The sequence below is a fragment of the Natator depressus genome, chromosome 5 (assembly GCF_965152275.1).
Source record: "Natator depressus isolate rNatDep1 chromosome 5, rNatDep2.hap1, whole genome shotgun sequence".
Classification (NCBI taxonomy): Eukaryota; Metazoa; Chordata; order Testudines; family Cheloniidae; genus Natator; species Natator depressus.
Genome location: NC_134238.1, coordinates 109994937 through 110051812, shown reverse-complemented (window position 1 = coordinate 110051812; position 56876 = coordinate 109994937). Strand labels below are relative to the sequence as shown.

The window sequence follows — 56876 nt, the reverse complement described above, 5'->3', positions numbered from 1 at the left end:
TATTTGCTGTGCAGCCCCTTCACTCCCATACCTGTAGCTATAATGTGTCCCTGTAAGTAGAGGAGGGAACCTTGCCCCCATCTGACTCCCCACACAGCTGCATTAGTGCACAACCCAACCCCAGCTGATTAGACATTTTTCTTAGTAAAGAAAAAAAAAAAAAGGATATTGTGGATTCTAAATATTTCACATGTTAGACAGAGCAGGGGTAGCTACCGAGAACCCTCAGCTCCCTTAGACTTCAATGGGGCTGGTGGATACATTGTACTTTTGACAATCAGGTACTTCAGCTGCCTAAATATAGATTTAGGTTGCCATGATTGAAATTTAGGCCTATTTTTTACTTAAGACCCCAGTCCTGCCAGAACTTTCACCCATGCAGAGGGGTACTCACTGCGAGTAATCCCATTGACATACTGCATAAAGTTAAACATATTCATAAGCCTTGGCAGAACTGGGGCCTTACTCATGAATAACCCATTAAGGATCCCATTGCTGCAAACAAGCTTGAGAGTAAAGTTACTCATGTGAGTAATTCCCAAGGAAGTCAATGGGCTTAGTCAGGTCAGTAAAGTCAGGCATGAATGAGTGTCTTGAGGATTGGGCCTCGGGTATTTTTGTCCCCTCTCGGTGTTTCACACAGCTCAGACCTGAAAGCTGAGGAGTCACTTTCACCGTCTGGAGTGTTCATGCAGTCGCACATTGCTGCTCTGCTTGGGCTGTGAAGACGACGGAGGTGGACTTGTTACATGAAAACGGCCTGTTTCTAAAAAACAGCACTTGTTTCTAAGTTTGGTTCTGTAAACCATTGTTAAAGAAGTCCTAAATCTGGGTCCTGAACTCTATGACAGCACCTATCTAATGCCCTGCCTGTGCTATTGAATCGGCAGTGTAGTGAAATGCTCCTCAAGAGCCAACCTTAAAAACCACTTCCAGCGACACTTTGCCAACCCAGGCTGGCCTGCACAGTTGGGGCATAATTTGTTTCAAAATGGAGACTGAAGCCATTTCAACAAAACCTTGAGTTTTGGTGGTGTTACAAGAACCATAGCCTGAGAGCACCCCCTTACTGCAAGACCTAGCACTGCTGTGCTCTGCCTTAGTTTGCCCCCAGCAGTCTTTGGCCTACTCCAGCCGTAGGAGTGGCTTGGCCCTCCAGCCACACCACTTCCGAGAGTGCCCCCCCCCTCCTTCCAGAGTAATGGAGTCCTCTCGATAAACCCCGCCAAAAGCCAGGCACTGAGGAAACTTCAGCCCTGCTAGGCTCAACGTACAGCTCCCAGCTGCAACAGCCTGTCTGACTCTCACCTGAGTTCTAATGCGCTTAGCAATCCATCCAGTCCAGGCCCATGCTCTTACAAAGGGCTCTAGCCGGTCACAGCCAGGCCTCTGGCTCCCAGTTTTTCTCCTCGGTCAGCCCTCAACTGATGGGTTTTACTCTTCCTAAATCCAGCACACAACACAGGTGTGGCAGGGCTAACTGAACAGGGCTGACTGGCCCTTAAAAGGACAGGCCACCCTGTTACAGACAGCACTTGAAATGAGACCGTGGAGTCACAGATATGCCTGAGCTCTGTTGTGTTAAAGGGGATAAGAGTTTCAAAAGTAGAAAAAACTAGGATGCATGTTGTGGTGCAAACGAAGGGTTAGGGCTGTGCACAGGCACCATATTTTGTAAAACTGACCTGGAAACAGGGACACATGGTCAAGTTAAATCATGTGTTACTGCATCAGTGGTTTCATTAACATTTCAACTAATTTGTTGGCTCTGGAATGGAATGCATTATATCTATGCTTCTCAGCCTCCTTAACACCATGGATCAGATCCACTCCAGCACTCCTATGCTGCTGAAAAACAGGCCCCACCTGGATCCTGTGAGTCACACCTTTATTACAACTTGCTGAGCAAGCAAATTAGCTGGTATACTTATCCTGATGCTCGTATTATTAAAGCTCTGGGGCAGTAATAAATGAAAGTGTACAGGTTCGCACAAGCATCGCCTGCTGCCTCTCTCCTGCCAAAGTATTATGAATGCATTGATGTCCACAGACCCAGCCACTTCCCCCTGAGTCCCCTTTCCCTGTCTGATATCAGTCACAGCAGGAAGCAGAATTTGCAATTCTTTAACAACAGAACAAGGATCACAATAAATCACAGAACTGCTTTAAGGTCACCTCTGAAAATGCATGGGACTGAATGTATCTGCTTCCCAAGGATAAATACTAACAGCCAAATCGTCAGCTGATATAAATTGCCATCATTCCATTGAAGTCAGTGGAGCTTTGCAGATGTCTGCCAGCAGATAATCGGTCCGGAAGAGTCTGACTTGACCTTGGCAGGATATCTGTCTGTAGTTTTGAAAGTCTAGATGTTCTAAACCTGATATTTAGAGTAAGCCATCCCCTACCAGTAAAAAGAGGAGAGAAAACAGGGAATGGGTGGAGGGGCTGTTGAGACAGATGTAAAAATATATATCTTTTGTTAAACCAGAGTCAACATACAAAGCTGGAGACTCACAGGATGAGAAAAGGAGAGTGATCAGTAAAGACCATGACAGCAAGTACAGCACAAGAACTGGATTCTATAGGGCAAAATACACCATCCTAGGAGGAAATTTTATGTGCCTCACTGAATTATAGGTGCTGGTAGAAGGAAGTCAAGATGATGTAGTAGGACAGGGCTGTGGAAAGTGGGGTTATCTGTTTGCTATTTAAGTCAGTTCTATACAGATGTATGCAGGAATGCTCTGTTACCCTTGAGCGCCATCTGCTGGCTCTATAGTAGTTAAAAAGCAGGTAACATTCCCAATGTCAAGCATAGGGAAAAAGAACAAATACAACAATCCAGCATTTTCCCATTTAGCACTATGTTCCAATGCTGGATAGTTTCTGTAAACCATGTCATCCCCTACTGGGAATCATTCTATACATACCGTAAATTTATAGTCAGTACTGAAGTAGAAAATGAACCAGCATCGTCTTTTTTTTGGTTTGTTTGGTTTTTTTTAGGTAAAGTGGTTCCTTAGCTAATTTCATTAAAGATGTTAAGTTTCTCAGCTCTCCTCTGCATGTTTCAACATCAGTTTGAAATCCCTTATGGGTTGTGAATAACTGTATTCATGCACAGCTTGCATTTAGTGCAAGATTGCCATCTTGTGGTGCAAATATCTGATTAGATTTTTGAGAGACACAAACGATCATATTTAAAAATCACATTTTAAACAAATTCCCTTACCTAGATTTACTTTTGTAAGCCCAGGGATGGCCTTTTTGTTCTCTGTTTGTGCTGCACCTCGCACAATGGGGTGCTGGTCCATGACTGGGATTCTAGCTGCTCCTGTAAGTAAGATAAATAGTGAATAAGATATCAACACCACCTTTGATTATTTTAATAATTTCTCAAGTCCAGAGACCTGATCCCTGTGGATGCTGTTTGGCCAAGCAGGGAAATATAAATATAAACAATGACTCAGAGGTGCACCGTTGTATACACCTGTACAATGTGGCACACTGTGCATACTTGTACTATGTGTCTGAGCCTCAAAATGGGAGTGAAATAATTCAACATCATTTCCCTCAGAGTAGTTAGTTGTTCATAAAACCAAAGGTAAAGTGTGTTTATAATCTGTGGGATAAAGTGTCACTATTTTTCTCTTGTTAGAGATAACATCTTTTATTACCTGATGCTCATGTTCTCCCATTGTCCACTTCTGAGATACTCCATTAATGTTGGATGAAGATTCTGCTGCCTGGCCAAAGGGATGTGGAAAAAACATCTGTAGATATGACAGAAACCTTGTATGACAGAGTAGTTTATAATCAACCCAGCAACTCGGTCTGTGACACCTGGCTAACCACAACTGCAGCAACAGCCTCTCTGAGTGACACAGGAACATCTAGGCCTGTGGTTTTCACATAGGTTTTACTATATGTTTGCTTGCAGAGACCTAGAGTTGTTATGAAGAGGATGCTCTGTGAACCCTTATCGCACTAAAGGTTTCTGTGTATTTTTCAAGACAGAAAGAAATACATAGATCTACACAGAAGTGTAGAAATTATACAATGTGAATAAGGTATCCAGCAAAGAGCCCTTTTTTTCCTGTTTGTGAACGGATTCCATTTCTGACAAATAGATTTATTCCTACCTATTCACAGAACAATATTGACTGTTTCTTGTCCACATAATGCAATTGTTCACCAAAAATCAGATGTTTTTGCATCCTGACTGGATGTTTGAAACTCTTAAAATAATAATGTAAATCTTACAAATTCTTGGATGAATAACCTTTCATGCAAAAATTCATAAAGTTCTTTGAGTTACTCACATTTTTGCAAATAGCCAGCAAGTGAGTGCAAACACAATAAACAAGAGTGAATTATATGGGATCACCTGCTTTTATCTATAAGTCATGTCTTGTATTATTTAACCAGCTCCAGTCAAAAGTGGTGTGTGGAATCTAGGCTCCATAGGCAGCAAGACAGCTGTAAGGTGGGTGGAATGCTGTTCCAATTGGGATGGAATGCTACAGGCCATAGACAAGGGAAGAGGGACTTCCCCATGTTCTTTGCATACAGCATCAGCACGTTTTTTTTTTTTTAAAAATAGAACAGTGAAGAGGAAGTGGTCAGATTATTTAAGAGACTCTTGAGATTTTGGTGCCTTGCCAACACTTATGACAAAATGTTCCTGTTGGATCTTCTTAAGCCCTTCCTCACACAGGTTGGACCTGAACAAACAGCCATACAGCATGGAGCTCCTGTGAAGCTATCTGACACTAACAACTAGCAACGGGAAGAGTAAACCCTCTCTCCCCCGCCCCAACACACACACATCGATGTTCATCTTTGTGCTAGCAACCTGGGCGCCTCCCTGTTCCAACATCCAAGTCCAGTCACCCTGTGAGCAGCCACAGGAGAGGTTGTCTCTAAGACAAAAGGTCAGAAAGGAGGTTGATATAGAAAGCCAATGAACGACCATTATTTCACTATGTAAGACACACTGTGTGACAACTGCTTATTTTCTATTTTGAAGATCAGTACCATAAGCTTCCCCGCTCAATCCCCAAATTCTACTTTCCCGATTCTCTTTGGCCTCAAAGAGTTCAAGTCAGCTGGAACTGCTGATTTGTGCACTACTCATTTTTCTAAGTATTTGTTTGCCTACCTTTTTTTTTTATTTTACTCAAAAGCACTAATTATACATAATGTTTCTTTACTTTCTTAAAGAAGAATAAAAAACCAAAATCAGTCCAGTAGGCTAATCAATCAGTAATGGAATCTCCAGCCCCATGTATTAATGGTCTTACCTCCAATCTAGTGTTTCTCTCTCCCCTGAAACACTTGTAAAAGTCTTCTTCATTGCCCTTTACCTTATCCCTACAGCTTGTACCATCCTGTATTAATACAGCTGACTGTAATATGCAATCCTTCACATTATTATAAGCATCTGAAATTTAAAGATACAAATAATATTTGTTCTAAAGGTAATTTAATATTGCAAAATAATTACACACTTTCTGTAAACTTTCAATACATAGTCTTCAAGTAAAACACAAAATACAGGTATTACGTTTACTGCCCTTTTAGAGACACTAGGTCTGATTTTCAGTCCCCAGTAGGTGTACATTTGTGCACATGTTCAGATATTTAAAAGAACATGTATGTGTAAAGGCTGTGTACCTCCAAGACATGCCTGTGAAAAGTAGACACACATTTGCCTCTGTGTAAATGCACATAAATTCCAAGGCCAGAAGGGACGATGATGATAATCTACTCTGACCTCCTGTATAACACAGGCCATAGAACTTCCCCAAAATAATTCCTAAAGCAGATCTTTTTGCAAATATCCAATCTTGATTTAAAAATAGTCAGTGATGGAGAATCAACCATGACACTTGGTTAATTATTCCAGTGGTTAATTACTCTAGCATGGGGTTGAAAATCAGACCCGTTGAAGTCCATAAGGCTTAACAATTTTATATGAAGGAAGTTGTATTTATTTATATACATACATACACACACAGTCTTTATATTAAAATAGTTCTACCTTAAAATAATATTTTTGTTTATAAAGAACACACCCCTACAAAAGTGATCAAGATTCTGAACAACAATCTTAAAAACAATAGTTAACTATAATAATCTTACAGTACACTAGCTGAATCTAAAAACACAAGGCCCAGTTTACCTCCCATGGGAAATGGATTGGGCCCTTTGGCCCCAATCCCATGCACTCAAGTCACTTTACACACCAGAGATTATTCACACATGTGCTTAAGCGTCTGCAGGATAAGGACCTTAGGCTCAGCTCAAGGAAGCACCTAAGCACATATTTAAAGCTTTAGTGCTTTCCTGGATAGGGCTGTCCTGAATCAGGGCCTTAGTTCAGAAAAAAGGTAAAAGTTTTACTTTGAAGTTCACAGAGCTCTGTTTTCATTATGGCTCATAAGGCCACAATGCACAATTAAAACAAAGCAAAGAACCATGTGGCCTTGACAGAAGAGATTAAATTAATTTAATATTTTATAAGGAGTTTAAAGTGCAACAGTTACATTTTGAAAAGTCAGTATTTAAAAAAGGTGGACTGAGAGCACTTATTTAGAGTGGAATTCCTCCTTACACAGTAAGTTCTGCAATAGACTTCTGTACATCAATGGAATGTTTTTTGTTTGCATAAACATATATTACAAGTACAGAAGCCAGAGGTTAGTTTAACAAAACATACAGAGTACATGTACATGCATTCATTCACTTCTGAGATAACTAGGTGCTCAATTGCCACTCATTTACAAAAACTACTTCCCAGTGAACAGTGAGATTAGTGATCAGGATTTCACAGCCTGCCCTTAAAACACTGGAAGTTGGTTTTTTATTTAATAAAAAGCATGAGTAGAATTTATTCTCATCACTTCTAGTAGTGTGAACCTCAGCAATCACGAGTCTCACAAACAATGCTGAAAATGACTTACAATATACAAAACAGTTTAGTACACAGTATTAAAGAGACCTTATCTGAACTGGGGATTTATCAGGTAATATAAAAATGATAAGTTCCAGCAAGTGAACACCATTCTGATGAAGAGCTGGTAGTAAAACTATTTTAATATCTGAGAAGTATTACAAACTGAGTGTTCACTAACTTTATTGAGGGAGGGAAGGGATACAGCAATTGTATAGTAGAGAGTAACAAACATTATTATATAAACTCTAACAAACAGGTTGTGTACAAAAGATTTTAATTTAAAAACTGTTTGTTTCCCACAGTGACCAGAAGAGAGAAGGGCCAGATCCTTGGCTGGTATAAATCAACATAGCTCCACTGAAGAGAATGGGGGTGATCACAGGTCGATCTGACTCTTAGATTCTAGAAGAGCCAAAATATTCAGAAAAGTAGCAAGTTGCTTACCGGCTTCAAACTCCCAAAAAAGATAGCATATGCCTGGAATCTATAGGTTTCCTTTAAGCGTGGCTACAGAACTCCCAATTAACTTCAGTGGGAGTCTGACTCAATTAAGGGCTGCAGAATTTCGCCCCTTATCTCTGAGAATGAATTTAGATAGAAAAGTTATACAAAGAAGATGAAGTAAAAATACTTTAAATCTGCTATTCCACCCAATAGCTGTAATACTGAAAACATTGTTTCCTAAAGCCAGTACCTGCTGGTGCACCTGTTTTTGTCCCTGGGCAAATTCTGTCCAGCAGTAAGAATTCTTAGCAAAGTTGGGGGGGATCTTATTCTAGCACACAGAAAGGAAATATAACACGTCTTTACAAAAAAAGAGGTTATTGCACATAATCTGAAGAGGAATGAGGCCCTAGTTAGCAGGAGAATCAAGCTAAAGTCCAGTGCCATTCTTTGGTCAGTTGCAGAAATGTGCTGCCGGCTACTTTAACACAAAGGGCCTGATCCTCCTGTCTGGCAGAGCTGGCCTTAGTGTAGGACTAGTGGGATATGAGAGGGGCAAATGTGAATTCACAAGTCTTTTGAGTCTTCCTGATCCTAGTGCTTCCCTGGTGTTATTCAGACACCCACCTACAGCACAACTTAGAACAGCTCAGATGTTCAGTGCTGCTCTAAGTTGTACCCAGCTGTTCACAGCCTTAAGGGGCCATGCCAGCACTTGGGTAGAGTCAGAGTGCAGTGACTGTCTGGCCCCATGCTCTTTTCCCTAGGGATGGGGTGCAAAGATGAGAAGCATGCAGCTGTCATTGGCTCTATATCACCCAGGGATTCCCCAAGTAACTAGTTAAGTTGGCTTCACGGCCCTTTTTTACGTGCTGAAGCTGCTCAAAGAAGTGCTGAAGATCTGGCCTAGAATGTTGAGGAAAAATCATATTGGTGGAAAACACTAACTACTGAATTCAGAATTTAATTAAGGATTGAGGGTGGTGTTTATGGTCATTTCTATCTATTCAGGCTTTAATATATTTCAGAAAGCCAAATGCTTAACACCTATTTTTCAAGTTTATGGGAATGTACTATACATTTTACATATAATTCTGATCTGTTCACAATTATTTGCATTTTCATGGTTATTTTGAGTACTACTAAATACTCTGTATCTGAACGCCAATCAACGTTAACAAATGTGGTTTATGTTATCAACTAAAGGCTAGCGTGAAGCCTGCTGGTATGAGACAGCATCTTCGCTTTATATTGCTAAACCACTCATTTTACTTCTTGTTCCACAGCAGATTTGTATTTGTTTTTATTACACATTATTGGAAAAATGTGAACCCTAGGTCTGGAGTGCCCATATTGACACACCTACGGGGAAATCCTCACCCCCACTTTGGCCCCTTTACACTGAGTAAAATGGACTGGACAGGCATAAAGAAGCTTGAAAGCCCCGATTCCTCCTAAGCGATGTTTCCCCTGGTGCAGGCACTACACAAGACATCCATAAGGCTGCCCTGTGAGGATCCGCTCACAAATCCTGACACAGGGGTTTTACTGAGGGTGGGTCCAGGAGTGGGAGGGGTGAATTGGAGGACAGGGACATGACATGCAGTACTGTGGAGATTCCAGGCAATGCTGTGACCCTTAGCTAGGGCCCTACCAAATTCATGGCACTGAAAAATGTGTCACGGATTGTGAAATCTGGTCTCTCCCCATGAAATCTGGTCTTTTGTGTGCTTTTACCCTATAACATATAGATTTCACAGGGAAGACCAGCGTTTCTCAAATTGGGGGTCCTGACCCAAAAGGGAGTTGCAGGGAGGTCGCAAGGTTATTTTAGGGGGGTCACGGTATTGCCACCCTTACTTCTGTGCTGCCTTCAGAGCTGGGCGGCTGTAGAGCAGCAGCTGTTGTCCGGGCGTCCAGCTCTGGAGGCAGCGCCCTGCCAGGAGCAGCGCAGAAGGGTGGCAATACCATACCATGTCATCCTTACTTCTGCCCTGCTGCCTTCAGGACCCCTACAATTACAACACCATGAAATTTCAGATTTAAATAGCTAAAATAATGAAATTTACGTTTTTCAAAATCCTATGACCATGAAATTGACCAAAATGAACCGTGAATTTGGTAGGGCCCTACCCATAGGGCAGTGCCAGGAGTCTGACATAACTTACATAGCCCTGGGGGGGATCTAAGTTATTCCGGGGGCTGTTTCAGTCCCTGGAACAGCCAAGGATCAGGACAGTGCAAAGATGGTTAAGGCTGCCTTAATCACTCTCCCCCTAGATTCAGAGTTATCTGCTGCACTTCTTAGAGGGGCCACACAAAACCTCACCCCTAACATGTGAATTGTCAGAGGTTCTGCAGCTCTCACTGATTTCATCTAGTGCTCTGGGCACCCAACACCTCTGAAAATCAAGCCCTAAGTGCCTCAAATTGGGCACCCCCCCAAAAAAATATCAAAGGATCTGTTGAAAATATGGACCTGTGTGTATCCCACCTCTACTTAGTTTTTGTTATACTTCTGAAATATAGGGAAATAAGGCCCTGCTCCTGCAAACCGATTAGTGTTCTGCCATGGATTTTAATGGGAATAGGACTGGACCATTAAAGTGAAAAAAAGTTGGCTGCAGATCCCACTTAAAAGGGTTTTTTTCCCCCCTCAGCCTAAATGATATATACTGCAAGGAGAGAGAGAGAAAAAACCGCACTGTAACTTAAGAAGATTGAAAGAGTCATTGATTTGGAAAGAGTTTATGGCTTTAGAGTGTGTGGGGGGGTCTGATTCTCAACTGCCCTGTATCTCATGTGGTCATTGACAGTAGTGTTATGGTAGCATTTTGCATTGATGCCAGTGTTTCGGTAGCACTTTGCACTGGTGGAAATAACCACACAAGGTGCAGGGCAGTTGAGAATCAGGCCGTGTCTTTTCATCCCCTTAGTCACTCCTGATTTTTCCAATTAAACTAACGTGTTCATTGGAGCAGAGTACGTTTTGGTTCATACCATGTTATATTTGTCTTTCCTCTAGAACCATGTTCTAATAAATAAAGGAATGTGTTTATTCTGGCACATAGATAGCGGCTCTTGAAATGGGAAGGGCTGATCAATCTAGTGTGACATGTCACTTTCTTCAGACTTTGGGGATGCTTCCTCCCTTTGTACTTCTGTAGTAAAGAACTCAGCAGCATTTGGGCTGAAATGGTCTATGTTTTTCTACAGGACTATTTGTATCAAACCCTCCAGTGTGCAATATTCACTTCATGATACACCACAGGCAGATTTTGGCCCTAAGTCTAGCATAGCTGACCAAGGGAGGTACAGCCTCATATATGGGAACCCTCTGCTGGTGTAGAGCCAAGGTACTGACTCCTTCACCCTCCTTCCCTTCTCTGCTGTTGGGATACAGGGTTTGGTTGAGGCTTCTCTACACCCAGCTGATCCTTCGAGGCTGACTTAAGCTACACCAGGGGACCAGACCAGCATACAGCCAGACCAGCATTGCGGGAGCAGATCTTTGCACATCCTCCCTTGCCCCTGCTCCACAAGCGGCACCATTCCATAGCAGAGGATCTGGGTTTTCATCTCTCAGTAGCATATTCCCAAGTAAAAACTGTTGTAAAGTTCATTTCTGTGACCACAGCAGCCAAGTGTAAGAGGATGTTTAAAGTTCCAGGACCCGGTTCTCCTCTCGCTTAACCGGTGTAAGTCAGAAGTGACTCTACTGAAGCCACTGGAGCCAACACTGATATAAGACAGCAAGAATCAGGCCCTCAGTACGTGATACTGAAGAGTTAGTTCCACCAAACAGCTCTGGAACACTCATCGTAAGTTACCATGCCTTGCTTCCTAAAACTACACAACACACTTCCTACCTAATCCAAATTAAAGTGTTAGGTGTTAGAATAAGGTAAAAACAGAAATATCCCTGAGGCTAGTTATATATGGACCAAAACTGGGTAACAGTCACAACTCCCAAATTCATCCCAAGTAAAGCAATAAAAACTTCAGCTCACTGGAAAAGCATAATTATTACAGCTATAACAATTATTATATTTGCATATTTAACGAACTGGAATAAACTGATGTTGTATGAGCACTTCAGTTTGATTTTTCAAAATATATATTGTAAAACTAAGGATCATCTTTTATCACTGTAAGTAGCAATACGTATTTTAAACAGAGGGAAACTTTCTATATTACAGTAGAGATTATATCACATTGGCTCCTAGCATTGGTGACAAAGTAAGATATTGCTTAGAAGTTAAATATTTTAGAGAGGCAAGCCACAACCAGAACCTCAAATCCAATTCCTTGAAGCCCCACCCCTACGGTTTTGGTATTGATTTGGATCTCAAACAGTAAGGCGCCTATCTCCTGGTTCAGTTGCAGCCAGACTCTCATAAGAACAGCTGATCTCAATAGTTAAAGATGACAGAAGTCTCAGAAAATCAGTGACTCTTTCCTTGCATCATTTTGTCCTAAAAACTTGTGAAAACAGCCTGCAAGATTTCAGTGCAAGTGACTTTCAACCATAGCCCCAACTAGGAGTCAAAAACCAACCAGCAGCTTTAAAACTAAACTGGATTCAGATGATACCCCTTTGGGGTGTCCCTATTGTTTTACAAGACAGGTTGGTACAAATGGCAAAAATTATACCACACATTCCTTCAAAGAATGTAATCATTGAAGTTTTAAACTTCATTGCTTACTGGAAGGACATGCAGGCCCTAAATACAGTTTTAAGTGGTCATTTACCTTTACTAAATACAACTACCAGGGCATTAGGATACAACTGCATTTATTTCTACTTGAAAGGCATTAGTCAGAAACTAACTCTCACCGACTGCACTTGGAGTATAGGGTTTTATTTTATTTATTAATAGTTTAATCCAAATTTTAGTGTTAATCGTTTAGGGTGGGATTTTCAAAATTGGCTGAACACTGCTCCCATTGAAGTTATTGGTACAACTCCCATATAATTTTGTGGGAGCAGTTAGGCAAATATCAAATGCTTATGAAAGTCTCACCCTTAAACTTTACCACATCTGGAGAAAAAAGATTAAAGCCCAGAGATAGAAGGGGATTTTTATAACCATCTCCATATGCTTATTGGGAATATATGTATTTTTAAATAAGTCTGGAGTGGCTACCAGGTTCCACTACACCCCACACGAGCTGATAATCATTAGCATCCTGTAAATAATTTAGCCAAAAGACACCGTCATTTCATTCTAAACTGTTTGAGGAAAACATCAGGAATTTAAGGTTCCTGAATTTCTTATTTGGATTTAAGGCCTGTTCCTCTTCTCACTTACCCTTGTTTTACACCAATGTAACAATTCCGGGTCTGATTTTCCTTTGTTACCACCCTCTTCTGCAGCTCTGCTAAAGTATTTAGCTACTGGGGAATTTCCCATGCAGTGCAGAGCTGCCACAATGGCTCTACACTACCCCCTCTGCAGTCCACATGTGGAGACATGACTGTGATAAAAAACATGTAGTTGGAATACCACCGTGGCCACTTATGGCTAAATGCATCCAGGTGCAAAGTAAAGCACGCTCAGGACTGCTCTAATGTATACTGGGAGCTGGGCACAGAATAGAGGAGGAACAAAGATGGCTTAAAGGCACCTTTGTCCCCCTCACTGTTCCTTCACTAAATAGAGCTCTGGCAGAACCAACATGAAAAGAGAATCAGTCTCTTACAGTCAGCTGTTCTGGCCGACCTTGAAAAATATCCTTAACTTTGATATTTGGAAAGAATTATATCATCAGAGTGCAAAACAAATCCAACCAGTGTCAATACAGAGTTCTAAGATAAATATTCAGGAGCACCACAATAAACCTTCTAGCCTCCTCGCCAGAAAAGTGAGGAAAGGTCATATTTTACCATGTGTTAACAAAACACTTGTGAACGCCATATGCATATTAGTCAGAAAAAACAACCCGAGCCACTACCTTTACCTAAGTACAGTCTGTGATGAAAAAATAAATAGATTGTCCCCTCCACTAGGTGCTTGATTTCATGTAATCTTCACAGGTGATTTCTTGTGTGCGCAGAGGAGGCTGACATAGGGGACACCAATGAAAGCCCATTTTTCACTGGGCCAGAACTTTATGACAGGGCCCTGTTCAGGGATCTCAGAGGCAGCATCAAAGTAGGCAAAACAGACACAGCCTAGGTAAGCAGCAAGGCAAATGAGGATGTGCCTGAGGAGAATGGAAAACAAAGAAAAAAAAACATTAATGTGGCTTCTGTAAAGGTGTCAAATATATCACGAAGTTTTCAGACCAATCAGCCCGTACCCCTTTCTCCTGTCCCTCCTGAGCATGGCTAGTGTCAATCCCTGTCCTCTTTGGATTAACAAGATGTAGCATATAGATAACTATACTACAAATATGCAGTGAACTGTAACATTCTTGCTCCAAACTTGATGACCTTTGAATATGCTGCAAAAGAGACACTTACACAGAGTTTGGGGGAAAATGATGAGATATGGTCTTGAGTAAAAGGGACTTTTGCTCACAGGTGGATAGGTGTGAAGGAGTGGCACTGAGCTCTTCTTTGATCTTCTTTGTCTACCTGTCTGCTGTCATGGATTTTTTAAGGATGGAGAGATTTCTCTCTTCTCAGACCCATTGTTTCAGACTGATAACACTGCATTGGTTTACACTTTGAAGGTTATTTCAGCATTCATAAGGGCTAGAAACTTAGTTTTCATTAAAAGTGAAGTTAGAATCTGCAGAAACTTAAGAGGCCAGGAGGCACATAAATCTATCAAGTGGATGGGATGTCTGAACACTATTGGTTGGGAGTCTTTTACTAGTAAAGCTGTTCATCATCGTGAAAGGAACAACAGTCAATGCACAAGACAGCCTACGTGCATACATCTCTATTAAGGGTTTCTCTTCTTTAAATGAAAGAACAGAGTTTACACACAGTACTTACCATACACAGTGCAAATACGGAAAGTTAAATGAAGACCAGATCTCACAAAATGCTTTGTCACTGATCCAGCAGAAAAGTGCTAACATCCACCAAAGACCTGAAAAGAGGCCCAGCTTGTACACACGCAAGTTTTCACACCTAAAAAATGACATAAGGAAGGGAAGAAAAGCTGTTATCAGTCACTATGTGGTTTGGCTATATTGAGCTTTGGCGTGGAATCCGGAACGCCAGGCTGCACATCTTTAAGAAGCCTGCAGCTGCTTTGCATCCAATGCAGCATTCTGAAAAAGTGATATGTTGAGGAGCTTTACTTACCATCAATCTGAGGTGAGTAAAGAGACTATGCAAACAAAATGGCACCTTTACTCAGTAGCTCTGCTCCGGGATACTCTTAATTACTGATGTGCAACTTTTGGACAAAAAAATTGTTTTCACTCCTGTTAGGACTACAGCCCAAGTAAAAGTTCTGGAAGCCAGAGCTGGAATCCATTTTCCTTCATACATCAGCAACAGCCCTAATCCTGCAACAAGAACCATGAGGCAGCAGGAATCTGCTTGCCCAGTTCTCTTTGCAAGACAGGGACCTAAATGCCAATTGCAGCATCTTTTTTTTTTTTAAACTGGTGAGGATGCATGAGAAATGCCCAGCTTAACTTTCAGATCTCAGGGTGAGTTTGCATGGTAAGCAGTTAGAAGGAAAAAAAATTACTCTTTTTACTTGTAAACTGAGCAAAATGTATTTGGCGTCACGGAGAAACAATAAACATGGAACCCCCCCATGTCATTATTAGTAAGAGTCACTTTCCAGACAAGAACTACACTTGAATTCTTTATTTTTTAGTTTTTTCTTTAAAATCAAGATTTTAATTAATTGGCACCCCTATAAGTGAAAGGTTTGGTGTCAAAACATGAAACACACTAAACGCATTCTGTCTTAAGGAAAGAACAAATATTTAAGCACAACTTTTACCATTTCAACACAGAGGAGTTTTTCTGATTGTTAGACGCAGTGGTAAAACTGATGGAAACTGGTTACAAGTCTTTGGCACTGGGGTCCATTACTAGCCTTGCCACAAATACTCAGACTGGAGTATGGTTTTCAAGAACTGGTTAAAAACAACTTCATCCCAGCCACAGTTAGAACACAAGGGAAACGTAGCTGAATTTTTAAAATTCTGTCGTTATCAAAACATTTCTTTGGGTTTAGAATTTGAGAACAAGTTTGTAAATTTTGAGCCAAATTTTCACTTGCCCCTTTGATGTAGCAAACATTTTTTTTTAAAGTTATATAAATATGAAGAATTCTATGCTTTCGGGGGGGTGTGTGGGGGGGGGCGCTAGCTGTTTTTTCTACACATTAATGCAAGTAATCTACAGTTCCAAATGATGCTTACCCAAAAGTTTAAACATCCCCAAAGTTTTTGACAAGAACAATTTAGCTGATGTTGCATTCTTCTGAACCTCAGAAACGAAATTCTCAATCTGGGTTCAAAGACAGTTACCTTTTCCGTAACTAGTGTTCTTCGAGATGTGTTGCTGATGTGTATTCCACAATAGGCGTGTGTGCTCGCCACGTGCACCGGTGCCAGAAGTTTTTCCCCTAGCAGCACCCATAGGGGGAGCGCTCCATCGACCCCTGGAGTGGCGCCTCCATGGCGCGGTATAAGGGGAGCTGCGCGCTCCCCCCACCCTCAGTTCCTTCTTGCCAGACAACTCCAACAGAGCGGAAGGAGGGTGGGATGTAGAATAGACATGAGCAACACATCTTGAAGAACACCAGTTACAGAAAAGGTAACTATCCTTTCTTCTTTGAGTGATTGCTCATGTGTATTCCACAATAGGTGATTCCAAGCTATTTCTGTTGGAGGTGGGAAGGAGTTCACAAGTTCCCAGGATGGAGGACAGCTCTGCTGAACCCAGCATCATCCCTGGTTTGGGGATGATGGCATAGTGCGAGGTGAACGTATGAACCGAAGACCACGGCCCTCCAAAAGACCACGGTCCTGGATGGGAACGTGGGCCAAGAAGGCAGCCGACGAGGCCTACGCCTGAATCGAGTGCACCTTCATAATCGGTGGCGGGGGGATACCTGCCAGCTCATAACAGGTGCAGATGCACTAAGTGATCCAGTTGGAAAGCCGCTGAGTGGAAATCGACCGACCCCCCATGCGCTCAGCCAAGGCAATGAACAGTTGCGAGGACTTTCTGAAAGGCTTGGTCCGCTCGAGGTAGAAAGCCAGAGCCCGTCACACATTGAGTGTGTGGAGATGGTGCTCCTCACTGGACGCGTGGGGCTGGGGGCAGAGGACCAGCAGAAAAATGTCCCGACTCCAGTAATAGGCGGAGACCACCTTCGGGAGGAACGCAGGGTGTGGGTGGAGCTGGACCTCATCCTTATGAAACACCGTGTATGGGGGCTCAGAGATCCGAGACCCGCCTGGCCGACATGATTGTGACCAAGAAGGCCACCTTCCACAAGAGGTGGGACCAGGCGCACGTGGCTAGTGGCTCAAATGGGGCTCCGTGACATGGGTCAACACCAGGTTCAGGTCCCATTGTGGGTGTGGGGGCCTGACGTATGGGAACAGATGGTCCAACACCCTGAGGAACTGGCCAGTCATAGCATGGGAGAATACTGAGTACCCCTGCACCGGCGGATAGAAGGCCGACATGGCCGCCAGGTGCACCTTGACTGATGAGGGCGCCAGGCCCTGGGCTATAAGTGGAGAAGGTAGTCCAGGATAAGCTGGATCAGGGTGGCCACCGGGAAGACACCCCATTCAGCTGCCCATCTGGAGAACTGGGACCACTTTGCCAAGTAGGCGCAGCGCGTGGAGGGCAGCCTGCTTTCTCCTCCCTACCTAACCATTGCGCAGCCACGCCGTGAGGTGGAGAGCTGCTAGGTTGGGGTGGAGGAGGTAGCCCCGGTCCTGGGAGAGCAGATCCGGGCGGAACAGTAATGGCCACGGCGGAGCAACCGCCAGGCCCGTGAGGGTCCTGTACCAATGTAGCCTGGGCCGTGCTGGGGCAATCAGGAGGACCCAGGCCTTGTCCATCTTTACCTTTTCCAGGACCTTGCTGATCAGTGGGAACGGGGGGAAGGTATAGAGAAAACTGGCCTCACCAGGACAGGAGGAAGGCATCGGAGATAGCGCCCCGTCCCAGTCACCCTCTGGAGCAGAACTGGGGACAGCGCCGGTTCTGCCGTGTCATGAACAGGTCCACCTGGGGAGTTCCCCACACTTGGAAGAGTTGGTGAGCCACTTCTGGGTGGAGAGACCACTCGTGCTGAGAAGAGAAGTCCCTGCTCAAGCGATCTGCCTGCACGTTCCGGGTGCCCGGTAGATGGAAGGCCTTTAGGCAGATGCCATGGGCTATACAGAAATCCCACAGCTTGAGGGCTTCACAGCAGAGGGCAGATGACCCGGCCCCGCCTTGCCTGTTGATACAGAACATCGAGGACATGTTGTCCGTGAGGACCCTGACCACCTTGCCCTCCAGGTACAAGCGGAAAGCCACGCACGCCAGGTGTACCGCCCTGAGCTCCTTGACGTTATGTGTAGGGTCAGATCCTGAGACAACCACAGACCGTGGGTCCGAACATTCCCCACATGAGCCACCCAACCCAGGTTCGATGCATCGGACACCAGCTCCAGTGACAGGGCCCTGTCCCAGAATGGGACCCCTTGGAGCATGTTGCTTGGGGCGGACCACCACCGTAGGGAGGCGATCACCAAGCTGGGCACGGTGAGGACCTTGTCCATCCTGTCCCTGGCCTGGGAGAACTCCAAGGCAAGCCAGAGCTGGAGAGGCCTCATTCAGAGTCTGGCATGGCGGACCACGTACGTGCATGCTGACATGTGACCCAAGAGCTGGAGGCACACTCTGGCTGTTGTCACCAGGAACCTTGTGATCGTGCCGATGAGCCCCTTCAGGGTCTCGAACCTGTCTGGTGGAAGGGAAGCTGTGGCCGATGAGACGTCCAGGAGTGCCCTGATAAACTCCATGCGTTGAACTGGGACTAACGCGTGATCCCTCACCCGCGACTGGAGCTGCCCTTGACCAGCCAATTGTCCAGATAGGGAAAAATCTGGACCACCCCCCAGCGCCTGAGGTAGGCTACTACCACTGACATACATTTTGGAAATACCCTGGGAGCAGTGGACAGGCCAAACGAGAGGACCATAAATTGGTAGTGATTCTGCCCCACCATGAAATGGAGGAGGCGTCTGTGTCCCTCGAATATGTGAATATGGAAGTACGCGTCCTGCAGATCAAAGGCAGCGTACCAGTCCCTGGGATCCAGGGAGGGGATAATGGAGGCCCGGGAGACCATGCGGAAATTGAGCTTCACCATGAACTGGTTCAGATCTCGCAGGTCCAGGATGGGCCTGAGTCCCACTTTGGCCTTTGGGATAAGGAAATAGTGGGAGTAGAACCCCTTGCCTTTGAACTGGAGCTTTATTGAGGGTGGATCCCTGAGGAGGACTGGCAGGGCGCCCCCAAGCGTTATCGTCTTTTCCTCGCCTGTTTGCCCTTAGAGGACATAGGTTGCGGGGCCTGCCTCGACTGCCTCTGAGGGCGCCTTTTATAGTCCCACGCCTTCTTATAGGCAGCCTCATATTTCGGGTGGAGGCCTGAGCAGGAGTCTGCTGCAGCTTAAACTTAGATTTAGCCGGAGCCGGGACATAGAGACCCAGAGTCTAGAGGGTCGTGCGAGAGTTCTTTCCACCATGCAGCTTTGCATCTGTTTGTTCCGCAAACAGAGCTTTCCCGTCAAATGGGAGATCCTGCATGGCGGCCTGTGCCTCACTGGACAGCCTGGACAGCAGGAGCCACAACACCCTTCTCATGGACACAGTGGAGGCCATGGACTGAGCAGCCGGGTCCGCCGCATCCAAAGCCGCTTGCAGCCACTGTACCCTCCTCCACCAGCGCCTTGAACTCCTTCCTATCACGCTCCTGGAGGGAGTCCTCGAAATTGGGCAGGGAGCCCCACAGATTGAACTCATACCAGCCCAGGAGAGCCTGGTGGTTTGCCACTTGTAACTGGGAGCTCGAGGACGAATAAACTTTGCTTCGAAAAGAGTCCAGCCTCCGTGAATCTTTATTTTCCGGGGTAGGGGCTGGCTGGCTCTGCCGTTCCCTGTGGTTGACCGACTCGACCACCAGGGAGTTGGGCGCTGGGTGGGTGTATAAGTACTCATGTCCCTTGGCGGGTACGAAGTACTTATGTTCCGCCCTCTTGGAGTTGGGGGCCAATGAGGCCGGTGTTTGCCAAAGGGCATTTGAAATTTTTGCCATCCCTTCATGGAGAGGCAATGCTACCCCACCCAGTTCCGATGGGGACAGCACATTAAACAGGGAGTCCGAGGGCTCCTCCATCTCCTCTGCCTGGAGGTGGAGGCTTGATGCCACCCTTTTTAGGAGTTCCTGGTGGGCCCGAAAGTCCTCCTGCGGGACGGAGGAGAGCGGGGCCGTAATCGCCTCATCCGGGGAGGGCGAGGAGGCTGGTGCGGTACTTTGGGTGTCTGCCTGCACCAGAGGGTCCACCACTTGGTCGGTCTCCGGGCACGGTGCTGCGGATGTACGTCCCACCGATTCCTTCCTTGGAGGTCTGGAGAGTGAGGCCGATGATGCCTCTGAGGCTCTGGCTACCGAGCGAGCCCCCACTGGGGCTGCATCAAGGGCCATGGTGCCCACTGGTACCACTGGGCCAGCCATGGGGCCTGGAGCCACTGCACTTGCTGCGGCACCAGTGAGCCCGTTTGCTCGGCCCGGCTGACCTGGCCCACGGAGGGACGACTACAAGCAGAGGCCAGGCTGACAAACGACCTGCCGCTGTCCTGGGACCAGGAAGAGCGGCGGTGCCGGGAGCGACGATGACCACGGGACCGCAATCTCGACATGGAGGACCAGTACTGTCAGTAGCAGCTGCGCTGTGATTGGCTCCGACAGGTGGACCCGCGACGGCAGCGATCGACGCCCGGGGCTGCGGAGACGATGCCTTGGCAGGGTCTTGGAGCGGGATTCTGAGTGGCAACGGCATCAACGTCCGTGCTGTGACTGGCTGCGGTAACCCCTCCGAGACGAGGACCTCTGGTGACGTCTGCCTCGGTCCCGTCGGTACTCACTCCTTGAAGTGGAGCGGTGCCGAGAGTCTCGGTCGGATGGCACCCAACCAGACAGTCTGGTGGGAGTCGAGGGCGATCCACGTGGACTTTGCCCTGAAAGGTTGCTAGATGGCGAACACTGTCGGGAACGTTCCCTGGACCGAGACCGGTACCAAGCCAGGGGCGACTGCAAAGATCCCAGCGGTGGCTTGCCCCTGGAGCATGAGACCGACATCGGCAGCGCTCGTGGTACTGGCATGGACATGACGTCCCGGGCCGCCTGCAGGGCCTCCAGCATGGAAGACATCCAGACACCCGGGGAGGCCTGGTCCTAAGCGGCTGGTCTACTCTGCTCTACATGAGTCATAGGCCTAGAGGCCGGAGGGGATCGAGGACTGCCCGACATGGGTCTAGCCTCTGCCCTGGGTTTTCCTTGGTGCCGCTGTGAAGAAGGCATCTTTTTTGCCTTCTTGTGCCCCGTGGACGGGAAGCGGTGCTGACTGGTCAAAGGCTCCGGAAGGTCGTGGTGCTCAGTGCCGGCTTGGAGCGGCGCGCCAGAGTCAGGGTCAGCGCCAGCTCCATCAGAATGGTCCAGAGCCTAATGTCTCTTTCCCTTTTGGTCCGAGGTTTGAACGACTTGCAAATCTTGCAACGATCGCTGATATGAGTTTCTCCCAAACAGCGTAAACAGTCTGCGTGTGGGTCACTCCTTGGCATAGATCGCCTACAAGTGTCACACGACTTACAACTCGGGGCATGGGGCATGCCCCGGGGCCCACGCGCTCTAACTAACTGAGCAGCTAACTAACTACAGTACTAACACTGAACGAACAAGCAGTTCTGGGGACGAGCTACAGCAAAGCTGGAGCAGAGTAGTTCCGATGCATCTTCACTGGCAGCAAGAAGGAACGGAGGGTGGGGGGAAGCGCGCAGCTCCCCTTATACCGAGCCATGGAGGCGCCATGCCAGGGGTCACTGGGGGGCTCCCCCCAACGGGTACTGCTAGGGGAAAACACCAGTGCATGTGGTGAGCACTCACACCTATTGTGGAATACACATGAGCAATCACTTGAAGAAGAAGATGGAGTTTGACCGTGGATGGAGGAAACAAACCTGTCCATATACAATAATTCCTACTGTGGAGGGAAAAGAGCCATCTGTTGTGGCCATAAGCAGGTTGGCCTGTAGCTGATCAGCTCTGCCTTCAAAAGCAGGTGCCAATGTATGTACAAGGAATTAGCTTAGGCTGTCTTGCCTGTAAAGTAGGAATACTCTTCTTTTTTTTTTTTAAATGTAATGAAATTTGTTCACCTCAGTTTTGGGAGGCAGTACTGAATTCTGTGGTCTCCATAGTTTTGCTCAGGAGCCTACATTCCTTGTGGCATTAAATCTTACTTAGCCAATGAGAGAGTTCAATACAGGAGCTATACAATATGAAATCTCTTGGGACATGACCTTTTTCTTATATGCTGTCTAGGATGAAGTGTAGTTTGGCTTTGTTGGTCTTTCTACAAAAAGAAAATTATGCTTCTGGTTTTTGTTTTTAAAATTGGATGGATTTTCCTGGGGCCCAATTCTGTAAACACTGCCAAGCATAGTTCTTACTACTTAGAGTAGGGCCATTGGTCAAAAACCACCCTCAAAAGGATTTCTGTCCCTTTTTTTCAAGGTTGCATTTTATTTCATAGCAAGAAAACAGTTCAGCATAAGTTCCCTTATAAGCCTGGCCCCTTGCCATGACCTGGAGCTGCCTGCAAGAGCCTGTCTATTCCTTGCAGATCTCACTCCTCAGACTCAATAAAACCTGTGGTATTTCAGGACCAAGGACACAGAGATTTCAGCATAAATCTCAAACATTTAGTAGAAACAAAAAATAAATATTCTGCTTGTGTTGCAGTGCATACTATTATTATTGTTTGTAATAAGGAAACACCTAGGGACCACGATCCTACAAACCCAGGAGAAAGACAGCCTCTACCCCAAGGAGCTAACAGTCTAAGTAACCCTGTCGTTTTACGACTGATTGCAGTACATACAAGTAAAAATTCCTGGTCTCGCACACAAATTTGTCACCCTCAATTTTGAAATTCCAACATTACAACTAAGGGAATTCTGAGTGATTTCCAACATCAGTCATTACCTGTGTGGATTTGAAAGCAGAAGATATCATATATAGGTCAGAGGCCCTCTCCCTCTATTGCTGCTATGACAACCTTAACTCTGTACCCTGGCGAAAGTTCATTGCAACTTCTTCTTACATAATATAATCTCAGCTCACTCTGTATTGAGAGGGGGAATAGAAGGAATGGCTGAAGTGGCAGGAGAACAGAGTCTCCAGCCCATATATGGAGGTTGGGCAGAGTTGTGACTGGCACTGGAATCTTTAAAAAAAAAAAAAAAAAAAAGAAGAAGAATTTTATGACTTTTTTAATGTTTAAATTCTTTTGCATCAGCAAAAATTCAAAACAAAAAAAATATAAAAAACACTTTACTAGGTGACAGTTTTCTAAAGATGTTGGAGCTACAGTGATACAACATCTGAGTTTGCAAATTAAAGATTTAGTAATATATTTTTCCATAAAAAGATAGAAAAGATTCTTCTTACTATTAAAATTATTCTGCTTCATCTGAATTTTTAATGTGCATTTGAGATTAGGCGGTGGACTCCTTTATTAACAGGCATAAGGTTTGGCAGTAGATTCCTTTATAGCCTATAGATTAGCAACAGAAAAGATACCATGCTGCACAATCTTGTTCCTAAGGATTTCCTCTTGCATTCTTTTGCACCTTAATTTTAGGGTCTGATATTTCCTTTTTAAAGCCATCTATAAATAATCTGATATTCAAAATTATTACAACTTCTCTGTTCGTACACAAAGGACTTCATGCTTCCAATGCCAGCTTTCTGTGTTGCTGTTGTATTCGGTTTGTTTCACAAGAAGTATATCAATATAAAGTGATTTTCCCAACATAACAACACCTATATGGCTACCACTGAACTTATTACTACATGTAGAATGCAAACCAGGATAGATTTTTAAAAAGGCTGAATTTGATCTGGCTGACGATCAAAACAAATCCTGAGGAGAGGGGGCAGGACATAAAGGTAGCTTTACACATTTTATATGCTAGCTACTATATGAAATAATAACAGATTTCTTCTGTAGTGCTTGCAGTGATTTTTTCCACTTCAAGGTTAAATAGTTGTAATAAGGCATCAGAAAAGGGCAAAGAGATTTTTGGTCTGCATATGCAGAGGCATCCAGTCAAAGAGCAGGGACACAAGAGTTTTTCTTTATACTTCCCTAGTGAGACCACACCTGGAATGCTATATTCAGTTGGGCACCGCATTACCAAACAGGTATAAAGAGATTGCTTTATTGATACACATGAGAAGCCCAATTCACGACTCATTAATGTCAATGGAAAGATTCTCACTCACTCCCATGGGAGATGGATCAGGTCATACAAGACCAAAAACCCCTATTGCCACTATTCATGTACAAATACCTAGGCATGGATGGATGTGTAGGGATTTACTGTTTGAACACATAACAAATAGACACATGCAAATGGATGCCAAGCTTTGACATTCTGTTAGCTAAATGGTCATGTGCGTGCACACACTCAAAAAAATCAGGTGTTTGTGGTCTTAAGTGTGGAAAGCAAATGCCTACGCATAATTGTGCACATTTAACACAGAAAACCTGGCCTCAACATGTAGCTGCCTTAAGCAATGGCCATGCCTACAAATATTTGTAGGGTGTGAACAACAAAGAAGGAGAGTAATTGTGCATGCTTTAAAGAGCTTTAAGTAGTGGGATGAGCCTGAAAATTTATGCTGAATATCAGAAAAAAAATTGCTGACAGTGAGATTTAAGACACTCCTAAGGGAAGTGGTGGAGACAGTAGTTACAAGATGACATAATGGTGATGGGATTCTTTTCAATTGTTTTTATAAGTCTATAAAATAAGTAAGTGCTTCAGGGGACATTGCAAGAGGGTGTTCAAAGGTAAGCAAGGGCAAACCCCCCAAAAGTAGGATGGTAGAGATGGTCTTTTCTGGGCAACGTTCAAGGATTTTCTGTAATTCCCTGTACAGTGCCTAGATACAGTGATGGGTGCTTTAGAAATACTGATGGGAAGCAGCAAAGCTAGACACGTCTTCTCCACTGCATTCACCAGCAATATGGGTGCGAACTTCAAACCCTAACTGGAACCAGGTAAGTGCTTTGAAGCTGTCCAGTCTTTTTAAAGCAAATATGAAAATGAAGTTTTAAAAACCTGTTAAGGCAACACTAAAATTGAACAGGCCTTACACATGCTAAGGTTCCAGGAGCATTGTTCATTCTGCCATATCGCAGATCTGTAATATTTTTGTCCCTCTTTTTCCTGATAAACGGTAGCTTAATATATTCTAGCGTAAATCTGGCCAAGATAATTTTGCTGTTGAAACCTTACCATTTGCTTTTCCTGATTGTGCAATACATTTGCATAAATGCAGTGCTTGTATATAATCACAGGCAGCATAATTTAAATGTCTGTTAATAGAAATTACCACAATGTGTTTGAGTCTCCTCTGATACTAGCCATCCATAGTTGTTATTCTTACAGGGCCAACCCACACTACCATCATGCTAACACCACAGGGGCTGCACTAGATTACACATGGAATTTATCATCTTCCTCCTGCCCTTTGTTCCTTTGAAAATCACCCATTTTAGTGTTTCCTACCTTACTAGCCATCTCTTCTCCCATTTGAGATCATAATGCTCTTTTTATGGCAGCAATTTGTTCCCAAGGAAAAATTAGAGCAGTGAGACAGCATTAAAGCATTCCCAAACTTGTTCCACCGCTTGTGCAGGGAAAGCCCCTGGCAGGCCAGGCCCGTTGTTTACCTGCCGCGTCCACAGGTTTGGCCGATCGCAGCTCCCAGTGCCCACGGTTTGCTGCTCCAGGCCAATGGGAGCTGCTGGAAGTGGTGGCCAGTACGTCCCTCAGCCTGCACCGCTTCCAGCAACTCTCATTGGCCTGGAGCAGCGAACCGCGGCCACTGGGAGGATCAGCCAAACCTGCGGACGCGGCAGGTAAACAAACCGGCCCGGCTCACCAGGGGCTTTCCCTGCACAAGTGGCGGAACAAGTTTGGGAACCACTGAATTAGAGTAAGAAAAATCTTCATTCGGAAACACAAAAGGCTTGATTCACCACTATCCAGTTTTCAATTTATATTGGCATAAAATTGGAGTAATGCAATGATAAATAAGGCCCAAATATCTTCTACATGGAACAGAGGAAACTATTGGCCTATTAGTTTTTTCCCTCTCTACCCAAAATAGTTTCATAGTGAAGGTTCCACATCGGAGCACTCAGATTTCAACGTACAGCTGGATTACTGACTGCACTTGCATGGAAAAAATCCCACTGGTTTTCAATAATGTTCATATTTTTTATATTGTAAAAAGGGATTAGATGACCTCTTCTGGGTTTAGGAGAATGCGTCTGTATTTAAATCTCCCAGGGATCAGTATGGCTTAAAATAATGCCTTTAATTTTTTGCTTTTACATTTAGCAATTTATCAAAAAATGTTGCAGGTATTAGATCCCACATTGCACAATTAAACTGATATTTTCTTATAAGGGACTCAAGGGAGCTGATTCAAAAGCAGGAGTGTTCAAGCCTTTCATTCTTCTAAAGGTAAATAACAGAGTTCCATACGATCTTCCATGTGAAACTCTTAAAACAAAGGTATTAATTTACTTATAGGCATATCTATGGCACTTGACACTAAAGTGTCTGAGCCCCTAACAAGGTTGTGATTTCTCCTTGCAACTTCCCTGGGAAATAAAGGCAAAATTATTATATGCAGTTTCCAAAAGGAAAACTGAGGCACAGATAGTTTAAGTGATTTGCCCAAAGTCACACAGGATGTCCCTCCAAATGGCTCTCTATGAACATTAAAAATCCCGGGCACTTTCATTAGCGTTCTAGCCAACTCCACCAGGCTCCTTGGTCAATTTCTCCACCCCCTCGTTTATTGTGCAGTGCACTGCTCAGTTCCCACACTCCTCATACCACAGAGATGGCTGTGTTTCAGTGGTGCTTTTCATCAAGAAGGATTTAATGATACCTTTCCAAAATATTACAGTTAGGAGAGGTTGTTATGTAGTCTGATAAAATCGAATGGAAAAAACCCACCCTATTCATACACCATGAATATTGCATATTTAAATACAAAAGAGTCAAGAAATACTAAAGGTTTCAGAGTAGCAGCCGTGTTAGTCTGTGTCCGCAAAAAGAAAAAGGAGTACTTGTGGCACCTTAGAGACTAACAAATTTATTTGAGCATAAGCTTTTGTGGGCTACAGCCCACTTCATCGGATGCATAGAATGGAACAGATAGTAAGAAGATATAGATACACATACAAGAGAAGTTGGAAGTTTCCATACAAACTGTGAGAGGCTAATTAGTTAAGATGAGCTATTATCAGCAGGAGAAAAAAAACTTTTGTAGAGATAATCAGGATGGCTCATTTAGACAGTTGACAAGAAGGTGTGAGGATACTTAACATGGGGAAATGGATTCAATATGTGTAATGACCCAGCCACTCCCAGTCTCTAGTCAAACCCAAGTTAATGGTATCTAGTTTCCATATTAATTCAAACTCAGCAGTTTCTCATTGGAGTCTGTTTTTGAAGCTTTTCTGTTGCAAAATTGCCACCCTTAAATCTTTTACTGAGTGGCCACAGAGGTTGAAGTGTTCTCCTACCGGTTTTTGAATGTTATGATTCCTGATGTCAGATTTGTGTCCATTCATTCTTTTGCGTAGAGACTGTCCAGTTTGGCCAATGTACACAGCAGAGGGGCATTGCTGGCACATGATGGCATATATCACAGTGGTAGATGTGCAGGTGAACGAGCCCCTGATGGCATGGCTAATGTGATTAGGTCCTATGATGGTGTCACCTGAATAAATATATGGACAGAATTGGCATCGGGCTTTGTTGCAAGGATAGGTTCCTGGGTTAGTGTTTTTGTTGTGTGGTGTGTGGTTGCTGGAGAGTATTTGCTTCAGGTTGGGGGGCTGTCTGTAAGCGAGGACTGGTCTGTCTCCCAAGATCTGTGAGAGTGAGGGATCATTTTTCAGGATAGGTTGTAAATCTTTGATGATGCGCTGGAGAGATTTTAGTTGGGGGCTGAAGGTGACAGCTAGTGGCGTTCTGTTATTTTCTTTGTTGGGCCTGTCCTGTAGTAGGTGACTTCTGGGTACTCTTCTGGCTCTGTCAATCTGTTTTTTCACTCCAGCAGGTGGGTATTGTAGTTTTAAGAATGCTTGATAGAGATCCTGTCTCTGTCTGAGGGATTGGAGCAAATGCGGTTGTATCTTAAAGCTTGGCTGTAGACAATGGATCGTGTGGTGTGTCCTGGATGAAAGCTGGAGGCATGTAGGTAAGTATAGCGGTCTGTAGGTTTCTGACAATAGCTCATCTTAACTAATTAGCCTCTTACAGTTTGTATGGAAACTTCCAACGTGTGTGTGTGTGTGCGTGCGCGCGTGTTCTTACTATATGTTCCATTCTATGCATCTGATGAAGTGGGCTGTAGCCCACGAAAGCTTATGCTCTAATAAATTTGTTAGTCTCTAAGGTGCCACAAGTACTCCTGTTCTTTTTGAAGAAATACTAAAGTTAAGCTTGATTCTTCTTTCTTTTACACAGACTTCAAAAGAGTTATTCCTGATTTATAAGGGTAGGAGAGGTGAATCAGATTCAAAAGTTACTTTGTAACATTAATTTGCACTTGTTGCATATACTGGGCCAAATTCTCCATTGGTGTAAATCAGTGCAGCTCCACTGACTTCAATGCAGGTAATCCCGTTTACACCAGCTGAGTATCGGGTCCTATGTATTTAGGTGTACATATAATGACTTAATTAATCATTGGAAATACATGCAGTGTGAGAGAATCCAAACAGTTGGGGTGGAGCAGAGTGAGGGCTTGTCTACACTACCCGCCGGATAGGCGGGCAGCGATCGATCCATCGGGGGTCAATTTATCACGTCTACTATAGACGCGATAAATCAACTGCTGAGCGCTCTCCCGTCAACTCCGGTACTCCACCAGAACAAGAAGCACAAGCGCAGTTGACGGGAGAGCAAGTAGATCCAAGTACGTCGACTTCAGCTATGCTAGTCATGTAGCTGAATTTGCGTATCTTAGATCGACCCCGCGCAGTAGTGTAGACAAGCCCTGAGTTCACACCATTGCCGGTATAACAGAAAGACCAACAGCTAGATTGTGCCTTATAGGCCCGGCCCAGCCCTGCGTTGGGGGCATTGCGCAGCTGCATGGCTGTAAGAGCAGCACCCTGTCTCAGAGGCCTGGTCTGCACTAAGCAGTGTTACCATGCCTCCTCACCACTGTGAACTAGTGTTCTGATATGAGATACTAAACATGTTCAGTAGTCAGTGCAGACCAGGACAAACTGTGGTCATGTCAGCATAAAAACTGTCAACCTTGAACAAACATGACAAAGTTTCATGGCGTAGACCAAGCCAGAGAAGCAGTTGCCAACCCCAAAGATTCACAAATCATAAATCAGAAGCCCCAAAATCATGAGATTGTAAAACAACAATAAATGTTGGGTCTTTTTATTTGCCTTCTGACTTTGGAGCCTTTAGGGTTCAGGTTTTTGAGATTTTCTCTGCAACCATGAAGGCTAGAAAACCATGAAAACTTTCATTTAAAAAAAATTAAGTTGAGATTCCCACAACCAAGTGTGTCCAGGAGCTAGGGCTTTAAGTAAAAACATTAAATGTTGTGAGAGTTGCTATAAAATTGCAAGAACTGAGAACAGTGTGTCCAGTGCTTCCCAGTTCTCTGCCTGCCAGTGTGGGGGTGGAGGGCGGGGGTTTGAGTCCCTTGAGTACCCAGACTGAGATTCTGCCTAGCCCTTACGTGGGTCATGCATCTGGAAGGTGATCTGCCCAAAAGTATATCTGTATCTAGAATGCAACCCTCAGAAAATAAACATCAAAAAAGGCTGCTTCACATACAGAAGAAAGAAGCCTACCTCTTCAACTCGGCAATAAGCAGAGCTGTGCAGGGGACACCTAGTGTCATTAACGAGATGTTGTTGATAGCAGGCTTAATGAATGCAAGACATGTAGTGACTCCAGAAAGGACACCGACTGCAGCTTTAAACCTTGCCCTGAATAATTAAAGAAAAGGTGTACATTTTGGTTTAATTAAAGCCTTACATTAAAGATAAACAAGAAAAGGCAACAAGATCCTAAAAATGTTTAAAATTGTTGTAAACAAAATTTTATTTCTTTGAATAGGCATAAGATACGACACACACTATGATAACAACAACATGGTGTGTACAGAATGCCTACTTTGGCTCCGATCTGGCAAAGACTTTAACTTTGCATACATGTGTGTCTCGTGCATATGTCTTCGCAAGACTGCAACCTTGAGAGTTTAATATTTTATATGCACACTGATCATAAATATTTGAAACTGAGGCCCTATTCTGATCTCTTTTATTCCAGTATAATTCATGAGCTATTCCACTGCATTCAATTGAGTTACAAGGTCTAAAACCAGTGCAGTGTTGCCAATTCTCATTATTTTACGAGTATAATGATATTTATTATTTTCCTTAAAGCCCTATCTACTGGAATCATGTTACGTGAGAATATCAGCTTTTTTTTTTAAATTTATTAAATAAAGTATTTTCTAGCTCTCTTGGTTGCAGAGAAGAGCTTGCAAACCTGAAATCTAAAGGTTCAAAACCTCACAAAGCTAATACAGAGATTTTTTGATTTTTAGATTTTTTATATATGTCATGATTCTAAAACCAATGATTTTGGGGGGCCTGCTTTGTGGTTTTTTTTTGTTTGTTTAAGGTTCAGATTTGGCAATACTCCCAGTATAATTAACTATTTATGTTAAACGATCTGTTCCACTTTGTATTTCACTGTGACACTGTGAGTACCTTTTTCCAGACCTCAAAAAGAGCTCTGTGTAAGACGGAAAGCTTGTCTCTCTCACCAACAGATGATTGTCCAGTAAAAGAGATTAACTCAGGTAAAAATATATCTTAAAGAGCTCAGGATGGTTCCCTGATTGTGTCTTGAAGCTCATTACACTATTTCACTAATGCACCCACCTTGTCTCTCTAACATCCTGTGACTTGACAGAGCTACAATGACACTGCATACATATATATTACCTGTCATTTCGAAAAACCTTTGGAAGGTATCTTCTGGGGAACCACATGGCCAGAGCACACATCAGGACCCAAAGAATAGCCAGCTCATCTAGCATCTGACCCAGGAAACTGAGTGTAGCATGGAAATAGACAGATCCAATTCCTGGATGAATCAATTAAAAAGCCAATATGAAGTTATAGTAGTGTATAGCACTAAAATATGCCGCTTAACAATGGACCTAATAGTACATGCTTTGACATGGAGATCATTCTGCCTGGAAATGGCAGAAAGACTTAAATAACACTACAATCTGTGGCAGCTAAAACTTATTGCAAAACAACTAATTTATGAAAGATGTAAACGTCAGCTCTAAATAGCAAAATGGAGCTTACGTAAAGGAAAAAGCACATCAGGGTATCACTATTAATTGAAATGGGCACAGTATTATTTTTTTTAAAAACCCACAACTCCAAACTAAACAAACAACTAAAAACAGAGATACCCCCCTCCCAGCCAGTGAGAAAGTCAAACAAGGGTAGCAGCAGGTGGTGGCTAAACCTTAGCACGATTTACAGGTGGAAATCCCATGCTTTTTGTCACTGACAGTGTAAACATTAATGATCCTCTGTACATAAAATGAGTAAACATTCACTTCTATGGAGAGAAATTATCAGCATGTTACAAACAAAAGACTCCTGAACTCCTCCCAAATGATGCTAAATATCCTCAACTCCTACTAAAGTAATGGGATGTGGGTGTTCAGCACTGCTTAGCATCAAGCCCAAATGTAGCAAAGGAAGGGCAGAATGGAGCTAAGCAGGCCAGAGTTCCAGCCAACCTCTATTGTCACAATACATTTTCCTTTGTAAAAGTGCACATGCTTCAGTATCAAGTAAGTTCAAACAAACTGCTCACTAGAGTCAGGGTTGCTTTATTTTTCAAAACATGATATGCGGGCAGGAAAAGAACGTAATTTCCTCTCTCTTGCAGTTCATGCATGACCAGACACACACACACACCAACTTACCAACAACAACTAGCAGAGTCCATATTAAGTATATTCCACTGTTGAAGCAGGTTGCATATTGACGAAATAAGCACATACATATTGGTGGCAAAACAAAAAACAAGATGTTGCTTATCTAGAAAAGAAAAAATAAAATAAAATGTATCAAATAAAGGGGGAAAATTAAACAAACTTTTAAAGTTTGTAAGCTGTCAAAAACCATCTAGAAAAGCACATTTGTTGCTTGGTCTGATGATAACCCCAGCTCACCAAAACTCATATGTCCTTCTGTTTTTTCAAAGCTGACCCAGGTTCTGCAGTGGAGGTCTTTACTTTGAGAATGTTAAGCATAAATCCATCCGGACTGGGAACAATGTATAATGTGGATGATCCCTTCCTTAAAATACCTTGTAAATCTATCCCATGAGCAACATTGCTGTGATTACACAAATACATTATCAAATATTCATGTCATTGCAATTCAAAAAGTATATAATGACAACAAGAGGTGAATAACAAGAATCTTAGCTGGTGGCACTCTTCTTAATGACTGAGGGAGCTTTGCATGAAAACTTGTGGAACTGCCTGGATACAGATCATGTGGTCCTCCCTTAGAGGAAGGCGGAGGCACTTGAGCTGGGGAACCCTGCTGCAGCTCTTAGGCTGTAACAGGCAGCTGTGGAGCATCTACCCTACAACTTCATCCTCAGGTGAGAGGCAGGGGAGGGAGACAGAATTCCTCATCATTGCCTCTATTACATTCTCAGTGCCTAGCCCAATTACTCAGGCAGGAGAGAGAGCTTGGTCATAAGAGAGTCCCCCTGAAAAAAAAAAGGGGGGGGGGGGGAATTACAGCTGCCTTTGAAACCTATAATTTATACTGGCCAGTTTGGCCTTTTAGGGCCTGATCATATATTCCCAGTGCCCCTCAACCTTCCACTGAAGTTAATGAGAGTCTGGGGTGGACAAAGCATGTAGGATTGGACCCTTAATGGGTGTGTTTGCTCCTTCAACTATATTTTTCCCTACTCACGTCCTCAAATATAGTCTTCCCTTTACACAAGAACCTAATTCAGAGAGATTAAAATTCAATCACCTCATTTACATTCCCAGGAAGGGTCAAAACGTGTTCCTAAAACCAGCATTCAAAATGACAGGAACTGAAGGAGGGGCTCCTAAGCATATTCATTTGCAAGCACTGTATGCAAGAAGCATTAAATCAAACTAAAGATGCCCCCTCAGAGGGTCACATTTTCTTCAGAAGCCTTGACCTTTGGGTTTAATTAAAGTAAAATATTTAGAAAAAGCAATCTCCCGCTCGGTTTAAAATAGCACACTCTTTACTAGAAACACGGTGAATTTGTGCCAGCAGAACCCTTGGAAACAGCATTCAGCCTGAGACTCAGAAGATAATATGATAGAGATGAGCTCACTTGTACTTTTAAAATCAATTTTTTCTTTAAGAAAAGATTACAATGAAAATGTTGAAAAGGCTGAAATGCAACAAAAACTTACATTAAAAAAATTGACCAACCCACCTCTCCTGTCACCTAAAAATAAAAAAAAGCTAGATCAGCCGGCTATTGAGAAGAGGGAGAAAGGATTCTGTGGCTTTTTTAGGACTGTCATCTAGGACTGTTACAGAACAATATATGGTTGGCAGGAAGAGGTTTGAAATACATCATTAGAAGCCACTGTATTGAATTTCTGATTTTATCAAAATAAACTATATAGAAAAGGGGATCCTGATATACTGTATTAAAAGGCTTAATGTAACCGTTCTTGGCTTTGAGCTACATCACAAACTGGACCAAATTCCATCACTGCAAACATTTGATTCCCTCATTTTGGTCAACAAAAGACCCAAGAGTGTAAACAAAGGCACAATGAAGAAAGATTGTCCAGTTCTTGTTACCCAGGACTTCCACAAAGGTCTGCAATGCCGCAGATAGAGTATAGCTTTACCAAAGCCAAATTAAAAACAAATCAACCTTCCTGTCCCCAAAAAACCCACGACATGTATACATACCTGACTTAAACTCAATTTAGGAGTGTCCACACAGTTTGCGCCAGTCTAACTAAATAAAATTTTAAAATATCTTTAGGTAACTGTTTCAAAATTTGTGTTTAGACAAGGCCTTTGTCCTGTGACTACAGGACTGTGCCATTAAATCTTTGCTGAGAAGTGAATAATATCTGGCCTTTTGGGATGTGTATTAGCAAGGTTCTGCTATAGTACTTTAAGGGCCTGATTCAAAGCCCATTCAAGACAAGGGCAGTCTTTCCAGTGACTTCAATGGGCTTTGGGTCAGGCCCATAGCCATGTTATCCCAAGTCATTTTAGAGGTATGGAGTGAAATCTTGGCTCCAATGAGGTCAGTGGCAAAACTCCCATTGACTTGAGTTGGGCCAGGATTTCCACCATAGATCTGTTAACAGCTGTCTTTTCTTGACCTAATCTGATCATTCATCCTGGTGCACCCCCTGCACTTTCCAGGACTACATTCTATAGTATTACCATTCATGTTTTAGCTAATTTTCTCAGCATTTCACCGTAGAGGGTGTTCACCACCCTCTCCCATCTCACTTCCAGCCTGTTCCAAGTCACATTTGCTTTCATTAAGAAGTGTTCTCTTTTGTTTATCCTAAAAACTTCCTCCCTATGTTTTAGGTTCTTGTGCAGGGACAACACGGGCAAATATAGCAGACTACTTTCCCCAAAGTGCTCAGATATCATAGGGCACCCATACACCAGATCACTCTCGATAGTGGTTCTAGGGAAATCATAGCATCAGCAATGCTGGGCTCAAATGTGGGATTTGCTTTTATTTAAATGTGTGGAGCTAGCAAGAAAAAAAAGACACAGACTGAGATCATGTAGTCCTCACTGATTCGCTCAGCAGAGGGTTTGGTGTGTAAATGTAGTTCTATAACTGCATGCAGTGCTACAATCGGTTGCTAACCTGGAAAGGAAAAAAAAAAAAAAAGCCAGAAAGAACAGGAGACAAAGAGGAAGGAGCTAGGCAAGTTTTTAGGAAGATGGGTTTGAGAAACCCCCAAAAGACAGTGAGGTGGGAAGAAAAGAGTCAGAGAAACTCAGGGTACCATCCTGCCAGCCCTCCATACATGATTACCCATCAAAATTGAAGGAAGCCCTGCACAGAATTTGCAGGATCCCAGTGTACACCACACTTTCCATACAAATCTGTGAAGCTGTACAATGCCCCACTAATGTGGATGCAGTTATAGTGGTATAAAGCTATTCCCTTACAGGAAGGGGATAGGGGAATAAGCTATACCAGTGGAATGCACCTTTATACTGGCTTAACTGCATTCAGGACTAGGGATTGTAACAGGATAATTATTTCAGTTAAAAAAAAAAAATCATAGCCCTAACTGAAATAGTTGAATCAATCCAAAAGCCTGGGTGCAGACCACGCCAACAGAGATGCACTTGAACTGGTCAATATAAATCCAGCAATTTACCAAATTAAAATTTTCTAATATAGATAAACCTATAGACCAGCCCTAAACTTGATACATAAGAAGCTGCTATTGCAGAACTGAAAGGAATTTGCTCAGCTTTGTGTGTGTGTGTGTGGGGGGGGGGGGGCGTGGACGACTTTCAAGAGCAGCAATTTTTAGTTCTTCCACGTACAACATTCTGTGTTCACCTCTACTCCAGTGCAAACACTACTAGCCTAGGCCCCGGGCATGTTGCTCCCAAAAGAAAGAAAAGAGCATCACACAAGTTAGATGGTCCCAAATATTAGAATGTGGGAGTGGGTGGAGATAAAACTCTCTTTTGTATTTTGTTTAGTCTTTGAGCCCGGTTCTGATCTCAGCTATGCTGGTAGAAATGTGGAGTAACTCCAATGAAGTCAAAAAGTTACACTGGTAAATCCAGCATAAATGAGACTGATATCTGACCCTTTCCATATATTGTTGATTTAAGAGAGATATATACACAGAATTAGGATCAGAAAAATTTCCAATCAGCATAGTAGATGGTATTTTTGTGAAAAGAAAAGGAGTACTAGTGGCACCTTAGAGACTAACCAATTTATTTGAGCATAAGCTTTCGTGAGCTACACCTCACTTCATCGGATGCATTCAGTGAGGTTTTCCACTGAATGCATCCAATGAAGTGAGGTGTAGCTCACGAAAGCTTATGCTCAAATAAATTGGTTAGTCTCTAAGGTGCCACTAGTACTCCTTTTCTTTTTGCGACTACAGACTAACACGGCTGCTACTCTGAAACCTGGTATTTTTGTGATCAACCTTAACATTTTCCATTTCATTTTAAAATGAAAAAGTTTTAAAGTTCCAGTAAAATAAAAATGTTAGCCTTATACGATGGTGAAACAAAATCAACAGAAAACAGGCACGTGAAACCAGATCACAAAAGACGCTTCCCACCCCCACCCCCCCACTGTCCAAATAAAGCTACAGGAAAACTGATAACTTGCCATGCAATTGGACAGTAAGACCACAGCCCTAATGCAATAAAATACCAACACTGTCACATGCAAGAAGACCTTATTCTAGCCCTGTGTGCAAAAAGCAAGGGAAAGCTGAGGGACTGCTGCTATTTTCCCCAAGCTAGAAAAACAAAAGATCTCATTTCCTTTTAACTCCCCATGGAAATGCTTTGAAATCAAGGCTAAAAAACTATGAAATACAAAAGAAGATGATGGTATTTTTGCTATATTTGGATAACTTCCTATTAAAGTTAGCAAACAAAAAGTAACAAATGTAAAGGTTATTTGCATTTTATTTTTTTATTTAAAAAAGTCAATGAAAGTGACAGGATGTACCAATAATATTTAAATAATTCCTTAGTCAGACACACACACACACACTATATACATACGTATGTATTAAACATAAGATATAAAAATAAATACCGAGTATACTGCAGGCACTGTAAGACACAGGGTCATGCATACAGATGTACAAACACAAAGCTATGTACTCGATACACACCGTGTTGTAGAACTCGGCTATCGTGGGCACGATAGTGTAGTTATCTTCGCACCAGTCTACCTCGGAGCTGCCGGCTCGCAGCTGATCCCACAAGTAGACGGTGCTCATGACTGGGGTGGATCTGCCTTAGGGCCGCTTCTGCTTTTTCCGCTGCGGCTGTGCTGGGGCTCTCTCTGTGCTGTTGCTCCCCTGGACTAATCAGCAAGACCCAGACAACATTGAGGTAGCACCCGCAGCAGCTTCCTCCTGTTTTCCTTTGCTCCAACCGGATATGGAGCTCCACAAGCAGCACCTCTCAGCCTGTTGGACTCATCCTCCCTCCTCTCAGTGGGTTTTTTAGCTTAATGCACGCTTCCCTGGTAATCAGCCTGCCCGCCCTCAGCCCCAGAGCGCCTGCGCCTTCGGCCTCAGCCAAGCTGCTGCCCTGTATCTACCACGCACAAAACAGAGAGCCGGCTCCTGCTCCAACTGAAGTCCGCGCAAGCTCCTGTTGATTGACTTCTGTCGTGCAGGACCGGGCTGGAGGAGCACAGAAGAGACGAGGGTGTACGGAATAATTCTGCACCGGTCCCCAGCGGAGGCACCAGGTGGGACTTAATAAAGCTTAATTTCTATCTCTGGGATTCCAGGCTGTCCCCACTCCGAAACCCACACACATGTGGGCGGAAACATTTAAGACACAAAGTGAACAAACAGGGAAATAAAGGATAATGCAGACATTTTTTCAATGCAACATCCGCTGCATCAGGGCACCAGCACAAGTAAAACAGACTGATTAAGAAACACTAAAATTACTGAACTGCAGTAATCTTTCCTAGAACAGCTTCTGGATTGATCTTTTTTTCCCCCCCGTTCTCGTGAAAATCCATAGTCTGGCAGTTTTGCAGACTAAAGCTGTCTGTTTACACACAGAAAAAGAGAAAGGAGCAGAGCCAGCTTCCCCACACTGCCCCATCCGTGTCCCTTAGCCTGTTTCAAAGGGATAACCTCTAAGGGTATGTCTACATTCCAATGTAAACCTGGGCTCAGATTCAGGCTCAAACCCAACCTCTCCCCCCCTTCAGTCTACACACAAATCTATCTGATTCAGACCAGTAAGCCTTCTGAACCCAGATCCTAGGACCCTGCAAGGTGGGTGCTTCTGAGCCTGAGTCACACTTAGGGTGACCAGATGTACAAATTTTATAAGGACAGTCCCGATTTTTGGGTCTTTTTCTTATATAGGCTCCTATTACCCCCCACCCCGTCCTGATTTTTCACATTTGCTGTCTGGTCACCCTACTCACACTGGGGCTTGCGAGGGTCCACAATGCATCATTTTGCACCATGAACAGAGCTTGGGACCAGATCCCCCAGTCTCACATCCTGAGAGTCTGCAAACACTATCCCACAATGCCACAGGCCAGCCTTCTTATCCATTCTATCCCAAGATTAGCCAATTGACTCCCAGGAAACAGAAGCCTTGTGCATGTACAGCTGCTTGGCATTTAACGTTTCCATTTTATTCTGACTGCTGAGTTGCTAACAGCGGGAACTGTCTCCTGAGTTAGCTATGGCCACCAGCAAGAAGTCTGTTGCCAAGCACACTGCTACCTGGTCACAGGACTATGGTCAAATTCTGGTAAATCTGTGGTGTGAGGAGAAGAAGACATTCGGTTTCAATAAGAATACCAGAAATGACCATGCGTACTAAGAAATACCAGACAGATCAGTGCAGGGAGTGGATTAAGTGGTTCAAGAGCAACTACCAAGAAAGCCAGGGATGAGGACTGCACCTCTGGGAACTCCCTATCATCCTGTCTCTTTTAGGAGAAGTTTGATCAGATGCATTGAGCACTGAGCCCCCCAGCGGTTCACAATAACCTGGTCAGCAATGGCAACCTTCTGACCTCTGAATCTTGTACACCACCAGAAGGGAGCCAGCAGCTGCCAGGTCAGTGAAGTGATCTAGTGAAGTGACTCTGGTGCTCACACCAGTCCCCAAGGAGACTTTGCTGCCAGAGCAGCTGCAGCATGTCCACACTCAGAGGAGCTGTTCGATGACCCCCTGGAGGAGCAGCCCGCTATGGAAGTAGAAGCAGAAGAGGCAAAAATAACTCCAGTGCCTGGTAAATATTTTGGCTCCATGTTTGTTGTTATTAATACACAAATGGGAGAGATTTGTGATTTATGAGCCAACACAATTTTTATTACAAACCATGGGTAGGAGTGTGTATCCACTAATGGCGGAATGCACGCCTCAGCATTTTGGCATCTGCTCCCTCTATTCACATGGCATTAAAATGGAGACTGAGAAGTGCAAACAACAGTTAAGCGGTTAACATTAAATTTTTACTAGATATTTGTATGTTCTTACAAAGATATGCTGGAGTGTTAAAAGTAAGAACCTTATATTGCCTTTCCTTTTTGTATGCTGTGCAGTACAAATTGGCCACGCCACAACATAACAGGCTACCTGTAATCTGTACGGGAAGAAGGCAGAAATGTAGTTTATGGGTGATTAAATCCACGTCTAATAGGGCTGGAGGGTTGTATGTAGTCCAGAAAAGTTTTGAGGGAGAGGAGGTGGCTGTGCAGTTCTTTGAGAGTCCGTATTATTGTGTGTGTTGACATGTAGTCCATGAGCAGATGTAGTCACAATAGACTGTATCATAAGCCGTAGGGATGCAGTAATCCATGTGGATGCTAACACAGCATCCTGTTCAGGGTATCATGGTCTGCACTTTACAAATGCTATACTTTTAAAATTTCACCTTACCGTTATGTGTACATTCTTTGCACTCTGCTTAACTTAGTTATGTCCATGGAGTTTCTGGGAATCAAATCGCTTCTCTAAGAATATAATGAAAGCTGGGTTTACAAAGCATCAATTTTTGGCCTTGAGATTCCACAGGCACTTTTCTCTGAGGATACAGTGAACCTTTTTTGAAGTACTGCTACAATAATGTGCTGTTTGATGGTGGCTTTCACTCCCTTCCACCTGTGCAGGCCCTTCCACCTCTGCAGCTTAACCACACTCCAGCAGAAGCCTGAGATTTCTAACGGTCAAAGAGAAAGCATTTCTGCGATGAACTTAAGGTGGACATCCTGGACAGGGCCAACAAGCAGATACAGTACCAAAGGGAAAAGAATTCATGGCAAGTGGAAAGGCACAGACAGGCTACTGAGTGCAAGGAGAGAATGGAAGTAGGTCAGTTGAGAGTTGCAGCACAGTTTCGGGAGCAGGAACATTGCTTGAGGGAGGAAGACAGAGCATGGCGGAAAGACCTGTTTGAGAGGCTGTAAGGGCTAATGGCCACAAGAGTTCAGGCTTCTGCTCCACCTGTACCACATCCTGAGCCCTCTCCATGGTACCATGTCATGCAGACTAGGAACACATTGGACAATACAAAAGTTGGGTGGCCCATGCAACCAAGACTGAACGCTAGTAGCTGGACAGGTCAAATACACCCCCAGCAGTCCTCCACCCCCAGGCATCGTCACCAAGTTTACACTAAATGTGCTAGAAAGGGAGGCCCAGGGACATGCAAAAGTAGGGAATTTATTTGTTTGCACTGGCTTCACTGTTGAATGTTTGGGTTATGCACTTTATTTTATTATGGATTTTGGTGTTGGTTTATTACTGGTGTTTTGGTGTTCTAATGGCAGCTGGCCTGGCTGACAATGCTTTAATATTGTTTGGTTGGGTTTTTTTTGTAATAGACATGTTCACAAATAAAGGCTTTTATTTTATTATAAAAGTTTATTGCCATCATTCCATCACATCATATAATGTGTATTTCAAAGAATGAAGACATGATAAGGCACAACTAGGAAGTTTTATCCAAATACAAGTTCTTCATACATCGATTCAGATCAGTCCATAATGAAAATCCACATTTCAAGTCACACAAACCACTGTCTCCACCCCACTGGATAAGCAGTTATCGCATCCACAATTAACCATTCGTGACAATCACACACACTCCATTTGTAGCATTACAGCAAAAGTACTTCATTTATTATAAAAATTACTGTACAAATACACCCATAAAATGTACCATTCTCCCTCCTCTGCTGGTCCAGGCAAGTCCATAACACAAGTGCTCAAAGTATCCATGATTTCTGTTGCCCATGTGTATCCTGCTCCAGCTATGATAAGTGTACCTTCTGGCTGAGTGTACCGGTTCAGCAATCCATTACTGTCATACATCCATTCAGTGCCAAATGGCTCATCCTTTGGATTCACAAAGATTGTGAAGCACACAGCAAGCCACAATAATGCAGACTGCACTGATTACAGTGGTGTACAAACAGTTCTGTAAACAGGGCCAGTGGGATTTCAATCCACCAAATGCTCACTCATTCTATACCTACTAAGGGTGTAATTAAACCTTCTTTTACAGGGTCTCTGTGAGGAGGATGCAGTTTCATAAGCCTAAGCAAGGTGGTTTCCTCTAGAATAACAGTGGGGACAGTTACTCCGTTTGACAATATCATGTGGTCAGAACAGTGTCCATGAAGTTAGACTCCCAATCAGTGGAAAACCCTGGCATCGTGAACTTTTTCAGTGCAGGCCATGTTGGCATCCATATATCAGACTCTGTAGTTCACAAGGGCCTGCATTACGATGTAGTACCCTCTGTGGTTTATGTGCTCCTTGAGGAAGGCAAACTATGGGCACGAGTCCCATTCATGGCCCCGGCACAATCTGGATACCCCATTCTCTCAAAAGCAGCATTTACTTCAGCGATATTGTTTATATCCACCAACTTGGGGTAAGTCACACGCCTGACTGCCTCAGAAACTTCCACCACCACTTTACCCATGGTTGACTTTTCAACACCAAACTAGTTAGCAACAGACATGTAGCAGTCTCGGGTAGCCAGCTTCCAGATGGTTATAGCAACCCACTTCTAGACTGACATGGCTGCCCCCCGTCTGTGTCGTGATGCTGGAGGGTTGGGGCAAGCTGCTCACAAAACTCCACAAATGTAGCTTTCTTCATGTGAAAATTCTGGAGCCACTGCTGGTCATCCCAGAGTGATGAAGTGATCCACCAGTCTGTGCTTGTGGTCCTGTTCCAGAAGTGCTGGTCTATGGAAGGGGCATCAGCGGTTATACTGAGAGTTGTGAACAGCATCAGCCAGTTCAAGTCTTCTATATCTGTATCGTCCTCCTCCTCCTCCGACAGGTGCTTGAGGTAGGTCAGAAAATACCACCAAAATGTCCACCAGCATCTCATGGATACTCTGCCAGTTTCCTGAAACAGGAGTGTAAGCCCAAGCAAGACAAGGTCTTCAAATAGTGACTCCTTCATGTTGCTGGCTCCAGTTACCAGGAGTGTGCAGACTCAAAAGATGGCTCAGCAGGATGTGTTGGTAGGCTGCAATGACATCTTGTAAAGAGCCAGGGGATGGACAGTCAACTTTACTAAAGTGTACCACAAACAAAGGGCTAGGGCAGCTACAGGTGGGGAGAGTGCTAGGAAGCATGGGATAGGCTTGTTTGACTTGGGTCTGCATAGTGTCGTGCTGACGCATAAGTGTGGGTGTAAAACTTAAGTCCAGAAATTCTAAATCCAGGGTTAATATTCAGTGTGGACGCTCAAGCCTGAGTTTACAAACACTGAGCCTGAGGGCTCAAGTCCCACAGACCCCTGGGCTTACATTGCAGTGTAGACATACCCAAAGGGCCAGAGGGCAGTCCATGCTCCATGGCTCATTCAGTCTTTGGTGTCTCTGTTGAACGTGCAAGCAATTAGTGCTGATTATGGTAGTGGTTTTGTGATGTGTACACTTGTACGCTAGGAGCTGAACAGAACCCATAAAAATCTTTCCCCATGGACCATTGAACATTCATCAGATGCTTATAAGTTTTGGTTACTAGTGTCCTGGGCTAGATTGAACCAATGCTCTAGAGTGAAAGATTCCATGTCCCATTATTTTTATGAAATATTCTACAATATATTTGCTAGCACGTTAAGAAATAATATAAATTAGAACACTTGTCAAAATAAATGAACAGAACACATTGTCATGAGGCACCTTGGATGCCTTTTTTTACTGTATTTACTGGATATTTTGCAAAATTTATGAGTTTATCATAGGTGTCTCCATCATTAGTGTGAATTAGCAATGTTCTACACTAGGGGCCAGATTCTTTGCTCTGGGTGAACCATGCTTATTGCAAGACTGGAGGACGAGGAACCAAAGAGGGCAATGGAAACTTTAAGCATTTCTTTTTCTGTTTCCATAGCTGATTCCAGAAAAGGAGACAATTTACATCTTCCTTCCTTCCTACCTTTATTTGGCTCATGCCACTATTTTGTATTCAAAATATTTGTTCACAAAATACTTGGAAAGAAAATAACCGGATCATTACTTCTGCCCTTTTCCAATATGTTGGGTGATCTCAGAGAAGAAAGCCTATCTTTTGCATATCTGCTAACATGTGAAAGCTATAAATATGAATACTGGAGGGAAAATCAATTGGGGCACACCTGTATTGAAATATCAAACACTCAGATATTTGAAGGTAGAGAACGAAACAAATATTACTAAATAACTGGAACTGTCCCTCCAGAACAGGAGTAGCTGTGTGCTTTTAGGTCACTGTGATTGTTGGATATCTAGCACTAGGACATTTCACTTACAGATTGAACTGCTGTATTCCTATTGTTCCATTAGCACGGAAACTAACTCATATGAAGTATCCTTAGGAGGAACCTTTCAGGACACAGGAAAAATCAATGTGTAAACAAACAAATGAGCAATGAAAATGTTAACAGTAAATATTGTTACAAGTAGTGTACCATAAGCGAAGAGCCCACTGTAAGTACATCATATGCTAAGTTCTCTTTAAGCTGCGCAGCAGGCTATCAAGGGCTGCCCAGGCAGGGAGAGGCGCCTCTCCCCCGGCCCCAGCCTCGGAGCTGCCGCAGCCGGGAGAGAGAAGCCTCTCCCCTGGCTTCTATGGAGAGAGAGGGCTGGAGGGAGTCCTCGCTCCCTGCCGCAGCCCCAGGACAGCCTGCACCTCAAACCCCTCCTCCCCAGCCTCACCCCAGAGCCCTCCCCCTCCCCCCCGCACTCCAACCTTCTGCTCCAGCCCTTAGCCCCCTCCTGCACCCTCAACCCCTCACCCCCAGCTGGAGCACTCAACCCCCACACCCCAACCCTCTGCCCCAGCCCTGAACCCCCTCCCGCACACGAAACCCCTCATCCCCAGCCTCACTCCAGAGCCCACATTCCCAGCCAGAGCCCTCACCCCCCTGCATCCCAACCCTCTGCCCCAGCACTGAGCCCCCTCCTACACACCAAACCCCTCAGCCCCACCCCTGCCACACATCACCTCCACATTGGTGCACATAAAATTCATTCCGCACATGGATGTAAAAAATTAGAGGGAACACATACACTGGTCTTAAATCAACATAATCCTGTTTTTACCTTCATTTTGTATCTGTTTCCCTGCTGACACCAACACTTAGCCACAGCCTGTCTTTCTTAAATCTTTCTGAAACTCTCACTCATCAGACTGCACCACACAGCTCTCAATCTCTCCAGTCCCAGCTGTCAGGCATCCTCTCCACCCATTCCAGGCTCACAGGCTGCTGCTCTACTATTTCTGGATCCACAAGCTGTTTTTTGGCAGCTGCAACAGACTGCATTTCCTAGCCCCGTTATGGCTGATCTCTTGGACTCCTACATCTAGTCTCTCAGACCCCAACAGAACCACATGCCCTAGCATCCAGATGTGACGGTTCATAAAGTTAACAGACAGAAAATTGAACAGGGACAGCCACTAGTTCAAGCCAACAGTATGATAACCATTCAGTTTGAAGTTAGGTGAACATTTTTTTCCCTTCCATGTTTTCATTTATTCCTAATAATGGGCAATACTCTCCCCTGTGCCTCCACAAAAGGAAGATATCCAAACTGTTGGAAACCAGCCTGTGTTGTACAGTTGGGGAACAGGGGGTCCCCAGCACGTTTCCCTGGCACACTGAGGAAACTCTTCCGCTGCCTGCAGGTTATTGAGAGCAAATCAGAAGAAGGTGGTGTCAGAAATAATCTGTTCTCTACAACACATCCCCTTCAGACCCAGTGGATAGTTGAGCATGAACACGCGTGGACTCCCAGGGGCACTGGTCACCGGCGGCCAGGGGGAGAGCCCGGGCCCTTTGCTGTGACTTTTGAATTCCGACCTACGTTTGGTGACTGGGGCTCTGAAATAAGGACCCGTCTCGGGCCCAACGTTTATTACACACAGAGGCTCTGTGGATCTTGGGAGAGACACTGGATAACGGGGCGACCCGGGCAGAGGGAGGGGCAAGGAGCAGGACATGTCCCAGTGGAACAAAGAAGCGGGAAATTCCACAAACCGCATCTCACGGAGTTTCCTGACCCTGGCCGAGAGGCAAGCACGACCCATTGTTGAAGCGTTTGGCACCGGTGAGACACACACCTGGGCTGGCGTTACCACTCACCGAGGCACCTGTGGGGCCGCCTGGCGGGAACCAGGCCTGCCGTGGGGAGCTGGCGAGGGGTCTGTAGCCTCTCACCGTAACCGAAGCACCCCCTGCACCGGCTCCGAGTTAACTCTGCCTTGGGAGGGGGTGACGCCATTTATCTGTTGCCATGGCAACAACCAGCTCCCTCCGGGGGCAATGAAGGTACCTGCTAACCATAGAGCACGCGGCATACACCACCACGGGGGACAGAGCGGCCACGAGCATCCCTCCCCTTCCCTTCCGGTGCGAGAAACACACCAGCCGCGGAAATCACTTTTGCCATTGGCTAATCTCGGTCACGTGGCACTTGTGTCAGGCAGCTGCCCAGGACCGCGCTCCCTGTCTCGCGAGACTCCGCCGTGTGTCGCTCGGCTCTCTCGCGAGATCCCTGCGCGCCTATGTGTGTCGGGGTGAGCGGAAGTAGGGCCTCTTTTGCCGTGGCGGAGCCGAGGGGAGCGGCTCGGCGAGGATGAAGGTGAGGCGAGCGGCCGGGCAGGCGCCTCCGCCTCGGCCGGCGATGGCCCCGGCGCTCGGGGCGGGACTGCCTGCGGGAGGCGCTGCCCCCGGGGCTGGGCTGGGGAGTGCGGCCGCGGGGCGGATGGGGACGGATTGTCCGCAGCGTGGGGGCGGGCAGGGAACATGGCGGCGCTTCCCCCCCCCGCCACTATCCCTATGCGCGCCGAGCTCCCCCCGTCCCGGCGGGGCGAAGCACATCCCCTGGGGCCGTTTGAAGGGCGCTCCCTGGGGCAGCCCCCCGGTGCGGGTTGTCGGGCTGGCCCCGTCCTTACTGCGCCTCAGCGGCCTCCCCCACAAGGGCGAGGTGACCGGGGGGTCGCTCTGCGGGGCCTCTGTAGCCTCAGCTCGGGGTCGCTTCGGGCGTTTGGCAGTGCACGAGGCCTTGTCGAGCGTGCCTTGAGCGCCGGGGCGGGGGGGTGTCATAGAATCATAGACTATCAGGGTTGGAAGGGACCTCAGGAGGTCATCGAGTCCAACCCCCTGCTCAAAGCAGGGCCAATCCCCAATTTTTGCCCCAGATCCCTAAATGGCCCCCTCAAGGATTGAACTCACAACTGTGGGTTTAGCAGGCCAATGCTCAAACCACTGAGCTATCCCTGACCCCAGAGCCTGCTGCCTTGGTTCTGCCCCGAGGAGCTTGCAGCATCTGAGCACGTAGCTTTCAGGACATTAAGGTTTAACTCTGAAGCAGTTTGCTAACCAGTTAAAGGAGTGGACTGACTGAGGAACAGAAGTTAGTAAGTCTCTGAAGATTGAGGAGTGGGTGTGATTTTAACTATGTTTTAAAGTAAGAATATTGAAACAAGTCACAAGGAATGTTGCAGTATCAATTGAAATAGTAAGTTGGTTTTCGGGGGGCGGGAGGTAATATGAGCTTCATGGGATGAGAGTTTAGCTCTAGAAAATACGTGGGTTTATTTTGTTGTTGTTCCTAGCTCAACATCTCTTTCCCAGCCACTGGCTGCCAGAAGCTCATTGAGGTGGATGATGAGCGCAAATTGCGTACCTTCTATGAGAAGCGGATGGCCACGGAAGTTGCTGCTGATTCTCTTGGTGAAGAATGGAAGGTAAGAATTAGGCTAATCTACTGAAAACTTATTTTTGGCATATTAGAGGCAAAGTGAGGCATAAGAAATAAAACTGAGTAAATATTCAGTGTCTCACACTACTTGCATAGAGAGCATGGGGTAGGTAGAACCTGGTGTAATGATGCCTTGAAAACAAGTGTCTCAAAGTTATATTTAGTTTGAGTGACAATTTTTGTTTTTTGTTAAGTTGTGTTTAGAGTATCTGTTTCACTGCTCTCTTCAGCTGCCTATTTGCTGTTCTTGGTCTTGCTCTCCTATAGCTTGGCTGTTAGAATGGAGGAATGAGGAAAACAGGCATTGCTAAGGAACATAATTAATGCTCTTTGCAGACCTGAAGTGTCTTGCTGTGCAATGAAACAGTAAAACATTAAGAAAAATGCTTTCCATTAAAAGTAAACCACTAAATCTGTATTTGGAGGATAGAATTTATACCATAAATTGAGCTGTAGGAAAGGGCACTCTTCTAATTTAAGAATGGTATCATTAAGGTTGATTGCACATACTCAGTCCGTGTCTCCCCCCCCCCCCCCCCCCCAAAAAAAAAGTGTGGGCAGCAATTCACTGTTAACACTGTCTACACAACTTAAAGGACACACATTTCTAAAACTAAGGTTTTAGGTTTAATATCAAAGCTTTCATCTGCTTGCTAAAGAGGGTGTTTTTAGAACAGTTTTTCCTGGTTTAAAGAGAGACATGTGAAACATCAGGGCTCTGTGCCTAGCTCTGCCACAGGCTGACCAACCTTGGGCTAGTCATTTCATCTCTACCTCAGTTCCCCATCTGTAAAACTGATAACTTTTCTGCCTTTGGCTTATCTTGTCCCATTAGAGTGTAAGCTCTCTAGGACTGAGGGTCTCCCACTATGTATATGAAGCCTAGCACAATGAGGTACTCATCACCCTTGCCCTCCAAGATGCTGCTGTAACACAAATGGCTAACAGGGAAAAGATTATGGAGAAAGTAAATGTCAAGCCCACAAAGTAACTAGAAAAATGAACCATGTTTTCTGTAATTGCTTTAAGTAATGGTAATCAACCTGGGGTCTGATGACTGTCTAAGTGGTCCATGAAAGGGTATCATTACCATAGAACAGTGGTTTTCAATGTGTGGTCAGTCCCTGGACCCTGGGGAGTCTGAAGACTGAAATTTCCAGAGGGGTGTCTACCCCTTCATTTGGAATTTAAGGGTCTGCAACTGAAAAGTTGAAAACCACTGCTTTAAGTTATAGCAGTCTTCAGTGGTATAAAGTTTCAGACTACTGACTTAATTGCTTGAGCCAGCTGTGTCAAATATATATTTTCCTGGCATAGACATACTAAAGTGTCATTCTGTAAACTGAGCATTGTGTTAAATTAAACTGTACCATGAAGATTGAACAAAAGTTTTTGGGATTTCAGACCATATTGTTTAGATCTCTGATTAACAAGTGTCAAACTAAACATACTTTCAAGTTGCACTAAACAAAATTCAACTTAGTATGACTTTGGCTAAAATTTGCATGTAAACTAGACTTGTGCTCTCCATTGATATGGGGCTAAAATGATGCTAGGGTATTTTTAAAGCTTCCCCCCACACACACAAATTTGTTCTACAAATCCTACTAAATTGATGGGACCCATGGTTTTGCTTATGGTTAGTGTTACTGTCATTCAACAGTCTTAGTTGCAGTGTACTCAGAATACCTATTCCATAGCTCCTAAAGGCGATGCACTAGAAGAGACTTTGAAAGGCCACTAATTCAATGTGAGAGACCAGCAAGACTCTTTGAATAGTTTCTCCTGTCATGTTTGTGTCCAGCACTGGCACTGAAACTGTACAGTACTTTGAATTAGATTTGTTGAAAGCAAGTCTATTCGGCATACTGCATGTAAATTGTCTGGAACACTTGTGGATGGAGGCTGTTTTACAAGGAGGCATTGGTATAAAGAACACAACTATGGAATTTATAAAAGACGGGTGTGCTGACTTTCTTGTTTGATGGAAACAAATCCTTTTAAGGACAATTAAAGGAATATGACGTGCTGAGATGTCGTCATCTTAACAGGGATATGTTGTCCGCATCAGTGGTGGCAATGATAAACAAGGCTTCCCCATGAAACAAGGTGTTCTGACCCATGGACGTGTCCGCCTGCTGCTCAGTAAGGGCCACTCCTGCTATCGCCCCAGAAGAACTGGAGAAAGAAAACGCAAGTCTGTCCGGGGTTGCATTGTTGATGCCAACTTAAGCGTCCTGAATTTGGTCATCGTAAAGAAAGGTGAGAATCTATCTTGAAAGAGCTTGAAACGCTGGTGGACTCCTAAGAATTCTACTTGTCAGATCTGAAATAATTATTTTTATACCTAAGATCACACAGCAAATTAGACTCTCGTCATTTTGTATTTGATGTGAAAAAGTAAGCTGTACTGTACATGGCTTAATATACATGTGGGAGGGGGGTCCATTTAACCAACACAGTAGTTCAGTATGCTTTTGGTGATTAACAGACGGTCCATTTCTAAACGGAAACGTTTTTATTGCTACCAAGGATGATAGGATGAAGTAATCTTGTGAAACTTTATCACAATAATTGATAGCAAAGCTTGGGGGTCGACTTGAGACAATAAAGGCTAGTAGGCTCAAATGTTGCCCTATCTTTAATATCAATGTGAACTTTTTTAAATATGTAACTGTCAGGCTCAAACAAATGTGTGTTGGAATTTTGGCAAGTACACACAGTCTTAGGCTTTGTCTACACTGGCACATTTAACTTTTGTTGCTCAGGGGTGTGAAAAAACACCCCTGAATGACAAGTTTTAATGATGAGAAAAGCATTGGTGTGGACAGTGCTTTGTCAGCAGGAGCCATGCTCCCCAGGGACAAGCTACCACCCCTTGCTGGAGGTGGTTTTATTTTGGTGCTGGAAGAGCTCTCTCCTGGCAAGAAAGAATGGCTACACAGCTCACCTTACAACAGTGTAGGTGCAGTAGCACAGCTACACCATTGTAAGATGCACAGTATAGACATAACCTTAGTTGCAAGCAGCCCCAGCATTAAAATCTAGAAGGATAACTAATCTGACAACTTTCCCAAAGGTGAAAAGGATATTCCTGGACTGACAGATACCACTGTGCCTCGTCGACTTGGTCCCAAGAGGGCTAGCAGAATCCGCAAGCTGTTCAACCTCTCCAAAGAAGATGATGTGCGTCAGTATGTGGTGAGGAAACCCCTGAACAAGGAAGGTGAGACAGATTCTGAACTTTGTGGGTTTGTTACTTGCAACAGGCAGCCACACTTCTGCAGTGATTAGAAACCCTACTTTAAAAATCACACTATCTGAAAACATTCTACCAGCTAGATCTTGAGCTCACTGTCCATAAAAGCACTGACAAGTATCAGTAATTAGTATTGATAAATTTTAGCTAGAGCACCCTTTCTTAGTCCCTAAAAAGTCACTGGGGAGGTCACTGTTAAAGACCTGGTGGACTCTCTAGATGCATCTGTTGGTACCACTGGTTCACAATGTAATTTTCAATCAATGAATGAGGCTGAATCTGACATTTTAATCTTACTGTGGTTGGAAGTCCTCCCACAGAACATTTTTTAAACCCAAATATCTTCTTTGGCAATTTAAGTGCTACAGAGTCAGACCCCCCTCAAATTTAGATTTTCCAATTGCTTCAGTAGCATCTTGGGCCACAAGACTAGCTTTGCTTGGAAGCAGTGCTACTTAAGGGATGTGCTCTTTGTAATGAGAATGTATTTGTCACCTTGAATACTTCTCCCCACAGCTTTTGCCTTTTGCATCCTGCTACTTCTGCACCATATTGAAGGTGACCTGAGAAAATAGTTCAATGTTTCATTGAACAAGTCAAAGACAGTCAACCTAAAGATCACTTATCTGAAATTAGCTATTCACACAACACCTGCAGTTACAATAACCAGAATTGTTGGTTTACTTTGTATTTTACAGCAGTTTAATCTATTTCAGTCGCACACAGGACTTTTTAAATGGAAGATGTGGCTATTCACGCAAATTGGCAGGTCTTGAGTTTGATATACTTACAACAGCTTGATTTCTTTTAAGTTGACTAAACTTTAGGCCTCTCTAGATGCATGTACAACAGATCAGACTAATGCTAAAAGAGTAGCTTGATTAAGATGTACACTAGTTAGGGGAGGGCTTTCAAAAGCAACAAGGGATTTTGAACATAATCCTAACTGACTTGGGTGACTTGTGCTCAATCATTTAAATGTTTGAGACTTCCCCTCTAGTTAAATGGGAGGGAAGAATAGCTGTACTGTTCAGATGCTTTGTGTTCTGAAAAATTTGCTGCAAACAAATGCAACAACTATTGAAAGCATCAAAACTACTATTGACATATTAAAACGAATCAAAGACCTGAGTTTGCAAAATAAGACAGGAAAACACATTGCAGAGGAACTTGGTTCTTTGTTTGTACTATTGAACACTTCTGTTTGATTTCCATAAACACTAAATATAAGCTTTTCTACTAGTAAATTCATTTCCTTCCTAGGCAAGAAACCCAGGACCAAGGCTCCTAAGATCCAACGATTGGTGACTCCCCGAGTTCTGCAACATAAGCGCAGACGTATTGCTCTAAAGAAGCAACGAACTCAGAAGAACAAGGAGGAAGCAGCAGAATATGCTAAGCTTTTGGCCAAGAGAATGAAGGTATGTCTACTCCTTTTGAAGACAGCTATGGAGGTAGCTCTCTAGCACCACAGCAGTCAGTCTATTACAGGACAAAATCTGACTCCTACACTGACTAGTAAAGACTTCTGTGCTGCGCCTTTCAGGAGTTCGCAAGCAGATAGCAGCCTGGCTAGCTCTAATGATAGACTGGCTATTCAGCGCAACTTGTTACATTGCTCAAGCTTTCTTTAACCATTTTAGGAGTAATGAGACCTCTTGTCCACATTACATGCATAAGCTGCGTGTAAATGCTGTTCCAGTTAAACCATTTTCTAACGTAGTTCGACAGTTTGGATTGCACATTCTGGTACAACAGTTTTTTAGCAATCACATTGTAGGCTGGGGACCCCATGTAAAATACTGGCCCTTGAACATAATTTTGTCTTAACTAGCAATGTTAAACTGACTTAACTGGAACAGTCTTTTAAACTCACTTCCCGAACTCTTAAGGCCCAGTGCAGGTAGGGTTGGAGAGTTGAAATCAAGTACCCACCTGTGAAGGGTAAGGATTATTGATTGAATTCCTTAGCTCCAAAGTTGACTAACTGGGATAATATACATTGAAAATACAGATCTTAGAAAAAATATCGTTCAAGTAAATCACCATGGTAGTGTGGTGTAAATCGCTGTGCTGAATAGTAGAAATAATGGAGCTGTTTCCATATAGCAGCCAAGAAAGGGGCATCTAGAATTCAGATGTGGAAGGGGAAAATACTGGGAACAAGAGTTCGAATGTTTAAAAGGGGTTCTTGCTTTCCGGTTGGACACATCAGATTGTGCTTTAGATGTCAAAAGCAAGAGTGTTCCTTCATCTTTACAGAAATATATCTTATTCAATTATAACAGTATTGTGCATTACTCACTGGGTGCTGCTTTTCTTTTTAAAGGAGGCCAAGGAAAAACGCCAGGAGCAGATAGCCAAGAGAAGACGACTGTCTTCATTGAGGGCCTCTACATCTAAATCTGAGTCAAGCCAAAAGTAAAAGATGTAAATGATTAAGAAAATAAATCTTTTATGGTGAAATTGAATTTTTCAGTGTGTTTAGTAAAAATATGCTTGTGATGCTCTGCTCTTAGACTTATACTCTATTTTGCCACTGTTAAATAGGGAAAGTAATGTAACTCCCATCAAAAAGGTAATTCTTTCAGAGAAGGTTCTTCATGCAGTCACATCGAGGGTAGTTAAATTAGTAATACCAATCTTCATAAGTATTAGATTGAATAAACTCACTTTCTAGTCAATACTGCTAGCATTGTTTCCTTTTTACCTCAAATGGGTTTTTACATAATTTTTCCCAAAATCTTTGATGTAGAAGCTTGCATTACAACTTGCATTACAACCTTATTTTTCTCTATCCATGGTCTCTTCTCCTACTTAGCAAAAAGGCAAAATAAACATGCACACAAGCATCTTCTCAAAGGACAGATTTAGGCCAGATGGTTTGACCTGTTTAACATAGGCAGTAGAGGAGTGGTTCTCAACCTGTGGGCCACTTACTGCCCAGTCAGAGCACAGCTATGGCCCCTGTGATATTCTCAGGGTCATAACTAGGGAGGGGCACCTGCCCTAGGTAGTCAGCAGGAGGGTGCAAAAATGGAGTGGTTCAGAATCAGGCCTAGAAACATTGGCAGGAGGCCAGGGTGCTTAGTGCTGTGCCCACACGTGCACGCGCCCCCCAAGCAGGTCTAATGACTCTGGCTGGAGCAGGCTCTAAGACTAGGGGCAGGGCAGGCTGCACTGAGTTAGGAGGAGGGGGCTGGGGATGCAGGGAGGGTGGTATAGCTAGTGCATGGAGGACACTAGATGGTGAGGCTGGGGGAAGTTCCTATTTGAATGTCCAACAAATAGTTCAATGCAGGGAGGGGGCAGTAGAGCTCCTGAAGGGGAACGTATCTAGAACCACTGCCAGTTAAATTTAATTTTTTTCCTCCCTCTAAATGTTTGGATAAAGCCTTTAACTTATACAGTATTGACCTGTTCACAGATTGACCTGTTCACAATTTCACATGAGTTTATCAGAATGTTCACTCAGTCAAATGCACCAACACTGAAATTGCAAAAAAAGAGTGCATTTTATGCACCATTGCAGAATTCTGTTTGCCCTCTTTCTTGGCTTGCAGCAAGTAATTTTCTTTCCTGACAGGTGACTAGAATAGTATTATAGTTAAAAGCTGCAGGAGCTATTTATGGCCATAATTCCTTGGCAAGGACCTTGATTTTTAGAGCCCTCTTCCCACTCCCCAGAAAGAATCATGCCGTTTGTCACCCTAGACACCCTGCTAGTAAACAAGACTAAACTTTCAGTACTTGATCTGTCTAGCATAGCCCATTAAAATAGTTTAACATTGTTATTCTATAGAAACATACTTGACTTCCCAGTTCTCAAGCAAGACTTACTGATTCAAGCAATACTTCAGTTGTTTGCTATGACAAAGCCGTGCCTAGGCTGACAGATTTTCATTATAATTTTCATTAAGGCTACCTTGTAATTATATGGTTGAAATTTCACACATCCACTGAATTCAGGTTTCCACAGCAAACATCTCTGCTAAACTGCAGACTGATAAAGGCATGTTACCATATATAGTAATCAAACATCTGCACAAAGTGGAGTCACAGCTATTGTGGGTATAACACATAGTTTGGGTAATTCAAAGTTAAGTTTTTAGCTATAACTGGATTAACTGGGGAGGGTGGTGACACTTTTTAAAAATGTCAGTATGCTGTACACTTGCCCAAGCTGAACCCACCATTTTAAGTTTATTGCTGTTAAAGCAATTTGACAAAAATAGAACTAAAAAAGGGCATTCCAGATAGCAGTTGTACATATTTTATTTGGAGAAATAGATGTTTTAGCTATACAAAATTCAGAACAAAGCACCAAGAAACATTGTCAAATATACAAAAATATTAGAGAAATAATTGTTAGATCAAAGCACAGTAAATGTCATTTTTGAACAGTTCACAAAGACTCTCTAAACCAGTGCAAATATTGCATTAATAGAAAACTTCCCAACTCATTTAGTAAATTGATAATTTATTCACACTACTTTTTATCCTCATTAACCTAGTTTATTTTTAAGCTCCTAAAAGGAGTTCAGTGTGCTTGTAAAAACAGGAAATAATCCCTTTTTTGGCATCATTGATTGATGCAGAACGAAAGAAAAAAAATATCAATTTGTTTTTCTAATATGCATCACAAAATACAGCACAGTAAAATCAGAACAGTACCCAACTCAACTGTTCAATTTCAGCATTTACGGTTTACAAGGGAGTGTGGTTGTTTCTGAAAAGGTCTACAAGGAAAAGCTGATATACAGAAGGCACCTGAAGGTTTCAAATTGTTAAATGAAAGAATTTTTATTTGGAAAGGCTATCATTAATTCAATAAAAAGATTCAATAGTTAATGAAATACAGTTATTTGCATGAAGAAATTGATGACTGATCAATGTTTAAAAACAAATTTCTACTTTAGGCTGGATTCCTCAGTTATATTTTTTTAAAGTTTTTAAACAGTTAAAAATATAGATTTCTATGGTCTAATTAATACACACTTTGCAAACATACCCCATGTTGCAGTTATTGCTATGAAAATAGTAAACTCAAGCTAAGTAAGGTACATGTATATCCTAAATTTGAGGCAATACAGAAAGTCATCACAATTAGGGTGGAAAAAAAATCTAGTAATTCACAAACGCAATGTGAATTAAGAGTTTAGCCAACGTGTGAAATTCAGCTATATGTACGACTAACTTAGTTTTTTGAGAAAGTGGAATATAATTTAGTTTAAGATACATTTTCTACATAACACAATTTTTCAATTAAGATGTTATTTTCTTAACTAGTATTATATAAAATATGAAGACAATAGCTATCAGCATTGTACACAGATGTTCTACTATTTTCATGGTACGTTGCACAGTATTTTAATTCAGTTTGCTATTTGTTCTATATACACAAACTTTTTGGAATCTATTGCATTTTCATTTACAATAATTACAATTAATCTTTAATGTTCTGGAGTTTATTCACTCTGCACATCCAACACACAAAAAAAGTTCTCTCTTGAGAATCTTGTTTTCAAACTGCTAAAGATCCCATTTAACTTTACAGAAAATGTAGATATTTTGTTTCATAAAGGGAAACAAGGCAGGTTTGGTACATTTACAATTGGATGAACATTGCAAAATACATTGCTCTCTCCATATAGTTAACTAGTAGTCCAAAATTTTAAAGACTACGTAAATTCAAAGAGATTTTCCTGTGTTCGTTATCTGTTTTATCCCAATAAGCTCCTTTTAACGTCTCTCACACACTTCAGCATGCTTGCAACCAAGTTGTGCCCAGCTCCACCTATGTGATCATTTTGGTTTGGACCCTGACTTTGTGCAGCCCAATAGCAAGCTCTTCAGGTAACAGTCATCTGCAACCATTATGATTATTAATTAGGGTTCCAAAATGTATACAATGAAAGCATCTCCATCCCATTCTTGGCTGCCAGTTACATCAGACTAGAACTGTTCTGCCTCTGGAAGCCTGGGGTTCCCAAGTTAACAAGGCATTTATTTTCATGCTTATGTAGAAGGAAAGAACTAGGGCTGAACTCAGATTCCTCTTTGGATGACATCTGGGGGAAGTTCACTCATACACAATGGATGTATGGTAATTTAGATCATTGGGGGATATAGTTCAAAATGTTAATTCTTAGTCAAGCAGCTTCCGATTTTACTCATCTCCCCCCCCCCCCCAAGTTTATTAGGTTATTAATTTGCAGGGAAACATTTATAATGTCTTTAGTGCCTCAAGGGAGGGGTGGGGGAACCCATTTAAAATGCAAATGGTAAAGTTTTAAGGAATTGTCCTCATGCATTTTGGGTCAGATTTTCAATCATATGGGTATTAATGTGCATTCAAGTCTAGTCAGGTGCCATACCTGTTTTCCAAATGCAGTCATGAGGGTTTGCATATTCAGATTAGGTAAGCATTCATCTCTGAAAATCTAGCTCTAGCACAATTTGCCTCAATCTCTAATGTTTGCAGCTAAATATTTCACATAAAGAAGTCAAAGGAGGAGGAACAGGAAGTGATACATGGTCAGAAGGAGGCAACAACTTACAAGGAGCCCTCTTGTGAGCAAATCTAGCTGCATGTTAGATGAAATACTGTGATTACATAATCACCTTGAGGACTTTTACTTTCTCCTGCATAAATCTATTCTAGAATCAGCTAGTTAACCAGCTATTAAAAACTAGAATTAAAAACCAAGCAGTTTAAAAAAACCCAAACTCAACAACAAAACAACAGTCCTCAATGTGTCCTGGATTCTAAGTTGGAAAGTAACTGTAAGTGGGGTTTTTGACTTGACTTCACTTAGTTTCACACAGCGCTTTCAGCTAGCTGGGAAAGAGGTA

The 56876-nt window shown here is 43.5% G+C and overlaps 2 protein-coding genes and 1 long non-coding RNA gene across 3 annotated transcripts in view; 1 reads left to right on the top strand and 2 right to left on the bottom strand.

Moving 5' to 3' along the window:
* Positions 1–1353, bottom strand: part of LOC141988273 (uncharacterized) — a 20128-nt gene extending 18775 nt beyond the window's left edge. The window contains exon 1 of the long non-coding RNA XR_012639721.1: positions 1309–1353. This is a non-coding gene — a long non-coding RNA (uncharacterized LOC141988273). The remainder of the gene's footprint in view (positions 1–1308) is intronic.
* A 10158-nt stretch (positions 1354–11511) lies between these two features.
* ACER2 (alkaline ceramidase 2) lies at positions 11512–36994 on the bottom strand. The gene is made up of 6 exons (XM_074953452.1): positions 36675–36994; positions 31710–31824; positions 30703–30844; positions 29539–29676; positions 14352–14489; positions 11512–13612 (listed from the first exon to the last, which is right to left on the bottom strand). The coding sequence occupies exons 1-6, from the start codon at positions 36780–36782 to the stop codon at positions 13426–13428; spliced, it is 828 nt and encodes a 275-aa protein (XP_074809553.1). The 5' UTR covers positions 36783–36994; the 3' UTR covers positions 11512–13425.
* Positions 36995–45494: 8500 nt separating this feature from the next.
* RPS6 (ribosomal protein S6) lies at positions 45495–52505 on the top strand. The gene is made up of 6 exons (XM_074953453.1): positions 45495–45640; positions 46617–46748; positions 48814–49024; positions 49842–49988; positions 51285–51442; positions 52351–52505. The coding sequence occupies exons 1-6, from the start codon at positions 45635–45637 to the stop codon at positions 52444–52446; spliced, it is 750 nt and encodes a 249-aa protein (XP_074809554.1). The 5' UTR covers positions 45495–45634; the 3' UTR covers positions 52447–52505.
* Positions 52506–56876: the final 4371 nt, after the last annotated feature.

Excerpts from the sequence above, each read along its gene's own strand:
- ACER2 (XM_074953452.1), bottom strand. The coding sequence starts at position 36,782 with ATGAGCACCGTCTACTTGTGGGATCAGCTGCGAGCCGGCAGCTCCGAG. Across the intron at positions 30,845-31,709 it reads GACTCTGCTAGTTGTTGTTG|GAATTGGATCTGTCTATTTC; the intron begins GTAAGTTGGTGT and ends TGATTCATCCAG. Across the intron at positions 29,677-30,702 it reads AAGGTTTTTCGAAATGACAG|GGCAAGGTTTAAAGCTGCAG; the intron begins GTAATATATATG and ends TTAATTATTCAG.
- RPS6 (XM_074953453.1), top strand. Across the intron at positions 49,025-49,841 it reads TTTGGTCATCGTAAAGAAAG|GTGAAAAGGATATTCCTGGA; the intron begins GTGAGAATCTAT and ends ACTTTCCCAAAG. Across the intron at positions 51,443-52,350 it reads TTTTGGCCAAGAGAATGAAG|GAGGCCAAGGAAAAACGCCA; the intron begins GTATGTCTACTC and ends TTCTTTTTAAAG.